Source organism: Oncorhynchus mykiss, chromosome 21, assembly GCF_057628025.1.
Source record: "Oncorhynchus mykiss isolate SJ-2025 chromosome 21, ASM5762802v1, whole genome shotgun sequence".
NCBI lineage: Eukaryota > Metazoa > Chordata > Actinopteri > Salmoniformes > Salmonidae > Oncorhynchus > Oncorhynchus mykiss.
Window position 1 is genome coordinate 36,610,278 of NC_143042.1, and position 71,445 is coordinate 36,681,722.

Below are 71,445 nucleotides of genomic sequence, written 5' to 3' on the forward strand. Positions count from 1 at the left end.
GACACCTCTGCAGAGACGCGGGAAACCTGTCAATCCGGCTGAGACGCAGGAGCATGGCGACCTAGAGCACCGGAGAGAGAGCAAACCTGACAGTACCCCCTCCCCGGCGCATTCGGCTCCGGCCGCAGGACGCCAACCCAAGGGACGATCCCAGGGATCAGGAGTGGACCGGTCACCCCTGCTGATGCGAGGGAACCTGTCGCCGGCTGGGACGCGGGATCCCAACAGACCGGCTAAGGCAGGAGAGCCTGGAGATCCGGCTGAGGCATGAGAGCCTGATGAGCCGGTGGTCGCAGGGGAGCCTGGCGATCTGGCTGGGGCATGAAAGGGCTGTCGCGGCTCCCGGACCCGACGTCATTCCACCTGACACCAAAAAAAAAAAAAAAACGCTCCCTGATGCTTCTCTTAGGTGAGATGTTATTCTGTAACGAGTGCGGTGAGAGTCGGGAAGCAAGTTTAGGGAGCGAGTGTTTTAATAAATAAATGCAACTAAATACCAAACAAGAAACACAAACAACGCACAGACATGACACTGGAACAGAAACAATAACGCCTGGGGAAGGAACCAAAGGGAGTGACAGATACAGTTGAGGTCAGAAGTTTACATACACTTAGGTTGGAGTCATTAAAACTTGTTTTTCAACCACTCCACAAATTTCTTGTTAACAAACTATAGTTTTGGCAAGTCGGTTAGGACATCTATTTTGTGCATGACACAAGTCATTTTTCCAACAATTGTTTACAGACAGATTATTTCACTTATAATTCACTGTATCACAATTCCAGTGGGTCAGAAGATTACATACAATAAGATGACTGTGCATTTGAACAGCTTGGAAAATTCCAGAAAATGATGTCATGGCATCCTTTAGAAGCTAATTGAAGTTAATTGACATCATTTGAGTCAATTGGAGGTGTACCTGTGGATGTATTTCAAGGCCTACCTTCAAACTCAGTGCCTCTTTGCTTGACTTAATGGGAAAATCAAAAGAAATCAGCCAAGATCTCAGAAAAAAATTCCACAAGTCAATCCCCCTGAGACAACTGTCAACGGTCAATCCCCCTGAGACAGACTCTCTCTCTTTGGGGTAATCTCTCCTCTCCACCTCATCCTTCCTGTGTTTTTGAGTGTTGTATTTTAGCATGCCTGGACTGCCAAGTGGGTGAGGTTTGCACTTTGGGGAATTTCTATTGGTTCCATTGCAACAGGCAAGCTCAATGAAGCACAGCTAAAGAATTTGAAATGATTTGAACCCAGGTCTGCCATTCACAGCATCGTGATTAAAATAATGCTCTATCTTCTCATCTATATACATGTGACCAGTGACCCATAACCCCATATGAGAATAACCCTAATGTACAAAACAAGTGAAAACCTGCCTTGACAGGCAATACAAAAAATACAAAATATGTTTTCTTGTCACATACACCGGATAGGTGCAGTGAAATGTGTTTATTTACAGGGTCAGCCATAGTAGTACGACGGGTTAAGTGCCTTGCTCCAGGATACATTTTTTTTCACCTGAATGGCTCAGGTATTCGAACAGCGACCATATTTAACACAACACATTAAATGAGCACATAAGAAGGCCAAAATGGCTCCTACAGTGTCAATCCCGATATATGAATGCAATGGGGTTTTCTGCAGTCATGATATGTCCTTCTGGTGAACCCATGGTGAGGGGAAATGCTCTGTGACCTGGATATAGATGCCCTGCATCCATCCATCCACACTACTCAGCAGGGTCATGGTGTCTGTGTTCATACACGCACGGACACACACACACACATAAACACATGCACGCACACACACACACACACTTCCACCAGTGGATGCTGCTGAGAGGAAGGAGGAAGGGCTCATTGTAATGGATAGAATGGAATTGATGGAACAGAGTAAAGCGCGGTTGCCGTATGTGTGATGTGTTTGATGCCATTCAATTGATTCCATTCCAGCCATTACAATGAGCCCATCCTCCTATAGCTCCTCCCACCAGCCTCCTCTGGAATACACATACACACAGATGCACACACATACACACACACTAGAACTACAGTACAGAACTACAGTACAGCTCGGGGCAGGCTGCCTTTCTGGTTATAGTGACACCCAACAGATTGACAGAACAGCCTTCCAAGCATATCAACTTCAACATCATATCACAAAAGGAAACAAGAGAGGCGAAGAGAGAGAAAGAGAGAGAGAGAGAGAAAAAAACGCAACTCTCTTGTACAAAAGAGCACAGGACCAGCTTAAGCAACGTCAAATCGGCATTACACAACAGTTAGTGAGGTAGCTGGGTTTGGAGAGAAGCCGAGCGTTGAAATGAGATAGAAGACTAGTTTACGCTACAGTCCAGACTGGATTTAATGTTTCTGTCTTTTACTCCTGACTGCACAATGAATGACTCCCCCTGCTGGGACAATAAAGTTTGAATTGGAAAAAGTTGGGCCTGGTTACAGGTTAACATTGCTGGTGTTACTGTTCAGCTGTCTGCTACTGTACCTCACCCTCTCCTCCTTGGCACAGAGAGGCTGGTGTGTGTGTGTGTGTGTGTATGTGTGTGTGTGTGTGTGTGTGTGTGTGTGTGTTTGGTGCAGGTTGCCCATCGATCTGTAAGAAGATTGGCAGATGAGTCACTGGGCCATCGTCCTTCAACTATGTTACATCGTGCCTGCCACTCAGCTGGGGGGGCCAGGGACTGACATGTCATAGAGAGGCCATGGTCACCCGTAATTTCAGAGAAATGTCTCTCTTACCTTCCTGTTCACCCCCTGATCTTTGACTTCACTGCCCTAGCCCCATTATTATCTCTCTATCTCACACACTCATGTCCTTTCCCGCATCTCTGTTTTCTCCCTCTCTCTCTCTGGGGCTCACCCCTGCCTCTTTCGTCCATTATATTGCACTCTTCATTTACTCCTTCAATTCTTCATTAACCCAGCGCCATCGGCAATTCTCGGTTGCTCTTTAAATCTGTTTCGCCTCAGCTATTATCTTATTTCACTCATTTATTGCCCTCTCTCTCTGTCTTTCTGTCGCTCACTCTTTTCCTCTCTCCTGGGCGCTCCAGCTAAGGCAGAGAAAAGAGGAGAAGAATGAAAGAGGAAATGAGTGGAGAGGGAAGGACAGGAAAGTAACAGAAAGAGGAAAGGAAAAGGAAGGGGAGGAAAGAAAAGGAAAGGAGAAGACTCTTCACAGGGACCTCATGGATGAGGGAGCATGACCCATCATATGAGATGTTTATCCTGATGAGGGAGCATGACCCATCATATGAGATGTTTATCCTGATGAGGGAGCAGGACACAACAGATTAGATGTTTATCTTGATGAGGGAGCATGACCCATCATATGAGATGTTTATCCTGATGAGGGAGCAGGACACAACAGATTAGATGTTTATCTTGATGAGAGAGCAGGACCCAACAGGTGAGATGTTTATCCTGATGAGGGAGCAGGACCCAACAGGTGAGATGTTTATCCTGATGAGGGAGCAGGACCCAACAGGTGAGATGTTTATCCTGATGAGGGAGCAGGACCCAACAGGTGAGATGTTTATCCTGATGAGGGAGCAGGACCCAACATATGAGATGTTTATCCTGATGAGGGAGCAGGACCCAACAGGTGAGATGTTTATCCTGATGAGGGAGCAGGACCCAACATATGAGATGTTTATCCTGATGAGGGAGCAGGACCCAACAGGTGAGATGTTTATCCTGATGAGGGAGCAGGACCCAACATATGAGATGTTTATCCTGATGAGGGAGCAGGACCCAACAGGTGAGATGTTTATCCTGATGAGGGAGCAGGACCCAACAGGTGAGATGTTTATCCTGATGAGGGAGCAGGACCCAACATATGAGATGTTTATCCTGATGAGGGAGCAGGACCCAACAGGTGAGATGTTTATCCTGATGAGGGAGCAGGACCCAACAGGTGAGATGTTTATCCTGATGAGGGAGCAGGACCCAACAGGTGAGATGTGTATCCTGATGAGGGAGCAGGACCCAACAGATGAGATCTTTATCCTGCGAGGACCGAGGTAGACGACGCGTGCATCAGAGTCATCTTATAGTAGGATCCCAGCAGGGGCCCCCGCTTTTCTTTTCTACACTCTTAGAAAAAAAGAGTTCCAAATGGTTCTTCAGCGGTCCTCATTAGACAGAACCCTTTTTTGGTTCCAGGTAGAACCCTTTTTGGTTCCAGGTAGAACCCTTTTGGATTCCATGTCGAACCCTCTATTGAACGGGTTCTGCAACCAAAAAGGGTTCTTCAAAGGGTTCTCCTATGGGGACAGCCGAAGAACCCTTTAAGGTTCTAGATAGTACTTTTTTTCCCTAAGAGTGTATAGTGACTCACACTGTATACTATACACACCACTCACTGAGACAGAGTAAAACAAATACAGTGCACATCATTTGGAAGAGACATTTGATCATCAACGGTCCAAAATATTTCATTTTTGACAGTTAATACATTATATTCCATGTCTTCAGCTCCTCTAACTAATGTAATGTTCAGCACTCATGGAGATACATGGTTACACAAGCGCTGAAAGCCTACAATGTAACAGCCAGCCCATTGCATCGCATCACACATTCCCATATCTCAGTTCGCGGTCCTTGTCTCACTGGCACTGTGTTGGATAGCACCCGCCGGGGTGACAGAGACAGAAACAGCGTCCACCCCTCTCTCCCCTATCTCACTGCCCCTCCCTGCCATTCTCTCCCATGTGCTCTCCCCCCCTTCCCTCCCCCTTCACCCCCCTTGCCCCATGTCTCACCCTCCTCGTACAGTGACAGTGCGTGCGTGGAGGCTGAGGGAGGTCGTGGTACGGTCACTGCTTAAAGCCCGGCCACATTGTGACTCCGAGCTGCAGAATGTGCCAGGATGCATTAACACACTGCCGCCTGGCTGAGCAGAGAGAGAGAGAGAGAGAGAGGGAGATAAAGAGAGAGATAGAGGGGGGGGGGGGTAGAGAGAGAGAAGGATTAGAGATAGCGAGAGCAATAGAGAGAGAGAGAGAGAGAAAGAGAGAGAGCGAACAAGATAGAGAGAGAACAATTTAGAGAGAGGAGCGAGGGCATCAGCGCACTTACACTAACATAGCTCAGAGGCCCCCAGGGCATGAGGTCCTCACGAGGTGGCTCATAAAATATGAAGGCGCTGTGAGGCCTATGAAGCGCTCTTCATCTTCTCTATCTCGCTCTCATATTCTCTCCCCTCTTTATCTCTTTCTCTCATTTTCTCTTTCTCTCTCCATCTCTCTCTCTCACTGTCATTCTCTCTCTCTCTTTTCCTCCCTGTCCTTTTTAGCTCTCACTCTCCACATCAGCACGAATACATCCTTAGGCTGGAGCCCAGCTTTTCACAGCAGTCTTATTTCCACACTGGCTTTGTGTCTTTCAAATGGACCAGCAGTGAGAGCATGAGTGCTTGGGGATGAGAAGGGTACTGAGTCTGTTTGTGTGTGATTAAACGTGTTTGCATGAACACGGACTGACTCCATAGTATTTGCTTTAATGTTGAGTTTGAATGACTAATTGGCCGATCTTCACTCAGTGATCTCACCCAAAGCTCAGAACTCCGCCTCTTAGGGACCAGACTGGTGATCGGATGAAAAGGGGGAGCCAATGGCAAAGCACCACAGCTGGCCACTGCGGGCTTCTCAAGCTTCGAGGACATGAGCTCATTTTCACTCCTGCCTTAAGCAGGGTTGAACAGCTCTGATGGGCCTTTTGCTAAGCTGTAACTATAGCTCAGATCAGATCTAATGGTGCGACAGTGTTGGAGAAATCAACCTGCTGGGGTTATATAGATAGTCAGTGGAGGGAGGCTTTGAAACGTTTGTCATCCACACACATGCATACACACGCACACACATACACACGTATACACACACACACACCACTCAAGCAAGCATCTGATCCGTGTAGCCAAACAGAAATTGACATACTGTATGAAAGGGTCTCTGTCCAGAGACTTCTGCTAGGAGCAAACATGAGTCCACAACATCGCACACATACACACGCACGAACACACACACTGCACTAAGTGCTCCACATGACCCCCACCATGTGGCCAAGGACAGGCTAGGGAAGTCACTGAGGCAGGGATGCATTTGGCGGGCAGACTCCAGGGTCAAGCTGGGGGCAAAACCATCTCCGGCCTGACCTTGAACCTGTACTGAATGACAGTCAATCCCATACACAGTAACTCTTGGAACCACACAACACACACACACAGTAACTCATACCATAGAAATAGAATTTGGATTCTACCATTTAAATAGAATTCTAAGAACTCCTAGAACAGGTATCTATCGAATTCCATTTTTGTAGATCATACAGTATGGCTTCTCCTGACCAAGTATGAGCTGCAGAGGCTGTCTTTCTTCTGAGTGGCTATCACTGGACAGGGGAACATACACGTGACAGGCCTACTTAAAACAAAAGTGAATTAGTAGAGCAATCAGCTTTCATGTGAAGGTACAGTATTGCCATGACACATACTTTGCAAAGTATTATCAGATTTAACCAAGGTCCATCTCTCCCGGGTATAGGCAGAATTCACTCGGTCAATAATCAATGATCAGACTAGGCAACCCTTCTGATGAGAGCACTGATCACACAGAAACATAGAGAGTATCACCACACACTCGCGCGCGCACCATCACGCACACATGCATACACACCACAGGACGTTGGTGGCACTTTAATTGGGGAGAAAGGACTCTTGGTAATGACTGGAGCGCAATCAGAGGAATGGTATCAAATACATCAAACACATGGTTTACAGGTGTTTGATGCCATTCCATTTGCCCCGTTCCAGACATTATTATGAGCCGTTCTCCCCACAGCAGCCTCCACTAATACACACACACACCACTGTCCTCTCCTGTCACATTCTCAGCCAGCCTGCTCTCACAGACTAGACGTAACATAGCTAATGAAAATCTGGGACACTTAGTGTTACGTTTGGTATGGTTACATAAGACAGAAGGTTACTAAAATGAAAGGAGGGGGGTTGGTTGGTTGGGGTGGATGGTAGGCATATAACGCAATTTTTTTGCCACCCAAAAGTTGCGTTTTCGAATATCATCACGGATAACTTTAGCATTTAGTTCATTAGCAACTTTGCAACCGCTTAATACTTTTTTAGCATGTTAGCTAACCCTTCACCTAACCTTAACTTTAACCCCTAAACCTAATCCCTAGCCTGGCTAACATTAGCCACCAAGCTAAAGTTGCCCACAACAAATTAGAATTCATAATATGAAATAGATGATGGACCATACCAAACATAACAGACCATACTCAGTTGGGTATCCCAAATTTTAGTTTACTATGTTACGTCTACACCTGAGTCCAGGTTGTTTCAGCAAGGCAGGCCTCCAATACTGGTTCCATTCAGAATCGACCGATTTCATACTTACTTTGCTCTGAAACCTCAGACCCATACACGGTCAATGACAACACATGCTCCAGCCAATGCATTGTCAATGCCTCTGCCCAGGGCTTTGGCTTGAACTATAGGAATCCCATTGGTTCTATGGAAGTGTCCATTTCCCAGTATCATGACAGGAGACACTCCATCTTACCTCATGAAGGCAAAATGGGGATTTTTTATTTATTACCTTTAGGCAAGTCAGTTAAGAACAAATTCTTATCGAAAATGATGGCCTACCCTAGACGATGTTGGGCCAATTGTGTACAGCTCTATGGGACTCTAACCACGGTCAGATGTGATTCAGCCTGGATTTGAACCAGGGACTGTAGTGATGCCTCTTGCACTGAGAAGCAGTGCCTTACACTGCTGTGCCACTCAGGCCTCTGGCATTAGATTAGATTGACCTGGATGTTGTTAATTGGGCTAGTAATTAGACAAATTCCATGTGGGCCAATGTGCCAGATTCGTGTATCATGTCATGTCATAGCCTACTGTAGGCTTATCATAGACATTAAAGGGAAAAAACAGAGGCCTCTACTGAAACGATTTACCACATTGATAGGAAGGTCGGTGTTGAAATGATGACCACTTTAATGGGGAAAATTCTTTATGATGTAAGACTATGTATGTTACTGATAATATACAGTATATATATATTAAGTATGCTAGAACTGCCTTTGCTGTGAACTGGGCTATTTGTTTAATTCAACACATTTCATAGCCGTTACAAAACAAAGCCCAGTCGTCTGTAGGCTACGTGAGTGAGGAACAATAACAGAAGCAATAGGATCAGGCCCGGATTCCTTCTACCCGAGGGGTTTCTTGGCCACGCCTCTACACACACACACACACACACACACACACAAATTCACATCATTTATTTGCCTTCCACACTAGACTGCGATAATGAGCCATGTAAAATATTTCTATATTCTTGGACTGGAACATTAACAATGCGCATGTTTTCAATTCATTCTCTTTTACAAGGACAACTTCTGAATTCTGGAAAGATAAAGTAAGTGTTCGAATCAAATTGATTCTAAATAGGAAAGTTTCTATCTGTCATGCATCGTTCTGTTGCAATGTTCTGTTTTGGGTTGTTGAGTAATATAAATACAATTAATTTTATTTTTGTTGAGTTGTTGTGCTTAAAAACAGCGGAACAATATGAAGAATAACCATAGCAACCATGGAACATATAAACAAACGCGGAAAGTTATCGACCTAAAGATGGCTACTATGTGGTAAAATTGTATCCGGTCTTGCTAGACTACTTTGTAGCTAGCTATACATTTAACCCGTTGAAACACTGTAACATTGTAGCCAAGCCTTCGTGCCTGTAATTTATCAGAAGTTATAGCGCAACTTGAAGTAGCCTAGCCTAGTGGTTGCGCACCGCCCAAGAGCAAGGAGTCGCCTTAATGCTGGCAGACGTTTAGGCTAACCAGAGCCTGGGTTTACTAGTTTATTTCCAACTATCGAACTATAATTTTAAAAACTAAAGACGAACTTTTTTTTATTCCTATTCTCAACCTGTTCCTGGACTGATTGTTGTTATTGAGTGACTGGATAATGTGCTCCTCCAGTAAGCCCAGGGTAGGTGGTGGGGTGGTGCTGGTGCGGCGGTTGGTGAAGGCTCCGCCGGACAGCGACATGTTCCAGGCGGCCACCTCCGGGGACCGTGACTGGCTGCGACTCAGCCTGAAGCGGGCGCTGTCCCCAACGCAGCTCGACAAACAGGTGAATCAAGCACTGTGTTGGCGGCTTGACTCGATGTCAATTCAATAACCCCATCTCTTGAAGTGCTAGTCATTTGTTTATATTTATGCATTCCAACATGTTATCTGTGGCTGTACTGACCTGCTGAGTATCTGTGTCTGTCTGAGCGTGTGTCCATCCGTCTGCACTTGTGTGCCCTTTTGTGCCTGTCTGAGTACACAGTGCTCGCTCGCCTGCATACCTATATGTACACACACACACTCACTAGGGTCTGACGGTGCTCCACGTGGCTGGCCTACACGGGCAGTTGGAGTGTATGAAGCTGCTGTTGGCATCCCAAGTGGTGGACATAAACGCCAGCTGCCCCCTGGGCCGCAGACCCATCCACATGGTCCTCACTGCCAAGAGCAGACCCCACTCCCATGCCTGCCTCACCTACCTACTGGAGCATGGAGCCCTGCCAAACGTGTACGACATCATCTCTTGCTCTGACAACATTATCCCAATGTCTATAATGAGCGTTACCTTTATAATGACGATGATGGTGATAATGACAGTGAAGATGAAGAAGGTGGTAATGATGTACTTTAAGAGAGTCGTGTATTGGTTCATTTCCAGAGCCACTGACACAGGGTTGACGCCCCTCCACCTGGCTGCCACCGAGGGCCTGTGGGAGTGTACCAAGAGTCTAGTGGAGGCGGGGGCAGACACTGGTGCACGAGACAACCGAGGACACACACCTCTGGAACTGGCACGCATCTGGTGCCACAGAAGGATCGCCAGGTGTGTGTGTGAGAGAAAGACAGAAATAGAGGTATAGAGAAAGAGATGTGTGTGTGTTTGTTTGACAGGTTTGGTGTAGTAGTAGGGGTAACAAGTTGTGTACTTACCAGTTAATACAGCCATGTCAGAGAGATATTCATAGATCAGCTGAGGGGTGAGTGGCGCCTAGGAGTGGCGCCACCTATCAGATGACAATGAGTTTACTCCGCTTATTTCTTAACAGAAGTGACACTTTACTTGACTGTATGTGTGACTGACTGTGGCCAGGTTTCTGAAGGACTCTATGTGGCAGAACGAGAAGAAAAGAGAGATGGAGAGGCGCAAGGCGCTGCAGAACCTTCGGCAGGACCTGTTCAACATGCACAGGAGGGCCGAGAACATAGAGAAGGTTTGTCTACTCTACTGTGTGGAAAAACACAACGCAGTTATTATTACTGTTAAAATTTTACTGATAAGAAGTTACTCATGAGTTACGCTTGTCCAAACGCTTGAATTTAATCAAAAAAGGAATCATTCCTTTTTTCTAACGATTGTTACCTGGTTCTCCTCCGTGTCCATTTTTCTATGGTGACCTCCCTCAGGTGGGGAGACAGAAGTTGATGGAAGAGAAGGTCACGGCGTGGGCCGATAAGAAAGGCCTTCCCCTCCTCTGGGCCCAGCCTATGGCCACATGGAACCAGGCTCACGCCCACTGTCTCTCCCCGGGCCAGAGGCCACAAAGCCAGAGGACCAAGGTCTGCCACAGGCAGCATCCAGGGGCCCCTCCTCGGGAGGCCTGGAACATCTCCCCCAACCCCTCCAAACCCCCGCCGGCCTCTGTCTCCCGGCCCCAGGGGGTGCGTCTGAGCAGCCAGCCCGAGAGGTCCCCTCCAGAGCCCGACCTGAGGCGCAGCATAACTCTCTGCAGGGCCCGTGGGGATGGACGTCCCCAGTACACTGCCAAGTGGGACGGGTCCCCCCAGTCGGTCCCCAACCTGCCCTGGGATGTCCTTCAGAGGGGGCTGTTCTCTGCTGCCTTCCCATCAAGGATTGCCTCGCCCAACCACTTCCAGCCCAACCATGTGCTGGATCTGCCGCGCATCGGCTGCTCCCCAGGACCCAACACCTCTCCCTGGACAGAGGTGGCCATGCACCTGGCTGAGGAGCTGGAGCCTGGCCACTACTGACTGGATGGAGAGGTAGAAGTTGCCCCTAACCAATGATCCAGTCAGATGTATTTCATCCCTCTAAGTGTTAAGGTTAGAATGGCAGGTAGGGTAATCTGATCCTAGATCTGTGGTTGGGGGCAACTTCTACTTTAAGGAGTGGTGGAGATCCACTTTCTCCCAGTCGTACTCTACTGTAATGGAGAGACACTGTACTGACTCTACTGTCACCAAGCATTACAGCTGATTGGACAGTGGTGTTCTGCAAAACATAGATTTTGCATATCAGGAGTATTTTTATTATTAAAAGGTGTGATATTTGAGAAACATTACTGGTGTCATTAATACTGTATATTCTTGTCCCAAAACATTGTCAGAGATTATGAAAGGCGTACAAGGATTGTTTGGCAATGTCAGAGCTAACTCCCGAAAATGGTTACAAATGGGTATTGTAATTAGTCATATACTATCTATGTATGTTGTTGAATACAGGAGAAATAAGGACTACCCTGTAACTTTCCACTCTGGGTTTGCTGTCCCAATTAAGTGCTTTCGTGTCATTATAGGGCTCCCCCATCCCAATGTCAAACTGGCTATGCATACATAAGTGGAACAGCAGCTGAGTTCACCAGTCTCCAGCTACTTCTCTGTGGTTGGAGCTCCTCGGTCTCCTGCGCGAAGGTAAGGGAGGGGTGACACAGGGCTGAGACCACAGTAACCTGGGTCACTTGTCACAATTGGGGGCCTGCTGTCTTGATGACACTCCCTCAGGGTCTAGTCTGGGTCTGCAGGTGAGAGCTTGTCAAAAGAAGGCAGGGGGTGGAGGTGGGAGTTGTGGTTTTGTCCGCTTACTTTGTCATCATAACGCTCACACTTCCTGAGAATCACTTCACACCCCAGCAATGGCATGTCCTGACCTCTGCCCAACCTTTCGCCCCCCCCAACTGCCGCTAGCCCCAGAACATACACGTATAGTGAAAGCACACAATCAATATAGAGTACTTTGCAAAAGCAGGGTCATGTTCAGTTCAGTAGTGGGAGATCAATTTTTTGGAACGGAGAAATTACTAAACATAAGTCCAATAACAACGCTTATTTTCTGTTAGAAGTGTTTAAACAATTCATACCCAGTGAACGCAACCCAGGAAAGTAATTCCACATAACCGTTCACATATTGAGTCTCACACCAGGTTAACAGAAAGGTTGCTTGTTCAAATCCCTAAGCTGACTAGGTGAAAAATCTGTCGATGTGCCCATGAGCAAGGCACTTAACCCTAGTTGCTCCCTAGTAATTCGCTCTGGATAAGAGAGTCTGATAAATTACTTAAATGTAAAATGTTAACTGCCTCACTGCCAATCATTGATTAAGTCTGACAGTGGGGTCCGGAATTATTGGATCCCTTGTTAAAGATTAGCAAAAAAAAGTGTATAAAATATACTGTAAATTAGTTATTTAACCTTTAACTAGGCCAGTCAGTTAAGATCAAATTCTTATTTTACAATGACGGCCGACCCCCTAACCCAGACGATACTGGGTCAATTGTGTGCTGCCCTATGGGACTACCGATCACGGCTGGTTGTGATACAGGATCGAACCAGGGTCTGTAGTGACATCTCTACAGTAGCACTGAGATGCAGTGCCTTAGACCGCTGCGCCACTCGGGAGGCTATTACGACTAATACAATTGCTCAGAGAAAGAGATTTTGTTTAACAAGTTAAATCAACACCACAAATATAGGGGTCAAAATGATTGGATCCTGTTTCCAATACCCTAGCACGCTCCCCTTGCGAGGATAACGACACTGAGCCTTTTTCTAAAATGTTTTATGAGAATTGGATAGCACATCGGAATGGATCTTAGACCATTCTTCCATTCATGATCTTTCCAGATCCTCCCCCGTAGGGATGATTGTTCTTTCGAAGGCCAAACCCACCGCTGGTGGGCGTGTCCAAAGAGCTCTATTTTTTATGTCATATGACCATAGCACAGGTTCAAATTCAAGTGCCAACGTCGTTTAGTAAACTCCAATCGTTGCTATGGTCAGATGACATGAAAATACATACTCAAAACACCTCATGCCTACTGTAAAATATGGTGGTGGATCTTTGATGTTATGGGGCTATTTCCACTGGTCTTGGGGCCCTAGTTAAGGACATCATAAACTCGACCGAGTATCAGGACATTTTAGCCAAAAACCTGTTTGCCTCTGCCAGGAGGCTGAAACTTGGCAGCAAGTTAATCTTCCAGCAACACAATAACCCCAAGCTCACATCAAAATCCAAAGAAATTGTTAATTGACCACAAAAAAAATCTATAATTTTTCAATGTACCCCATACTAGATCCTTGTACCCCATTGAAAACTTGTGGTTTGAAATGGAGAGTGTAGTCCTTAAGCGCAGACGAAAGAGGTCCAAGGATCTGGAAAGATTCTATATAGAGTAATGGACTAAGATCCCTCCCAATGCGTTCTCCAATTTCATAAAACATTTAGAAAAAGTCCGTGCCATTATCCTCGCAAAGGGCGAGGGTGCTGGAGTATTGAAAGCAGGGCGTGCAATAATTGTGATTATTTTTTTGTTACTTGTCAAACAATGAGACCACATCATCTAGTATAAACACATTATTTTAGCTCAGTATTAGTATTTTTTACTTTAGTTTTTGTTGCTCATCTTTATCAAGGGATCCAATAATTCCATACCCCAGCGAAAATACCATTTATCTTCCACACAGTCAGTGATGAGTCTCACACCATATAACAGCCTCTTTAATAGCAATGTTACACATCACTTTCGCAGTTTCTCTCGCCAAACTTACCCGATTCACCCATAACAAGCGTACAAAAATGATTGCGCGTCAACTACCTTATCACAGATTCATAAGTATTCGTGGGCATGTTAGTTTGTTTCTGTTTTTTTTTTTTTTAAATCAATTGACATACAAAAGAAAAATCACTTGTATTATTTAAGCTTTCTTTTTCTTCTTTTGAATGGCTCAAGAGAATGAGCAGTTTGAGAGCCATGGAGTCATTGATGATTGTTGAACGGTACAAAAGAAAAACTCATTTGTTCCTATGCGGCCACGTACAAACATTGGCTTAGTAGGCGACCCCATACTAGTAGGGAGGTAGCAACCCAGCACACAATACAAGGGCTGCTTCCCAAAATGGTACCCTATTCCCTTCATAGGGCACTATTTTTTTTACCAGGGCCCATGGGACTCTGCACCATGTAGGGAATAGGGTGACCTTTGGGACGCAAACAAGTGATCCGGTCTAGGCCTCGTTTCACGCCAACCCTGTTGCCCTCTTCCCCCCCTTCAACCTGCCCTCCACCTCCAACTGACTAAAACCCAGAGGGGACAACATGAACTTGTCCAATAAGAAACACTGGTTTTAGTTGTTTTTTTAAAACAGAACAGAATAATCTGATGCAGAAGAGAGCCTATTTGAGACACCTACTGTAGCTGGAGAACAGGAGCCAGGGAGGCATTCAGTTCTTTGTTTGCAGTCACCATCATCACAGACATCCATGGATACTCTATTCACTATATGGTGCACTATATAGGCAACAGAGTGCCATTTCAGATGCAGACAGCGCTAGAGGGAGAAAGAGAGCGACTATGAGAGATGGACAAGTTCTGTAAACACACTGCTGCTAGTCCGTCGCAATAACGGGAAGCTCTCGTCTGCTCTGGTACGATGAGCTCTTCTTCCACCTCTCCTTTCGTCCCTTCCCAAATATACCCTTGTACCCCTACCACCCCCCGACCACCCCAACCCCCCCGAGTAGAGCCTCAGTACATCTTCTGTCGACTAGGCAACACTGCCTCCTTGAGGAAAGAGAAGATGAGCAGGATGCCAGACCTCTTGCCCCTCTTGCCCTTGGTGAAGTAATTTGAGACCACGTCATCTAGAGAAGGAAAGAGAGGAGAAAAATAAAGTTGAAATGTGTTGAATTTATCTAACCAGATAAGTTGTTGAGAAAGAGAGTTAAATCATTTTTAGTAAAATAACCTGGTTGGCTAAGAGGTGAACAACTGGGGGGGAATGGTACCTGAACGTGCTATATCTGGGTGGGGTCCAGCAGGGAGAAAACAACATTTAACGGAACTAGTTATATAGGGGGAAACGTACTTTCCTGGTAAACGTTTTCCATTGTAATTAAGTGTGTGCCCTACTGAACAGGACTAGGTATCCGTATCATAAGGCTCTGGTCAAAAGCAGTGCAATACACAGGAAATTGGGTGTCATTTCAGACTTCGCCTTAAGAGCTCACCTCCTTGCTGCACGGTGGACGGAAGCACGTTCTCCCCCGCCGATAGCGACACAAAGAAGGAGAAGGGGATGATCCACAGGCAGATGGTGAAGTACGCCAGGACCTTCAGGGAGAAGAAGATATGGAGTTGAGGAGAAACGGAGGTGAGGAGAGGAGCTACAGGGCCAGGAGTGATTCCTGACAAGGAAATACTCAGCCTTTAGAGTTTACGACTAGGGCTCAGAGTTTTTCCTGATCATAGCGAAACATATAGCCTATGACTACTAGGTCCTAATCAGCAGACGGCTGTTCTGTAAACACCGGCCTGAGAGGCTTTGTATGAAGGGCAAAAGAAAAAGCAGTGACTTTGTCACGTACAACAGAATCAGTGTTCAGAGAAAACAATGATAAATCCTCGGGTCCTCAGTCTTTGAATATTAACTTCATTCAGTTTAAATATTCCCATTACACATCGCAACTGTCTTTGCCCTAGGTGAGGTATTTGCAGGGTTGGGGAGTAACTGATTACAACAACAAAAAAACTGTCTTCTTATGAAGGGGAAAGTAATCCAAAAGTACCTGCAAGTAATCTGATTACGCTACTGAGTTGGTGTAATCCATAAATGATGTTACTGATCACAATTTTGGACAGGTAACTGGTAACTGTAATGATTACATTTGGAACAGTAACCTACCCAACCCTGAGTATTTGAGCCATCACTCAGAGTTCCATTATGTAATTTGCTAAGTAAATAAAATATGATGTACCCTGCAATACTTTGCTCATAAGAGCTCAGGAGTAATCAACACAGATTAGGTTTACCTCAGAGGTGTGTGTGTGTGCGTCCTAGGCTTACCTCTGAGAAGGGGTAATACTCTTCAGCAAAGTACTGGAAAGCCATGTAGTGATTCAACACCACCAATACTGAGAAAAAGAGGGAGAGCGGGGGGGGAGAAAGACAAAGATGTAGGAGGGATGAAGTGTATTTTTTTTTAAATTACAGTGCATGCACCGAACAGTTCAATTAGGCCACATGACCAGGGAAGAAACTCCAGGCCCTGCATATTATCGATTGCCGTTTACATCTAGAAAAGCTATCGCCACTATACACTTGTTCCTGCCTCAGCTGCTGCCTGCCTCTGATGCTCACCACAGGAGAGAATGAAGTTGGGTGAGCTCAGCAGTATGTAAGGGAAGGTCTGCAGGAGGCCAAAGTACACCAGGTTGGTGAAGAGACCACAGCCCATCATCAGCCATGGGAAGCCCTCAAACAGGTACAGGCCCGTCAGAACACCTGTAGAGAACTAAAGTACAGTACACAGAGGGGTGTTAGTAGTACTACTCCCCTCTGCGGTATAGGACGCATCTGAAATGCCACCCTATTCACCATATAGTGCAACATTTTTATTCATAGGCCTCTGGACAAAAGTAGTGCAACATTTTGAATGCGGCCTAGGACATATGGGAATACTGGGTCACCTAACAAGTTAAAAAGGGGAGAAGGGGAGAGTTGTTCAGAAGAGATGAATGTACAAGTAGGTGACCAAGATATTTAGGCTGTAAGACTAATCGGTTACTGTAGAGAGGTAGTTTGAATTTGTACACTGTAGGCCGAAGTGTTCTAGGAAATGATCGGTCAAATTCACTGTGTTAGAGATCATCCAAGAGAAACTACTCACCAGTATCATGTACTTTATTATTCGACTAGTGGCAACTGTGTACTCTTCTATTAGTTCTGCCAAATAATACAGGCCAGCAGCTGGGGGAGGGGGAGGAGAGACGTACTAATAAATAAAATAAAAACAACCAACAAAATGCATTTACCAGCTTGTCCATAGACAGCACTGTGACATACAAGGGATGAGATCGATTGATGAATAAGTAAACAACATTCACGGCAGTAAACACACACAAACAAACACATACACAAGACCCAAAATAAGCCCTGAAAAACTGAAGGTAGCCTAGACAGAATCAGACATTTACTAACATGCTTCCAGAAAAGGCTACTTGAGGCAAAAGCACTAAAACGAGTCAGAACAATTACGTCAAAGAGAAGGGGGTGACAGCACACACACACACACACACACACACACGGAGGATCTGCATCTCGTCACGTAAGGCAAAGTACTCCATGCCCACCCGGCCTTCTAAACACACAGAGTGCACTTTTGAACCCTATGCCCAAGTGCCGGTGAAACTCATAGCGAGGCATGACAGGCAGACATTTTTATTTATTTATTATCCCGCCTCGGACAGCTCTCTCTCTTCGTTCTACCACCTCACTGCCTGCAGTGCCAACTCACTCACTGTTTGAACAAGAGATTCAAGAGCTGTTTTGACGCACATTCGCATTAAATCCACATGGACTATATTCATTTACCGGTTATTGGTGATTACTACATCATTGCTGATGACATTAGTTGCTAAAATAGACATGCCGGACAATAAGTGACAGCTGTCCAATCAGATTGGATTTTAGGATAAAACTAAACAGCCTGTGACAAAAGTTCACTCACTCGACTTTCAAACTAGTATTATCTTCTAAGTTTACAGATGCGCATGCATTTAACAAGTCAAAAATGTGTAGAATTTGTCAGCCCATCTGCACAGCTAAACCTACTAGCCCAGTAGACTGGTTTTAAACAAGGGCATAAGCCAGATGACTTCTACCCCATTCATTCATACACGCTAACTGCTTTAGCACCTATTGACTAGGATTTGCCAGGGTGCTCAAGATTATCATGATACTTAGGTGCCGAAGCGATATGTATTGCAATTCTCACTATTCTAAAAGGTATTGCGATCATCAAAAATAATATCCCGATATCTACCTATCGACTTTTTTTCCCATATCACTAATATTGACAATAGTATCTTCCCGAAAGTTAAACACGCATCGGTTGCGGTACGGTTTTGGAAGCATAAGGAGTGTATCTTCATATCAGCGCGAAATACTTTTCTATTTAAATTAGTACACACCTTTATATGGTTAGAGTTCCCACACAGAGGGGAGTATTTGGCTGTTTTGGCTTCCAGAGCCAATTCGCCTTTAAACAAAACATTGGTCCTTGGAATCAGAGTATGTGAGTGGAGCGGAGCAATCTGTCAGATTGGATGGGGAGGGTCGCTGCACAGCTATTTTCAGGTCTCTCCAGAGATGTTCAAACAGGTTCAAGTCTGGGCCACTCAAGGACATTCAGAGACTTGTCCCAAAGCCATTCCTGCGTTGTCTTGGCTGTGTGCTTAGGGTCGTTGTCCTGTTGGACCTTCACCCCAATCGGAGGTCCTGAGTACTCTGGGGCAGGTTTTCATCAAGAAGCTCTCTGTACTTTGCTCCGTTCAGCTTTTCCTCGATCCTGACTAGTCTCCCAGTCCCTGCTGCTGAAAAACATCCCCATAGCATGATGCTGCCACAACCATGCTACACCGTAGAGATGGTGCCACGTTTCCTCAAGACGTGACGCTTGGCATTCAGACAAAATAGTTCAATCTTGGTTTCATCAGACCAGAGAATCTTGTTTCTCATGATCTGAGAGTCCTTTAGGTGCCTTAAGGCCAACTCCAAGCGGGCTGTCATGTGCCTTTTACTGAGGAGTGGCTTCCGTCTGGCCACTCTACCTTAAAGGCCTGATAGGTGGAGTGCTGCAGAGATGCTTGTCCTTCTGGAAGGTTCTCCCATCTCCAAAGAGGAACTCTGGAGCTCTGTCAGAGTGACCATCGGTTCTTGGTCACCTCCCTGACCAAGGCCCTTCTCCACAATTGCTCAATTTGGCCGGGCGGCCAGCTCTAGGAAGTCTTGGTGGTTCCAAACTTCTTCCATCTAAGAATGATGGTGGCCACTGTGTTATTGCAGGCCTTCAATTCTGAATAAATGTTTTGGTACCCTTCCCCAGAACACAATCCTGTGTCGGAACTCTACGGACAATTCCTTCGACCTCATGGCTTGGTTTTTGCTCTGACATGCACTGTCAATTGTGGGACCTTATATAGTGTGTGCTTTTCCAAATCATGTCCAATCAATTGAATTTACAACAAGTGGACTCAAATCAAGGACGATCAATGGAAATAGGATGTACCTGAGCTCAATTTCAAGTCTCATAGCAAAGGGGCTGATTACTTATGTAAATAAGATGTTTTTTTAATTAATTTGTAAACATTTCTAAAAACCCTGTTTTCGCTTTGTCATTATGGTGTATTGTGTGTAGATTGATGAGGATCCCCCCCCCATCCATTTTAGAATAAACCTGTAATGTAACAAAATGTGGAAATGCACTGTATATGCTCTTTAATACGACATGTAGCCTATTTGAAATGACGAAATCATTGGTTTCAATACTTAAAAACGAAATGGTAGGTCCAGGTAGTCACAAAAATAGATGAGTGTTGGCTAAATTGCGATTTCGATGAATGGAGCGGTGTGCAAGCGGGATTTACGACCACTCAGCTCCGCTGCTTGGAATATAGGCGTGACATTAGGGCAACCGTCGAACAGTTACGTGCCAGACATTTCTATCCAACTATTGCGTTATACGATTGGCTTTCCAATAACGTTAGTTTGCGATTTTGTAAATAGCAGTGTTGTGGTAAATATACTCGCTAACTAGTTAGTTACTAGCCCCTTGCACAACAACCAGCAATAGGTATGGACCAGCAATAGGTAGTTAACATTGGGTAAGGTTTGTCACCAGTTGCAGGCTGGATGAAACGCCGCAGGTGAGCCAATATATTACTGTAGGGATTAGTTATTAACTTTGCACGTGAAAACAAGTAGATTTGCTTAACTCTCTTGGTTGGATTGTGAATCACAACTAACGTTAGCTACCCAGTTGGCTGTTAGCTCACACACTAGATGTAGCTAGCTATAGGAATTTGCCACGCTACGTTATGTGCCTAGCATTGTTAACTACATTTCTACTACTATCCCAACTGGCAAGTTAAAGTTTATTCTGCCACATTGTTGATTGTCACTTTGCTTGTATCCCTGAGCCCAGGCCGAATTGGCATGCATCGATAGGCTGGGTGTGAAAGAAGGTAATGTGGCGATGCTAGCTACTGTAGCTAACAACTTCAAAAAGTAAACTCACCAATTGCTAGTGTGATGAAAGATATCTGTATCACCAACGACAGCCAACTTAGTAAATAAATAAACCACATCTCGTTTCATGTAAAACACACACATATATATATATTTAAAAACAAAAGTGACAGTAAGTGCTTCGAAATAATTTAGCTAACTGGTGGTTGGTCAAAGTTCGCCCCACTGGCAGTCGGACATTGAGGAAAGCGCTGCAGTCTCCAGGATCCAGTGTGCCCCTGTGGCTACAGCGCCAGTTATGGTCGGAGGAACTCCAGCACATTTGGACAGAGGGGGAGCTGCCTGCGCTCTGTAGTTTACAGCTAGAGCTGGAATAAACGATCAGAAATGAATGTGCTGCTATTACCTTCTGGTCTTCCAGGTATGCTGTAAATGGTTAAATAACAGTAGAATCTTAAGTGGGACAGTGGAAGAAATTTAGTAGAATTAATAAGATACTTTATTTCTGTTTATTTCATCAAACACACACAACACACAGAGAGAGAGAGAGAGAGAGACACACCTACACAGAAGGGAGTAGCAACATTATTTAAAAATCCTCCACCTTTGAGATTGTTTTTTTGCCACTCAATGAAAAATGTATGCTGAAAGTGAAAAGCAGACCTTTCTAGTAAAGGAGCCAAATTAAATAAATATATAACGACAGAACAGCGTGCAGCAGAAACTAAAATGGTGTCAAAGTGTGAAAGTAATCCCATCCTTTTCAAATGCTTTTACCAAAGAGCAGGGGTGTGTGGAAGTGTGAACTCAAAAAGCTGCCATCCATCCAGCCTCCATTTCAGACACTTTCAGAAGCTGGAGGACCTTTAAGATCACCTGAGTGCTCTTAGCTCGACAACACCTTGGCAACCCAAGTATATGAAGTGCCTAAATGGCAGCCGACACAATTCCTCTGTTGTGTGAGCTAATTAAGGCGCTAGGTCTCTAGCTACAAGGAGGTCCAGAGTGCAGAATGAGAGGAAAGGTAGCTGTCCACTCTTCAAAAGAAACAGTAGAAATTATTTTCTGGTGGTATGTGTATTTTTCATTCACTGGTACTGCATGTGTGCTTTCCATTTACAAATGGCAACTGAGGCATGATGTGAATAAAATATTGTATTATTTCCACTTTGAAGTATTATTTTTTTTACACAGCTGAAGCATAGCAGGTATTAGAGTGAAGTGACCCCTACACAAAAAGAGACAAGTATTCAGAGCATCGGGACAATAATGCACCAAGAATTCCACGATAAGAGCATCAATGCAGAACCACATTCTTCACACTCTTTGCTTTTCTCGTTGCAACATTGAATGTGAATTGAGAGAAATTCATGGATGGGTTATTTCTCACACCCAGCACAAGTAGAATATCCTTGTACATTCTTACTGCCACAGAAAGGTCTTTGCCATTGGCTTTACTACCCTTAACCTAGTGTTTCTTGATCCTGGTCTTGGTGATCCAAATGTAATTGTTTTCCCTAGCACTGCACAGCAGTTTCAAGTCAAACTCATCACCAAGCTTGGATTATTTCAATCAGGAGTGTGCTGCTATGGCAAAAACAGAAATGCACACCCCTTTGGGTCTCCAAAACCCAAAGATTAAGGTCAAGCCTTAACCCAAGCCACTCACATTTTAGTTACTATTATTATTAAAGGCAAAGGTTCCACATATACATCAAATATATGGACTAGCTGGGGGTACACAAGGAGAGGTTTGGGAAACACTGTGGTACAGTATCCCAAAACTAGTCATCTGTTTTCCCAACTTTCAGATGTTCTCCTGGCAGATGATCAGTTTTGATTCTCTGATATGGGAGTTCCTCTTCTCTCTGTTTTTCTGGAGCCTCCGGAGTACAGGGGTGCTGCCACTCTCTCCTGCCCAGGGAAGTGCTCCTGCTGCTGGACTGCCCGGCTGGGGGCCTGGGGGAAAGACATGGTATATAAGCAATTTTTTTATCAAAAAATAAATAAATCTAAAATATTGTAGGTAAGTGAAAAACATCACTACGGCTGCGTTTAGAAAGGCAGCCCAATTTAGTTTTTTTTTCTTTTGATCGATCACATCTTTTTTAACATCAGATCTTTTTCAGATTTTATCTGATTGGTCAAATGACCAAGTAGTGAAAATACAAATCTGAATTGGACTGCTTGTCTAAACGTAGCCTGGGTAGGCTAATGATGTGTTCTCCTGGTCCCTCGTTTGTTATCATCTGCATCAATCTTTCACTTTAACCAACTTTGACCTAAAACCATTTCAAGCCATCCACGACCAGGCCAGTCCATCTTTTAATGTAGTACCATCAATTTAATGCCCGTGGACAAAACAATAACCAGAAAGGACACTGCAACCCTTAAAAACCCAAACTGACTGACTGTCCCCCAATTCTTAAAACAAAGGATGGAGATGCTACTGCACCTTGTATTTTGGTAGGGGTTATGACAGTGGAGGGGGCGGAGCTGAGGGTGTCCTGTCCATCCGCCATGGCCCGTCTCCTTCTCTGTAGCACCATCTGTAGCTCTGCCTCCCCCACGTTTCGGCTGAACCTATTCCGTGACCATGCCCTCCTGTGGCCTTGGTGCTTTATGGTGTCCTAGTAGAGGTAGTACAGTAGACAATCAGGATAGGTGAGGAGGAGATTAAACCAATCAGGTCAAAGAAAAGAAGAATTCAAAAGTACAGTAAACCAATCAGGGTACATTATTAATCCCGTCGATCTATCAGACTCACTTCTCTTGTAGAATTGAAAATCCTTAATCTTTTGATTTTTTTTGTTGTTGTTGACATTCTTATTTAACCTTTATTTAACTAGGCAAGTCAGTTAAGAACAAATTCTTATTTACAATGACGGCCTACACCGGCCAAGCCCGGACGACACTGGCCAATTGTGCGCTGCCCTATGGGACTCCCAATTCTTAACTGATCCCATCTTACCAGCATTCCTTTCAGCTCCAGCACGGCTGACTTTCTCTTCTCAATCCTCTGGTCCTGTGATTGAAAGATTCATTTATTAAAAGCATTTTAATATTAAATAAATCAATAGTCTTTTATAACAATTATTATAATGAGAAAGGTATCAAAAGTGCTCACCCTCCAGGCACAGTCATCTTCTGATCCGACCTGAAATAGGAGACAAAATGTCAGATGTCTCACCACTGCAATTGTAGATAGCATGATTGATTGACTGATTGGTTGGTTGATTGATGATTGATTGATTGATTTATACATGCACTATCTAGCCCTACCTGTGGTCTCTGAGTGGGTCTCAGGACAATGCCTTTCTTTATCCTCTCCATCATCGCATCCACCGCTCGGGTCTTCATGTCCAAAGTAGGATCTGGCTCTGTTGGAGAAAGGGACACAACACAATGAATAGGCTACTTGAGCTGTGCTGTGTTGAACAATAGAACCAGGGTCTTAATTTCCCTCCTAAACCTGCCTTGAGTATCAAATCAAAATCAAATCAAATGTTATTGGTCACATGTGTCGAATACAACAGGTGTAGACTTTACAGTGAATTGCTTACACAGCAGTGCAGAGTTAAAAAGTAAGACAAATATTTGCTAAATAAAAAAGGAAATGTTAACACAATAACAACAATAACGAGGCTATATGCAAGTAGTACCAGTACTGAGTCAATATGCAGGGGTACGAGGTAGTTGAGGTAATTGAGGTAATACAGTATGTACATGTGGGGGAGAGGTAAAAGTGACTTGGCAATCAGGATATATTATAAACAGAGTAGCAGCCAAGTATGTGAAGTATGAAAGTTTGTCTATATGTGAGTGTGTGTGTGGCGTCAATATGCATGTGGGTGTTCTGCGTGTTTGAGCATATGTAGTGTGTGTGTTGGAGTGTCAGTGTAGTATGTGTGAGTGGGTGCGTAGAGTCAGTGCAAGAGTCAGTGCAAAACAATTAAGATAAAGACATCTGTGGCGCAGTGGTCTACTGCACTGCATCGTAGTGTTGTGGTGTCCCAACAGCCTTGGGTTCGATCCCAGGCTGTGTCACAACTGGCCGTGACCGGGAGTCCCATAGGGCGGGGCACAATTGGCCCACCGTAGTCCGAGTTAGGGGAAGGTTTAGCCGGGGGGTGCTTTACTTCACTTAACTCATCGCACTCTAGCAACTCCTTGTGGCGGGCCGGGTGCCTGCAGGCTGACTGCGGTCGTCAGATGAACAGTGTATACTCTGACACATTGGTGCAGCTGGCTTCCGGGTTAAGCGAGCGGGTGTTAAGAAGTGCGGCTTGGCGGGTCATGTTTCGGAGGACGCATGACTCGAGCTTCGCCTCTCCCAAGCCCGTTTTTGGAGTTGGAGCGATGAGACAAGACTGTAATCACGAAATTGGGGAGAAAAAAAGGGGGTAAAATGAAAACATTACAGAGGGGGTCACTGTAAATTGTGCGGGTAGCCATTTGATTAACTGTTCAGCATTCTTATGGCTTGGGTGTAGAATCTGTTCTGGTGCCTTTTGGTCACAGACTTGGCACTCCGGTACCACTTGCTGTGTGGTAGCAGAAAGAACTCTCTATGACATTGGTGGCTGGAGTCCTTGACCATTTGTTTTAGCATCCTCTGGTATAGAGGTCCTGGAAGGCAGAGAGTTTGGCCCCAGTGATGTACTGGGCCGACGCACTACCCTCTGTAGCGCCTTGCAGTCAGGTGCCGAGCAGTTGCCATACCAAGCAGTGATGCAACCAGTCAAGATGCTCTCAATGGTGCAGCTGAATAACTTTTTGAGGATCTGAGGGCCCATGACACATATTTTCAGCCTCCTGAGGAAGAATAGGCGTTATTGTGCCCTCATCACAAATGTGTTGGTGTGTTTGGTCCATGATAGCTCCTTAGTGATGTGGACACCGAGGAACTTGAAGCTCTCGACCCACTCTACAGCCCCATCGATGTGAATGGCCCTCCGTTTCCTGCAGTCCACGATAAGCTCCTTCGTCTTGCCCACGTTGATAGAGAGGTTGTTGCCCTGGCACCACACTGCCAGGTCTCTGACCTCCTCCTTATAGGCTGTCTTATTGTCGTCAGTGATCAGGCCTACCACCGTTGTGTTGTCGGCAAACTTAATGATGGTGTTGGAGTCGTGCACGGCCACGCAGTCGTGGGTGAACAGAGAGTACAGGAGGGGACTGAGCACGCACCCCTGAGGGGTCCCCGTGTTGAGGGTCAGCATGGCGAATGTGTTGTTGCCTACCTTCACCACCTGGGGTCAGCCTGTCAGGAAGGATCCAGTTGCAGAGGGAGGTGTTCAGTGCCAGGGTCCTTAGCTTAGTGATGAGCTTGGTGGGTACTATGGTGTTGAATGCTGCACTGTAGTCAATGAACAGCATTCTCATGTAGGTGTTCCTTTTTTTCAGGTGGGAAAAGGCAGTGTGGAATACAATAGAGATTGCGTCATCTGTGGATCTGTTGGGACATTATGCAAATTGGAGTGGGTCCAGGGTTTCTGGGATGATGGTGTTGATGTGAGTCATGTCCAGCCTTTCAAAGCACTTCGTGGCTACAGATGTGAGTGCTATGGGGCAGTAGTTATTTCGACAGGTTACATTGGTGTTCTTAGGCACAGGGACAATGGTGGTTTGCTTGAAACATGTCGTTATTACAGACTGGATCAGAGAGAGGTTGAAAATATCAGTCAAGACACTAGCTGGTCAGCACATTTTCTGTGTATGGGTCTTGGTTATATATCTGGCCCTGCGACCTTGTGAATGTGATCCCTGCACAGCCGCATAGAGGTTCTAGATAATGTTTCTAACCTCTCTGGATTACAACCAAACGATGATCAGTGTACCATATTACGTATTGGATCGCATAAAAATACAACTTTTACATTATTGTGTAGTTTTTTTTACCAATAAAATGGTCTGACGGTGAAGTGGACAGACTCGGTATTCAGATCCCTAAAAAAATGAAAGGAACTTACTACAACCAATTTTAACAGAAAGTTGTCAAAAAATAGATAAGATCTTGCAACCACGGAAAGGTAAATACCTGTCTATTTGTGGAGAAATTACCCTGATTAATTATTTAGGCATATCCCAGTTTACCTATTTACTTATGGCCCTGCCATTTAAGCAAAACATATTTCACTTTATTTGGAACAGACAATAATTATTTATATAGTGAATATGAGTTTGGGGGGGGCTAAATGTATTAATTATGAAAGCACTAAACCTCTCACTAAAAACATCAGTCATACATATCCAAGCTGTATCACAACTGGCTGTAATTGGGAGTCCCATAGGGCGGCGCACAATTGGCCCAGCGTTGTCCTGGTTCGGCCGGTGTTGGCTGTCATTGTAAATAAGAATTTGTTCTTAACTGACTTGCCAAGTTAAATAAATGTTAAAAATAAATAAATAATTAAAAATACAAAAATTATACTTAAACCTGAACTGGTTCCCCAGTAGAGTAAGAATGGCTCACCCCTTGTTCAAAAATGTCCTACTTTGCCTTTATCCAGATCACAACCTCTCACTTTCAGTTAATTGAAAATGGAACCTTTTTCAAAATGTCGCCCTTTCTAAAACAAGTCATACAAAGCTGGTTACAATTCCAGTTTTATCCTCCAGAAAAGACAGAACAAATATTACAACAAATAATATGGTTAAATTCAAATATAATAATTTATGAAACAATAAAACATTATTTATAAGGAAAAATAAAAAATAAAAAAAGGAAATATCTTTGTAATGATATTATGAATAAGAAAGGTAGAGTTATGTCACGTGCAGTTAACAAACATATATGAAAATGTTTGCTCTATCCAAAATGACAACCAACAGATTGCAGCATTACCGCAAAAATGGAGGAGGCAAGTGGACGGGGGAGAAGGTAGGGAACTTGTTTGTCTGCCCTTTATTAAAGACCAAAATGTGCCCCAATTTTTTTTATGTATCTAAAAACATATATGCCAGTTTTACTTGCAGACCAAAATGTTGACTGCGGTGCCATGCAGGTGACAAAATAGTTGGGAAGAGATTTTCAACCATGCACATGGTTTATGAACTAATACGCAAAACAAGGCTTGATTGAAAATGTAGTTTTTCATTTTAAATGATTATACAAAATTCTTGCCACAAACAGAATGTTATGGGGCACACAACCAACTTAGCTCTGCAAATGTTGCTATGAAGAGACAGAATCAGTAGATATCTGGTCACAGGTTCAGGAATGGCTGAAAAATCAAATCATTTATATAAAATCACCCAACAAATTGCACTCAACAATATAATCATATTTTTAGTAAAAACATGTATCTTTAACTTACAATCTGTAGATACTATGTGTTTACACAGGTTTGAAATTGATGTGAAACAGAAAAATATGGAAATCTAAAGAGGCCGGTTTACGGAGATAGGTGGGATGGACTGTGAGTAGCTGAGTGGTGCGTTTTAAAAGCTCATGTTCTATAATAGTTAGGACTGAAAAAACTATGTATCATGAATAAGTACTATCTATCTAGATGCAATGTACAGTATATAGAAATATCAAATTACTTTATCCTTGCTATGTAATGTCATGACTGTCCTGTGAGGATCCGAATGGGTCAGGTCAGACTGACGAGATTGTGACAGTAACCAGGCCTCTCTCTCTCCCACAGAGGGGAAATGGGGAGCTGCTGGATCGTCAACCGTTCACACTCGGTCGTAAATTACAAGAGAGGGAGACTCTCTCTCTTGTTCTTTAGTATTAACCAAAGGAATGTCTTTGTTCACAGACAGTTTTGCCCGCCCAAAACATCCAAAAAGTGATAATGGAACAATATTTCTAACATAACAATGTGGGAAATGGTCAGTGGGGAGCTATGGAAAACGTCATATTGTTTTTCATTTTGTAATGTTATTACATTTTCATCCAATATGTTGTGAACACATATGAAAGTGATGAAGGTATTTGTGTTAATAAGATTGGAATGTGATTTTAGTTTTCTAATGAGATAATAGTTTTTGATATTCTTTGCACATTAAGTAGCCACGCCCCGAGTGCGGTCAGAGAGCTTGTCAGAATGACGGAACGCCCCTTTTTACTAAGAGTGCATAAAGGCTTGAAAGAGAATCAACCTTTAGACCAGGAAACTTGAGGTGGAGAGCTGCACGTTTGGAATGGTTGACTCTTTGAACCTCAACACGAGGTGAAGAAATTAACTCACCTTCCTTTGGACCAGAGAGACGAAGAGTTGCAGCTCATGTCCATCGTGGTCCGAATCCTGAATACCAACACGAGGAGGAAGAGTCGAGAAGCTCACCTCAGACAATCACTGGTACAGCTGAATAGCTCTCTTAAGGCAAATATCGAGAAAAGCTCATCTAAGTGAGACTATCCTACTACGTTCATCACCAATGGGAACTGTCGACATGGCTGGTTATCGTCCAGAGTGAACCACAGTAGAAAACGGGAAAGGGGAGGGGAGATCCCTTTTGGACAATCAGAGCCATATAGCTGGAACAACTTTCTGAGAAGGTTTGGTTCCGACGAGATAAACGACGAACAAAGGCATTTCACACGTAAATACATTCATAATTTATTATTCCAAACGGGCGGTGGTTCGTGTGCAAGATATATGATTAATGTGAAGACAGTCCTTGACTGTACAATAAGTGTCCTTTTTCTCTCTCTCCCCCCTCTCCATCTATGTTGTAACAAGCTTTCATATCTTGTCAGTCCACTAGGGACCTTTGTCTCATGTAAGTGTGTGTGTGTATTCTGTGTTATTATTTAGTTAGCTAGTAAATAAATGATTAAACCAATTTGTGTAGTACTGAATAATGCGGGTTTTTGCAGATCCAAGAAGGTTACGATCGTTCAGAATGAGTATTTGATAAGAGGTAATGATTAATAAGATGGCTGTTTATTAACATTATAGGTAAAGACCTTATAGAGTTTAATTTGGAAGAAGGTAACTCTCTAAACAACTTCTTCCGTGGTGCCCCAAATCTTAATTACTTAATTGTTACATGATTAATTTAATGGGGTAACAATTAAACATAGTTAGTGGATTAAATAAATAACAGTCGTCAGATTAATGAATGTAAAGTCACGACAGTAACTACTGCATCTACAAAAAACAAGTGCCATGTATGTAAAATGCCTGTAGAATGTACATGTAACAACAAAAGAAAAAGCTATATTAACAAAGTTTATTTTTGTCCTCCGAAGAGGGTGGAAATGCGTAATAATAACATGGTAAGAACACTCACTATTCTTATCAATGTTGTTGGCTGACTCCTTCCTCTTGTTGCGAAGGACAACTAAGGGACTGAAGAGAGGAAGAAGAGAAAGTGTTGCAAAAGTTGTTTGTTTAATTAAATTAACTAAATTATTTAATCAAATGTACCTATGGGTATTACCATCACCTTGCTATGTAACAAAGGTCAACAAGTTTTCATTTTCAATGTAAGTTCAAGTTGTTTGAAATAGGATACCTCTACCAGCTAATATCGTGGTTATGTATTTATAGTATATAGAATACCTACTCAACAGCAGTACTGGAGGACGGTGGGGGCAGGGGTGGTGGAGGAGGAGGAGGTAGTGCAGGGGTTGAGTTGTCCTTCTCTGAAACCAGGTCTTTCTCTGCGTCTTTCAGCCTATCCTCAAGCTGTTTCACTAAAACGAAGAGAAAGTACCACCAACCACAAGTGTGTCATATTTGAATACCGTAAAATAGCATTTGTATGAATATTGAAAATGGGGCAAAGAGAAATACAACTGCTCACTGTGACCAAACTTCATCTGTAAATGTACCTTCCCCCTGAAGCTGGGTGACAGTGTTCTGAGCCTCCCTGAGCTGGGTGTCCATGGTCCTCCTCTCCTCCTCACTGCTCTCCAGTTGGCCTCTGACACATTGCAGCTCAGACAGAACACTGCTCTCTTCCAGAGCACACTCGGTCGGTTCCACCTTTGATAGTCATGTACAGCGACATGTATTAGACTTACTGACTATTTTTGAGGTTTTGTTGTACTTTTACCCCTTTTTCTCCGCAATTGGTAGTTACAGTTTTGTCCCATCGCTGCAACTCCCCTACGGACTCGGGAGAGGTGAAAGTATGGTGGAAATTACAAGATTATGTTATAATGCTGTTATTGCATCAAGTGGTTGTTTTATGCAACAGAATAAGCGGTTGTTAGAACGCTCATCTATGCGTGTTCTACTGAGGATGGGCCTCTGGAAGATTTACAATGTCTTTGGGGATACCGCATTCCAGAGCATGAGTTAATGTTTCTGTTCTATACCAGTCTGGGGGGCCAGACACTGGTCTCTACACAATGAGTTCTCGTGTTTTTACAGCAGAGACTGTCTGCTGTGAATTATAAGTATCTTTCATACAAATCTAAACCTTGTGACCCATTCCATACATCTGTTGCGTGTCATATAGACTGAAGGAGGATGGACTTTGCTATAAAATGCTGTGGCTCAAACCAGCTCTTTGAGTTCTCATTGATCACCTCCAGGGGTGATTACCAACCAGCTCCATTACTGCAGTAATTAAATAATGAAGATTGTTTTGAAGAAATCTTAAAAGTCGCTTCTTTTGATTACAATAATTCCACCACAAAGGTCAAGAGCCATGCGTCCTCTGAAACACGACTCTGCCAAGCCGCACTGCTCGATTAACCTGGAACCCAGCCGCAACAATTTGTCAGAGGAAACACTGTTTAGCTGGCAACTGAAGTCAGCTTGTAGGCGCCAGGCCCACCATAAGGAGTCGCTAGAGCGCAATGGCACAAGGAAATCCCACCCCTAACCCAGACAATGCTGGGCCAATAGTGCGCCACATCATGGGTCTCCCAGTCACAGCCGGCTAGGATCGAACCCGAGTCTGTAGTGACGCCTCAAGCACTTTGATGCAGTGCCTTAGACCGCTGTGCCACTCGGGAGACCTAGACCTATACATTTAAATGTAACCTATTCAGATCCATTGCTCAGGTATTATACGCCAACAAATATACTGTAGTTTCTTTTTTTACCCCCTTTTTGTGATTACAATCTTGTCTCATCGCTGCGTCCCCCGAAACATGGCTTAACCCGGAAGCCAGCCACATCAATGTGTCAGAGGAAACACCGTTCAACTGATGACTGAAGTCAGCCTGCGGGCGCAAGGAGTCGCTAGAGCGCAATGAGCCAAGTAAAGCCCCCCCCAGCCAAACCCGGATGACTCTGGGCCAATTGTGCGCCGCCTTATGGGACTCACGGTCACGGCCGGTTGTGATCGAACCCCAGGCTGTAGTGACACTACAATGCAGTGCCTTAGACCACTGTGCCACTCAGGAGGCCTAATATACTGTAGTTTCAAAGAGACTCGAACATTGTCTCTCACACACACACACACACACACACACACACACAAGCCCCATCTACCTGGTTTCGGTAGTAGCGTTGTATCTCCTGTAGGGTACTGCTGATGTGGGCCACCTGTTCCAGAGCATGTTGGAGCTGGAGACTGGTCTCTGAACTCTGCTGCAGCACCATGCTCTGTCTCTGGGTCTCCTTCTGCTTCACCAACACCTGCCAGTCAGTCAATCAATCCATAAATCATGAATCAATCAATTGTCAATCATTCATTTGCTTTTTCATATTCTGTTTTGGATGTGCAAGAGTTATGACCAGCATACAGTCATCAGAGGTATGACTAGTGGAAAGGGGTGGTATGAAGTCAAATTAAATGAATATGGAATCCCATACAGAATGATGCCAAATTCCCTTCCAGCAGCATAGATAAAGCTGTAATGTGAAGCTGTAAATGGTCAAATGATAGTGAAACTAGGTTTAACAAAACCGTTACAGTCAGAGACAGTGAGTTTAGGAATTGAAAGTTTGTGAGTCACTTTCACTTTTGGCTCCCACGAGGTCGAACACAGTGAAGGTGTCGCGACAGCAGTCATCTGTGTGTTTGACTACACATCATCATTACAGTTAACAAAACAACCAGTCCCATATTTACTCCCAATTACCCTGGTGTAAGCACTCTAAAGTCCCTATAGCACAAGGCTACTTTCACACAGCTAGGGACCAAGTAGGGAGTGCTGTTTGACAAGGGAAAGGGGCTGCTGGTTTCCACACAATATGCACGCACGCATGCACAGACACACACACACACATGCTTAGCTAAGTTATTTCCTATTTGAGGCCCACATCATTATTATGCAGCACGACACATGCGGAGAGAGAAGACCTATGAATGGGGAGTGTGTTTTCAAAACATGTGAAAGTAGACAAATAGAGGCTTCATACACACACACACACACACACACACCATCAAACAAATAATGCTTCGCATTGCATGAAGAGTAAAGGGGGCTGAGTTGTGTGGTTGTCTCAGAACAGTAGGGGTCCTTTTCACAGGTAAGGATCCCTGCGAGGCGTCCCATTATGTGCCTGTCTGGCAAATAGCGAACAGCGTGCACAAAGGCGACAATTGCCAGCATTCAATGTAAAGTGTCAAGCTAAAGGCGGGGTTGTGTTTAAAGCTATAGTCCCCGTTCTCAAACTGCCGCCGTGATGGGTGCTCATTATAAAGCGGGGGGGGGGGGGGCTCTAAGAGGGGAGACTACTTTTGTTGTCCTCTTAGACGCCCGTAAAAAAATAGAAGGAAAAGATAGCCACCTTTGTTTACAACAGGGCCAGCTGGGGAAACGTGAGCTGTGTGTGTGTGTGTGTGTGTGTGTGTATATGTGTGTTTACAAAGTGACCAGCCTGCCTGTGTCCCTTCCTTCTCACACCTCTTTGTATTTGTTTGGCTAATTTGTCCTCTTTAATGAATACAGAATGAATGGGTGTATCTACCCCACCTCCCTCCCCGCGCGCCCCACAAGTTGCCCCCTGTCTGAATGAGGAAGTGAGTGTCTGAATGAGGAAGTGAGGAAGTAGCCATGCCCTCCCTCTGTCCAATGCTCCTCCATTCACTAGGACTGCCCCCGGGGCCCTGGTTTAGGCAACTGCTGCTCTTTGTCTTCCTATGGCATGCCACCTATAGGAGTGTCAGATGGGTGCAAACTGGCACACACACAGACACACTGAGAAAACAGAAACACATACGCATGTACACAAAACGCACAGAAATGAAATACACAAACGGAAACACATACGCATGTACACAAAACGCACAGAAATGAAATACACAAACGGAAACACAGGGTTGTGTACCTGGTGAGCGAAGACCTCGGCGTGCTGTCTGAGACCCTGCTCCAGGTCCAGTTTCTGACTGATCTCTGTGAACTCCTCTGTCACTAGCTGGGATACTACGGGCCCACATACACATAAAACATTGAATGTGACCTTGGTATGAGATGAATGGAGCGTATATCATCAGGAACACTGATATGTGTCTGAGTGGGGTCTCACCTCTCTTCATCTTATTCATGTTCTTGTTCTGCTTGGACAGTTTCTTCAGTATGGCCTCTTTCTCCCCAATCTCTAGGGCCAACTGAGTGGCACATGTAGAAGAGTGGGAAACAATAAAAACTTATAAAGTTTTACTTAGTACACACACACACACACACAGCTATCTACCTGTTCTTCGAGCTGGCTCTGCTCTCTCTTCAGTGAATCGACCTGCTCACACAACTGCATCTTCTCCCCCAGCAGCTGTTCCACTGAGGCCTGCAGCTCTGACCATGATGGAGTGAGAGAGAGGGTGGGTGGGGGAGAGAGAGCGAGAAAGGGGGAGAGAGAGGAGGAAAAGGAGAGAGAAAGTGAAATGTGAGAGAGGAAGATAAGCAGGTATCTTATATCTCTTTACATTTTCTTGGTCGGTCGGGTAAAAGTACAAAAAACAATCCTCTCAAATCTCAATTATATTTCCTTGTCATACTGGTATCTCTCACTCATGTTCATACATTATACAGTATGTGTTCGGGATGGTAGTTGTTGTGTATGGTGGATCTCAGAATGTCTCTATACCTCTGATCTGTGCCTGTCCTTGCAGCACAGCCTCCTCACCGCTGTCGCCATCGGGGTTGGGGTCGACCCCCTGGTCAGACTCCAGGTCAAAGGTCATGGTGGCCATGTATTCAGGAAGCTTAGGGAGGAGTGGCAGCAGAGCTTGGCTCCTCCTCTTCAGAACCTTGTTCTCTTTTGTCACCTTTGTGTTCAAGGAGAAAGATATCTGTTAAGAGCAGTGTTATTTATTCCACATGGCGTGCAGGCTTTTATTCCCGCCTAGTAGTGATTCAACTTATGAACTAATCATTGAGCCCTTAATCATTAGCTGACTTGTCTGTGTTAGTACTGGGCTGGCACAAAACTTGCACACCCAAGTGGGACACTGATTGGTTCAGTGGATGACATCACTGAGACATTCTTTGGAGTTCCAACGCTGTCGCCTGACGAACTACAGTAACCACAATACACCCCACCTTGACAGCGAGGGCCTCTGCACTCTCCCTGCAGGAGCGTTCAATCTGGAACTGCATCTCTAGAACATCCATCTCCTTCAACAGCTGAGAGGATACTGAGGAGAGAGGGGGAGAGAGACAATGGGAGTGTGGAGAGAGAGAGAGAGAGAGAGAGAAAGCTGGTATTAGGCTGCTGGATGAATAGACTCCTACAATGTGTGCGCATTTATTCTCATTGCGGAAGCTTCATTGGAAAGCTGAGCTCCCACCATGTAATCAAGGATGTTGACTGGTGCAGCTCACCTTCCTCCATCTCAGACAGCTTCTGACTGGCCTCATCCCTCTGCTTTTCCAGAATCTCACACTACAGGACAGATCAAACAAACAGACACATGAACAGAGAAATCAGTCACATCTTACTTACTTTTTATTGCATAAGAAAGTAAATAAACAACATGCTTGGAGTTATTAGTATAAGATCTTGGGGGGGGGGGTTCAATAGAGGAACACTGGGGCATCACTGATGCTATTGAAGATACCTGAATATCTCCTTCATCTTCAGATGAGCAACTGCTTTCTCCACTCGAAGCTGAGAAAATTGAGAAAAAGTTATTCCAGAACAGAAACAAAATGTTCAGTTATTACCGCTCTGAATCATGAATAAGTGGTCAATAAATGAGGAAGAACGACATTCGAAACCAAATGAGTCAGGTTTTCACTACAGATGTTGGATCTTAATTTGAGCCAGTTTGCTACAGCAGTAAAAATAATTCTGCAGCAACAGGAAATGTGAATTATTATGTGGATTAAAATGAATGGACAGTTTAGTATGGCATGATGCAGTTTTCATATGGGAAAATCAAGTCAAGGGGGAAATTACAAACTTCAGAAGCCTTTTTAAACCTCAAATACACTACAAGTTTAACATCTCTTGCATTGCAGGAAAGTTCTCCTGCAAAGGGTGATCAAATTAAGATTTTTTCTTACTTCTGCAGTACTTTACAGGCCCTAAAAGAGGAAGCTCCACCTTCTGTGAGAATTACAGGAAGAGATTCCGGAAGTCTCACTTGAACAGGGATCTGAACCATGCCTTTCCCATAACCACCCAGGATTATAACTAATGGAAGCATTATTAACACATATCCTACCAAAAAGGTTAACATGCTACTTTTATGCAAAACATTGAAATGGAACATAGGCTATACAGTAGTTTATGGGACTGGCCTGCGCATTAGCCATATACAGTACCTGCAATAATGGGTAGGCTTTGTTGTCATCAAGCAAAGCTTTACACGAGGTTAGGGATATCAGTAATATTTCCATAATTCACATGAAATATCAGATAGTCACTTAAGTATTTGTCTAAATAAGTCCACGACACCTTTCTCACTACCACATTCATTTACCCTCAAATGCAGACCTAATTTCAAACAACAAAAGCTGTAAGTAAGGAATGGAATTTGGACCAGTTGATATACCAGTTTAATAATACCCCTGAATCGTTGACAGTCTCACCTGCAGCAGTGCTGTTTTCCCCTTGGAACGACATGATTACCCAGCTAGCCTCCGGTTCTTTAGCCTCTGGTTCTAGCCTAAGGTTCTATAGTCTCTGGTTCTATAGCCTCTGGTTCTGTAGCCTCTGGTTCTATAGCCTCTGGTTCTATAGATTATGGCTCTATAGCCACTGGTTCTAGCCTCTGGTTCTCTGACTCCCTGACAACAGTCTCCTTGTTCTGTTCTGACTCAGGATCTTACTCCGCCTTTGACCAGCACACACATTCCCACAAACACACACACCCCCAGTGTGTAGGAAAGGGAACCGAAAGTCTTGACTTGAAGTGATACAAGACGGGGGAGTTGTTCACACATACTCATACCAGTAGTGAAAAAACTATAATTGTGCATATTTTAGTAATTTAGCACAGGGTTTCCCAAACTCCGTCCAGGGGCCCCCCTCCTGAATGTAAGTTTTTGTTTTTTTCCCTAGCGCTACGCAACTGATTCAAAGTGGGTGGGGTTATATCCTTCCTGTTTGGCCCTGTCCGGGGGTGTCCTCGGAGTGGGCCACAGTGTCTCCTGACCCCTCCTGTCTCAGCCTCCAGTATTTATGCTGCAGTAGTTTATGTGTCGGGGGGCTAGGGTCAGTTTGTTATATCTGGAGTACTTCTCCTGTCCTATTCGGTGTCCTGTGTGAATCTAAGTGTGCGTTCTCTAATTCTCTCCTTCTCTCTTTCTCTCTCTCGGAGGACCTGAGCCCTAGGACCATGCCCCAGGACTACCTGACATGATGACTCCTTGCTGTCCCCAGTCCACCTGGCTGTGCTGCTGCTCCAGTTTCAACTGTTCTGCCTTATTATTATTCGACCATGCTGGTCATTTATGAACATTTGAACATCTTGACCATGTTTTGTTATAATCTCCACCCGGCACAGCCAGAAGAGGACTGGCCACCCCACATAGCCTGGTTCCTCTCTAGGTTTCTTCCTAGGTTTTGGCCTTTCTAGGGAGTTTTTCCTAGCCACCGTGCTTCTTCACCTGCATTGCTTGCTGTTTGGGGTTTTAGGCTGGGTTTCTGTACAGCACTTTGAGATATCAGCTGATGTACGAAGGGCTATATAAAATAAATTTGATTGATTGATTCAAATAACCAACTCATCATCAAGTTTTGATTATTTGAATCACCTTTGTAGTATTAGGGCAAAAACCAGACCAAGAAACCCTTATTTAGCAGACACTCTTATCCTAAGCGACTTAAAGTGGTGAGTGCATCCATTTTTCCCCCCTCTTCTGGTTCCCCATGAGGGTCAAACCCACAACCTCAGTGTTGCGAGGACCATGCTCTACCAACTGAGCCACACAGGTCCACATTTTAAGGTTAGGACCACTACATTGAATTCTTCCATCCTAACATTGTCATCGATGACATCTCTGCATGTCCTTAAAATATCACCTTCTTCCACTAAACACCTGAAGTATCCCCAGCCTCAGTAAGAAATTGTGCACTCCAGTTGACATCTCTTTGTCTTTGTAAATCTACAGTAAAATCAAAGTGTGTCTGTCAGGAGAAGCCATTCCTGGTATCTTCATATTACAGTAGAGGAACATATTGTGTGCGAACCAAATGGCACCTTATTCCCTATGTAGTGCACTACTTTTGAACTTGACCCATTGGGCTTTGGTCAAAAGTAGTCCACTAGATATGGGATAGGGTGCTATTTGGGACACAACCCTTGACCTCTGTTTGCAGTCTTAACAGAGATCTGCCATTAAAAACTTTTAAAAATCATCCTGGAAATGACATGACATAGATTGGGAAGAGGAACCCTCAATTATTCACTCACACACACACACACACACACACACACACACACACACACACACACACACACACACACACACACACACACACACACACACACACACAACCAATTACTCAGACTATTCTCCCCCATGTTATTTATTCATAATCCCTAGAGTGGATATTGTTGTTTTTAGCAGCACACAACTTCACAGGGACCAGGCCTATATCTGGTAAGGGCAGAGACCTCAGTTCCAGCCCTGATGTTCGGATTAATAATAAAACAACGTGTAATAAATACCAGCATTGTGAAGGGAAAGACTGAATTCAGCAACAATCAACCCAAAAAGAACAGTACTGACTGTCATACTTTTCAGCAGTAGAATGATTTTCCAGTACTGATAGACTGACCCATGGCGCTACTTTAAAACTGGTTGGATGGTCTCATTCGCCATCCTGAGAGATTGGGTGTGGTGGGACGCTGCAGCACTTAGCCTCTGTTCTCTCCGGGAGAGTTTTTATTGTGAGGTTTTTGTGAGAATGGATTGCAGTGGCTTGGGTAGCGTAGCTACATTGCAACCAAACGTCATTGTGAACGTCATTACTTTGCAAACAGACCCACAATAACCATGGCACAAATATAACACAAAACTAGAGGGAGTGGGACACACTATGAAACAACTCGTGCTTTTGATTTATCAAACATGCGTTTACCTCATCTCTTACACTATAAACCATTGTAAATGTGCCAAAATGTTTTGTTTTTTTAACACATAGGTTTCTAGATCAATAACAAACATTTATGGTTTTGATAAATGTGATTTTGATCACGATGCCCCCCTCCCCCCCAGGCTTGTAGATCTGTCTGTCACCGTGGATACGTGGCCCCCAGGCTTGTAGATCTGTCTGTCACCGTGGATACGTGGCCCCCAGGCTTGTAGATCTGTCTGTCACCGTGGATACGTGGCACTTTGTTACATCAATTACAGAAGGGTGATAAAGGTGACATTGTCACATAATATCATGGCTGTCTGTTGGCATTAGCAGGGGACATTATCCCAGGGAAAGACTTGTGGAGCACTACTGGGCGCATAAACAAATGTGGAACAAATAGGTGGAGAGAGCATAGTGAGGTGTAGGCCTGACCTTAGTTGACCTGCTAGTTATTAAAAACTGTTATATGTTTTTCCTGAATCACTAATGAGTTGGTAACGTTTAACACAGAGAAAGGCTGGCACAGTTGAATATAGTCACAAAGTCACTATTAGCCTGCCCCCCCCCCATACACATTGTCAATCGAAAGAATCTGACCCATCCACCGTTCTTTTTCGCTCCTATTTGTACGTTTTGTAATCGTTGTAAAGACTGATTCCATGCATTAGAGCATTACCTATCTTTTATCAAAGCAAACCATTGTGACACATTCGATTCATTATTTTAAAGCCATAACCATCATGGAATTCATTGAATAAAATGTTATCGCTTTGGATGGATCACAAGGTGATCAGAACTATTCATGGTTCTACACCTTTGTGGTTGATAAAAGGCATGCAATTATAACAATTGTAAGAGGTTGTCCATGGCCAATTTCTAGAAGTTCCATAAAAAAATGTAGTTTTACAATTAGGCTGTTCGACCAACTCATCTAATATTTTTGCATACAAAATAAGACTATTTACATTGATTGCTGCAAAATAAATATACATGTTGTTGCTGTTTTCAGATGTTTTTTGTTAGTTGTATAACTATTTATTTATACATCTTTGTTTATTGAAACATGGAGTATATATATATATATATATATATATATATATATATAAATAAATAACTGACTTGCCTAATTAAATCAAGGTAAAATAAAAATATATATATGAAAATACTTTTTTGCATCAATATGTTCAAATAAACGAATTATAAGATTAATAACTATACAAACATTTATTCAGACCGTGCAACGATCGTCTTCGGGAGAAAGAGAGGAGGACCAAAGCGCAGCGTGGTAAGTGTTCATGATGATTTTTAATAGAAACGAACTGAACACTGAAATACAAAACAATAAACGATGTGAACAAAACGAAAACCGAAACAGCACACTCACACGGAAACAAACACCCAACAACCAAAAGTGAAACCCAGGCTACCTAAGTATGATTCTCAATCAGAGACAACTAACGACACCTGCCTCTGATTGAGAACCATACTAGGCCGAACACAAAAACCAACATAGAAAAACAAACAGACTGCCCACCCCAACTCACGCCCTGACCATACTAAAACAAAGAATAAAATAACAGAACTATGGTCAGAACGTGACAGACAGCCTGGTGAAGATATTGGCCTACACCAATTATTGCAATAGTTATTGCACAAGACAAAATATGAATTAATTATAATTCTGAACTTGATTGATTTCTCATCTTTATGTTGATTATGTAACACGAATAAATGTTGCGCAATGAAACGAATAGAGGTTAAGAAATACGAGAAATTAGCTTTATCATTCTATCTATTTTCTCAGAATTTGCGCAAAAGTAATTGTCAGAAGTGGGATTCGAACCCACGCCTCCAGGGGAGACTGCGACCTGAACGCAGCGCCTTAGACCGCTCGGCCATCCTGACACACGAATCTATACAAAATGTTGCAAACATGATTGCTTTTGATCAGCACGTGTTTTAACACACTGGGACTGTTTGTTCATCCTTTTGAGAGTCTGAACATTGACATTATGTTATCAAAACATATATTAGCGACTGTCTCTGCTAGAAATGTTTACGTTGGGAATCAACACTGGGGTCTATCTGGCGATTTCAGAACCGAATTCAATGGAATGAGATATGTTACTACTGGACTAGACTAAAAACGTGCTACGATGGATAATTTAGTTAATAATATAAATGAACCCATTTTCATGGTCTATTTTTATTATAGGCCAACATTTTCTATTTTTAATAACAAGCGTACCATGTCTTGTTTTTGACTTCACCATTTGGATGCCATATGGACTCAACATCAGGGGTGAGAAGTTGCATTGTTGGATAAATGAACTTGTGAACTGTTTGTTTATTATCTCCATCATGTCTTGTCTGGGCCAGCTAGCCTTAAAGGGATAGTTCAGCGATTTTACATCCATCCTCACTTGATGTATTCAGACTGCTCACAACAAAACAACGTATTTGTTATCCTCAAATCTCTCCATTACTCAATCATCTGGGATCCTAACCAATCCCGCCCTTTCCTGGCCCTGCCCATAGATTTACCCCTAATATCAACGTGGTGTTATACATGTCTATTTACAAGCACAGATGTAATGCATCTTATGCCCAAGAGTGAGAGAGACAGAGAGAGAGAGAGTAAGAGAGATATAGATGGAGGGATGAACATGGGGTGGGAGATGGCAGAAGGCAAGAGGGAGGGAGAGGGATATAGATGAAGAGATAGAAAGAGAGAAAGAGAGAGAGAGAAAGAGAGAGCAAGATGGGGATAGAGGGTTATAGAGGTAGAGTGAGAGAGAGAGAGAGGGATATAGAGAAATAAAGAGAGAGAGAGGGAAATAGAGGAAGAGTGTGTGTGTGTGAGAGAGAGAGAGAGAGAGAGAGAGAGAGAGAGAGTGAGGGAAATAGAGGAAGAGTGTGTGTGAGAGAGAGAAAGAGAGAGAGAGAGAGACAGAGACAGAGAGAGAGAGAGAGAGAGAGAGAGAGAGAGGGATGGGGCCAGGACGGTGCAGCCACAGAGGCAGCAGAATCTGTGTGTTGATAGTCTGTGGTGATAATACAGAACTCACTGGGTGTAGGGGATAACGATCTGATGCCTTGCGCCAATTGAGGACACACACACTCCACCCAGCATCTGGCATCTGTGTGTGTGTGTGTGTGTGTGTGTGTGTGATTACAAGTTGTTGTTTATTGCTTTGTATGGAGGCAGCAGGCTATGGATGGACTAGGGCACAAGGTGAGCATCTGGTGGTGCAAACTGCAGCTGGCTGGCTTATCATAGTCATGATACTAGGACTAATACCCCAGATAGCTACAGGTTCGTTTGGGATGAGTACATCAATGTACAGTATACAATGCATTCGGAAAGTATTCAGACCCCTTCCCCTTTTCCACATTTTGTTACGTTACGTTTTTTCATCAATCTTTTCGCAAAAGATAAAAACAGAAATACCTTATTTACATAAATATTCAGACCCTTTGCTATGAGACTCAAAATTGAGCTCAGGTGCATCCTGCTTCTATTGATCATCCTTGAGATGTTTCTATAACATGATTGGAGTTCACCTGTGGTAAATTCAATTAAAGAAGAGAAGAACCTTGGTCAGGGAAGTGACCAAGAACCCGATGTTCACTCTGACAGAGCTCCAGAGTTCCTCTGTGGAGATGAGAGAACCTTCTAGAAGGACAACCATTTCTGCAGCATTCCAAAAGGCACATGACAACCCGCTTGGAGTTTTCCAAAAGGCACCTAAAGGACACTCAGACCATGAGAAACAAGATTCTCTGGTCTGATGAAAACAAGATTGAACTCTTTGGCTTGAATGCCAAGCGTCATGTCTGGAGGAAACCTGGCACCATCACTAAGGTGAAGCATGGTGGTGGCAGCATCATGCTGTGGGAATGTTATTCAGTGGCAGGGACTGGGAGACTAGTCAGGATCGAGGGAAAGATGAACGGAGCAAAGGACAGAGAGATCCTTGATGAAAACTTGCTCCAGAGCGCTCAGGACCTCCGACTAGAGCGAAGGTTCACCTTCCAACAGGACAACGACCCTAAGCACACATCCAAGAACGCAGGAGTGGCTTCATGGCAAGTCTCTGAATGTCCTTGAGTGGCCCAGCCAGAGCCTGAACTTGAACCCACATCGAACATCTCTGGAGAGACCTGAAAATAGCTCTGGAGCAATGTCCAACCTGACAGAGCTTGAGAGGATCTGCAGAAAAGAATGGGAAAACTCCCCAAATACAGGTGTGCAAGGCTTGTCGCGTAATACCCAAGAAGACTCGAGGCTGTAATCGCTGCCAAAGTGATTCAGCTGAGTAAAGGGTGTGAATACTTATGTTAATGTGATATTTCCTTTTTTTTGGAGGGGGGGGGGGGGGGGGTGTAGATTGATGAGGGAGGTCTGAACGTAACAAAATGTTGAATAAGTCAAGGTGTCTGAATACTTCCCGAATGCACTGTAATATGTAGCACTCACTCACTTTCTGTCAGTTAGTTTATATATTATACTTATATATTATTTGTCTGTTGACAAGTAATCATTAACACATACACACACACATGTGGACATGAATAAACACACACACACAGACACACACAAATACACACACTTCACTTCACCTGCCATGCCTTGCCCTGATCCGCCCTGCCTCTCTCAACAGTGATGACAGCCTGATAGGATTATCCAGATTTTGGCAGGACCACAGCTGCAGATGACTGAGAAGCTACCCTGCAGAAGTCACCCAAAGGCCAATGGGGTCACGACCCCCCCAGGGCAGACAGGACACAAGACAACTGGCAGGGGTAAGGGGAGGAGGAGGGGGGAGAGTGGCTTGGAGGAGGAGAGGAGGGGATGGCTCAGTTAGAGCTAAAGATAGAGCATGGATGAGCAAGGATGAGAAGAAGTGAATGGGAGGATGATACGATATAACATATTTTATGCCCGATGGTACTGGGAAGTACAGTAGAGAGCGAGGGAGGGAGAGAGGGAGATAGGGAAGAAAAGGAGGGGAGAGAGGGAAGAGAAAAAGGGGGGAGAGAGCGAAGGGGAGGGAGGGGGAGAGGAAAGAGAAAGAGAGAGAAAGGGAGGGAGAGAGCAAAAGAGGATAGTAGAGGGAAGAGAAAGAGAGTGATAGAGAGAGAGAGCGAGAGCGAGAGCGAGAGCGAGAGGGAGAGAGAGAGAGAGAGCGAGAGTGAGTGCGAGAGGGAGAGAGAGAGAGAGAGAGAGAGAGAGAGAGAGAGAGAGAGCGAGAGAGAGAGAGAGAGAGAGAGAGAGAGAGATTGATAGAGAGAAGAAAAAAACGCAGCCTTGCTATTGAGAAGAAGAAGACAGGCTTATGTGCACAATGCCCACAAAATGAGGTGGAAACTGAGCTGCGCTTCCTAACCTCCTGACAAATGTATGACCCTATTAGAGACACATATTTCCCTTAAATCCAATTTGATAGACTGACATTTTTTTTTTTAAACCTTTATTTAACCAGGTAGGCCAGTTGAGAACAATTGTCATTTCCAACTGCGACCTGGCCAAGATAAAGCAAAGCAATGGGCCAAAAACAACAACACAGAGTTACACATGGGATAAACAAATTTACAGTCAATAACACAATAGAAAAATCAATATACAGTGTGTGCAAATGTAGAAAGGCAATAAATAGACCATAGTGACGAAATAATTACTATTTAGCATTAACACTGGAGTGCTAGATGTGTAGGTGATGATGTGCAAGTTTTTTAATGTTTTTATTTCACCTTTATTTAACCAGGCAGGCCAGTTGAGAACAAGTTCTCATTTACAACTGTGACCAGCCAAGATAAAGCAAAGCAGTGTGACACAAACAACAACACAGAGTTACATATGGGATAAACAAACGTACAGTCAATAACACAATAGAAAAAAATCTACATACAGTGTGTGCAAATGTAGAACGATTAGGGAGGTAAGGCAATAAATAGGCCATAGTGGCGAAATAGTGATAGATAGATGTGATAGATGTGCAGATGATGATGTGCCAGTAGAGATACTGGGGTGCAAAAGAGCAAAAATAAATAACAATATGGGGATGAGGTAGTTGGGTGGGCTATTTACAGGTGGGCTGTGTACAGGTGCAATTATCGGTAAGCTGCTCTGACAACTGATGCTTAAAGTTAGTGAGGGAAGACTCCAGTTTCAGTGACTTTTGCAATTCGTTCCAGTCATTGGCAGCAGAGAACTAGAAGGAAAGGAGGCCAAAGGAAATGTTGGCTTTGGGGATGACCAGTGAAATATACCTGCTGGAGCGTGTGCTACGGGTGGGTGTTGCTATGGTGACCAGTGAGCTGAGATGAGGTGGGACTTTACCTAGCGAAGACTTATAGATGACCTGGAGCCAGTGGGTTTGGCGACGAATATGAAGCGAGGGCCAGACAACGAGAGCGTACAGGTTGCAGTGATGGGTAGTATATGGGGCTTTGGTGACAAAACGGATGGCACTGTGATAGACTACATCCAATTTGTAAATGACATCGCTGAAGTCAAGGATCGGTAGAATAGTCCGTTTTACAAGGGTATGTTTAGCAGCATAAGTGAAGGATGCTTTGTTGTGAAATAGGAAGATTCTAGATTTGATTTTGGATTGGAGATGCTTAATGTTAGTCTGGAAGGAGAGTTTACAGTCTAACCAGACACCTAGCTATTTGTAGATGTCCACATATTCTAAGTCAGAACCGTCCAGAGTAGTGATGCTAGTCGGGCAGGAGGGTGCGGGCAGCGATCGGTTGAAGAGCATGCACTTAGTTTTACTTGCATTTAAAAGCAGTTGGAGGCCACAGAAGGAGAGTTGTATGGCATTGAAGCTCGTCAGGAGGTTAGTTAACACAGTGTCCAAAGAAGGTCCAGAAGTATACAGAATGGTGTCGTCTGCGTAGAGATGAATCAGAGAATCACCAGCAGCAAGAGCGAAATCATTGATATATACAGAGAAAAGAGTCGGCCCGAGAATTGAACACTGTGTCACCCCCATAGAGACTGCCAGAGGTCCGGACAACAGGCCCTCCGATTTGACACACTGAACTCTATCTGAGAAGTAGTTGGTGAACCAGGAGAGGCAGTTATTTGAGAAACCAAAGCTGTTGAGTCTGCCGATAAGAATGCGGTGATTGACAGAGTCGAAGCCTCGGCCAGGTCGATGAAGACGGCTGCACAGTACTGTCTTTTATCGATGGAAGTTATAATATTGTTTAGGACCTCGAGCGTGGCTGAGGTGCACTCGTGACCAGCTCGGAAACCAGATTCCATAGCGGAGAAGGTACGGTGGGATTTGAAGTGGTCGGTGATCTGTTTGTTAACTTGGCTTTCGAAGACTTTAGATTGGCAGGGCAGGATAGATATAGGTCTGTAACAGTTTAGGTCTAGAGTGTCTCCCTCTCTGAAGATGGAGAAGACCGTGGCAGCTTTCCATTCTTTGGGGATCTCAGACGATACGAAAGAGAGGTTGAACAGGCTAGTAATAGAGGTTGCAACTATTGCGGCGGATAATCATTAGAAAGAGAGGGTCCAGATTGTCAAGCCCAGCTGATTTGTAAGGGTCCAGATTTTGCAGCTCTTTCAGAACATCAGAACATCAGCTATCTGGATTTGGGTGAAGGAGAAGCGGGGGGGGGGGGGGGGGGGGGGGGGGGGGTTGGGCAAGTTGCTGCGGGGGGTGCAGAGCTGTTGGCCGGGGTAGGGGTAGCCAGATGGAGAGCATGGCTACCTCTAGCATGGCTACCCCCGTAGAAAAATGCTTATTGAAATTCTCGATTATCGTGGATTTATCGGCGGTGACAGCGTTTCCAGGCCACAGTGCAGTGGGCAGCTGGGAGGAGATGCTCTTATTCTCCATCGACTTTACAGTGACCCAAAACTTTTTGGAATTAGTGCTACAGGATGCAATTTTCTGTTTGAAAAAGCTATCCTTAGCTAACCTGACTTACTGTGTATATTGGTTCCTGACTTCCATGAAAAGCTGCATATCGCAGGGGATATTCGATGCTAATGCAGTACGCCACAGGATGTTTTTGTGCTGGTCAAGGGCAGTCAAGTCAGGAATGAACCAGGGGCTATATCTGTTCTTAGTTCTACATTTTTTGAAAGGGGGATGCTTATTTAAGATGGTGAGGAAAGCACTTTTAAAGAACAACCAGGCATCTTCTACTGACGGGATGAGGTCAATATCCTTCCAGGATACCCGGACCAGGTTGATTATTTTAGCTGAAGTATTTTAGGGAGCGTTTGACAGTGATGAGGGGTGGTCGTTTGACCGCAGACCCATTACGGATGCAGGCAATGAGGCAGTGATCACTGAGATCCTGGTTGAAGACAGCAGAGGTGTATTTAGAGGGCAGGTTGGTCAAGATAATATCTATGAGGGTGCCCATGTTTACAGATTTAGGGTTGTACCTGGTAGGTTCCTTGATCATTTGTGTGAGATTGAGGGCATCTAGCTTAGATTGTAGGACGGCCCGGGGTGTTAATCATATCCCAGTTTAGGTCACCTAACAGTACGGACTCTGAAGATAGATGGGGGGAAATCAATTCACATATGGTGTCCAGGGCACAGCTGGGGGCTGAGGGGTTTCTATAACAAGTGGCAACAGTGAGAGACTTATTTCTGGAAAGGTGGATTGTTAAAAGTAGAAGCTCAAACTGTTTGGGTATAGAACTGGATAGTATGACAGAACTCTGCAGGCAATCGCTGCAGTAGATTGCAACTCCGCCCCCTTTGGCAGTTCTATCTTGACGGAAAATGCTATAGTTGGGGATGGAAATTTCCGAATTTTTAGTGGCCTTCATAAGCCAGGATTCAGACACGACTAGGACATCAGGATTGGCGGATTGGCCTAAAGCAGTGATTAAAACAAACTTAGGGAGGAGGCTTCTGATGTTAAAATGCATGAAACCAAGGCTTTTACGGTTACAGAAGTCAACAAATGAGAGCGCCTGGGGAATGGGTGTAGTACTGGGGTCTACAGGGCCTGGCTTAACCTCTACATCACCAGAGGAACAGAGGAGGAGTAGGATAAGGGTACGGCTAAAGGATATAAGAACTGGTCATCTAGTGCGTTGGGAACAGAGAATTAAAGGAGCAGATTTCTGGGCATGGTGGAATCGATTCAGGGCATAGTGTACAGACAAGGGTATGGTAGGATGTGAGTAGAGTGGAGGTAAACCTAGGCATTGAGTGACGATGAGAGAGGTATCTTTTTGGTGAAATATCAAAGTGTGCAATCACAGCAGCAAGATTTGTGACCTGTTGCCACAAGGAAAGGGCAACCAGTGAAGAACAAAAACCATTCTAAATTCAACCCATATTTATGTTTATTTATTTTCCCTTTTGTAATTAAACTATTTGCACATCGTTACAACACTGTATATAGACATAATTATTTTGGATCTTGTGAGTGTAATATTTACTGTTCACTTTGTATTGTTTATTTGACTTTTGTTTATCTATTTCACTTGCTTTGGCAGTGTAAACATATGTTTCCCATGCCAATAAAGCCCTGAATTGAATTGAATAGTAAGCCTGATGTTACTGGGGGAGTACAGTAGAGAGAGAGAGAGAGAGAAAGAGAGAGAAAGAGCGAAAGATCAAGACAGAAAGAGAGAAAGCCTGATGTTACTGGGGGAGTACAGTAGAGAGAGAGAGCGAGAGAGAGAGAGCGAGAGAGAGCGAGAGCGAGAGAGAGAGAGAGAGCGAGAGAGAGACAGAGAGAGAGCGAGAGAGAGAGAGAAAGAGAGAGAGAGAGAGAGAGAGAGAGAGAGAGAGACATAATGAAATGTGACAGAGCAGCCTCACAGATACTTGTGAACCCTCGGTGACTCCGCTGTGCTGTGAAAACAAAAACAAACCAGAGCGATGCCGCGAGGCCCTCTATTTTTCTGTTTGTGCAATTTTTTTGTCCAAACAAACAAAAACATGCTTTTTATATTGGAGAGCCATATCACTTCCATTTTGACCTCCAACCATTTTGTAAACCATTCTGATACGACTTGGATCACTATACTGTAAGGACCAAATGTTTTGATGTAGTCGTGACATGACTTTGAGCCATTCTAATACATGCACATACAGCGAGCTCCAAAAGTATTGGGACAGTGACAATGTTGTTGTTGTTTTGGCTCGGTACTCCATAACTTTGGATTTGAAATTATTCAATGACTACGAGTTTAAATTGCATACTGCCAGCTTTAATTGGATTGTATTTTCATCCATACACATTTTAGGGGACTAAAAGTATTTGGACAGATTCACTTATTAGTGTATTAAAGTAGTCAAAAGTATATTATTGCTAGTACACAATGACTACATAGAGCTTGTGACTCTACAAACTTGTTGGAGGCATTTGCTGTTTGTTTTGGTTGTGTTTCATATCATTTTGTGCCCAATAGAAATTAATAGTAAAAAATGTATTGTGTCCTTTTGTAGTCACTTTTTATGTAAATAAGAATAGAATATGTTTCTAAACGCTTCTACATTAATGTGGATACTACCATTAGTCCTGAATGAATTGGGAATAATGATAAGTGAGAAAGTTACAGATGCACAAATATCAAACCCCCAAGACATGCTAACCTCTCACCATTACAATAACTAGAGTAGAGAGAGAGAGAGAGAGTGAGGTTCTACTTGGAGGACTGTAGGTGGCGCTGTAACTCTGTGTTCTGCCACCAGTTGCATTCTCTGCATTTCTCCATGCAGAGTCCCGGACCAACCAACCAACAGCAAGCCAACATTGAAACTGAGAGGCCACAGACCTAGAAATAAATATATAAGCTGTTGTTTGTTTCACACATTTAATTAACTATATTAATTATGTTGAATTCATGGAAAAATATGATAATATATGCATTTGGCCATCAGTCCCCCCCTTCAAATTTGGTGTTGTGTTCAATTCTATTACTTTTCAATTTAATTATACCTGCACCTGAGAGACTATTTCCACCGGAGAGACTATACACACCTTAGAAAGTATCTACACTGACCACCCACACATCCAACCCTTACACACAAAATGACACACACACACACACACACACACACACACACACACACACACACACACACACACACACACACACACTCCCCGTCAACACTGCTGTTCTAATATATACTATTGATTCCACAACCCACTTTATATGTTTATATTGCTTCTACTACTTGTTGTTTTTGACTTGACTCTTTTCATTGTTCTTTTTTTGATGAATGCATTGTTGAGGGCGCTAGTACATGAGCATTTTGCTGCTCCTTTTATACCTGCGGTGAACTGTGTGTGTGATGAATACATTAGATTTTTATTTCATATTATAATCATTCAAATACAAAATGTATTCAATGTTGAGTTCAATTACTCCGAATGATTTGGAACTTAGTTCATATTTTAATGTTGCTTTGATCGTCTTTTATCTATCTCTACCAAACTATTAACAAACTAAGCAATTGAATGCAAGTCGTTTAGATTTATTTGAGCGAATATTTCAGGTAATTGAAAAGCTGACGAACATCAATGATCTGAAGTGTGTGTGTGTGTGTGTGTGTGTCTGTGTGTGTGTGTGTGTGTGTGTGTGTGTGTGTGTGTGTGTGTGTGTGTGTGTGTGTGTGCGTGTGTGTGTGGGTGCATGCATGTGTGCTTTGTGAATTGAGAATGAGAAGGGAAATTATGCTGCTGTGTGAGCACGTTGAAAAAAACGTCATAACAGCACAAAGAGGTCATCTCTAGTCTAGAAAACGACATTCGAATCGGCAGACAGACAAACAATGTCAGTCAGCCAGCGAGAGTCTTATTGACCTAGACTTGGTGGCATCACACACCGTGGTACACCATCTTCATCACCATCGTCTCAGCATCATGAGTTTACAGAGGAAACTGTCTGTCTGCTGGAGCCGACTGGCACACAGTGGCACAGACAGCTGATCACCGTCTCATACCCGTAATGGCTGATCACTGTCTCAGAGTAGAGCCAGAATGGTGGCAGAGGAAGCTGGCATCTGGGCAGGCACAAAGTGGCACAGTCAGTGACCGCCAACCAGACATCCCTGGCACAACAGTCAACAGAGAAACAGACTGGGAAGGAGTTGAAGGAGACTGGTTGGCTAATATGACTGGGCTAGTAGTTTATTTTACGGTGAAGTAATTAATTGGTGTTTACCTGGTAAATTACAAGGTATCAATGAGTACTTTCTGATATTTACTCCAATTAATTGAACACAATTAACTGTAACTACCTGAAACCAAATAGTGCCAAATGGTGCTTGTTGCAACTAGTCCCAAAGACACAGTTAAGTAATTAATAGGTTATTCCTTTGTAATCACCATGTTACTATGCAGTTTCCAAGTAAGTACTAGGTCATTTCTGTAAAATAAAGTGCTACCATGAGTGGACACACACACGCACGCACGCACGCACGCACGCACGCACACACACACACACACACACACACACACACACACACACACACACACACACACTCACACACACACACACACACACACACACACACACACACACACACACACACACACACACACACACTCACACACACACACACACACACACACACACACACACACAAACATAGGAGGAGGATTTATGGGTGACTTGCTCAATAGTTTACATTGCCATGGAGCTGAGATTAGGGCTGTTAGGGTGACCGTAATACCGCCACTAAGGCGGTCACGAGTCATGACCGCCTTAAATTCCACGTGACCGTTTAATCATGCTAACTAGGCTTCTCCAAGCTCTGATGCTGATGATGGTCATTAGTAGCCTACCAAACTTTCTAGCTGCCTGGTACTCAGCACTCTATTGACCCTCTAATCACTCTGACATCTATCCAATTTTTTTGAAAATCAAATCAAACACTTTATGAGCCCATGAGCTCACGTTGCGCAACATTTCTATAGGCTATGCAATTGCGGGAGAAAACAGAGTGATGGCCTCTACTAAAAAGAGGAGGATCTGATCAGCTTAGTAGGCTAGGCCTACTATATTCATTTATTAACTTTCCTAATATCAAACACATTGTTTTCCTTTAAAACAGGAGTATAGCCTACCAGGCTGGCATGAAAATGAACCACAGGAAAAGCATCCTCCATTCGCTATTTAAGTACATAGATGGCATGTATTTTATTCCCCATGCCCTTGTTCCGAGACAGGTGAATGATAACGGTCCAGGTCCATACTAAATCAAAACTAATTTCACACGTATATTATTTAGTATGTGTAAAGACAACATTAAATTAAGAATAGTCTGATGGGTGAAAATATTAGTCTATCACTTGTGAATGATGCCCAGCGTGTTCAGTACTTTTTCAAAACATAGTCACACACCTCATGTAGCCTAGCCCATAGGCGTATATGTTTTGATAAGGTTTGTATCACAACTAAAGTGGCCAAATAACTTCTAACTGGCATACATAGGTGGCGTGTGAGTTTCAAGTTTGGGGAAGATCATTTTCACAAATAAAAAAAATCAGCTTTATATTAAAGCATTATATGTATAATTGCATTTGCGGTCACTTTTGAGAACAGTGTTTTCCAGATAATTGATTGCGTTTTGGAACATTCGCACTTATAGCCTTCTGCCGTGTGTGCATTGATGCACTTATAATGTGAAGAAATAGTCTAAAATAGCCTGAAATCTTAATCGAACTCACGGCATGTCTCAGTAAAGCTGGATTACATACTCTCTCTCTAACCTTCACCCTCCCCTGCACTCTCTCTCTCTCCTTTCACCTTCTCCTGCCCTTTCTCCCCTTTCACCTAATCCTGCCCTGTATCATTACACCTTCTCCTGCCCTCTCTTTCCTTACACCTTCTCCTGCCCTATCTCTCCCCTTTTACCTTCTCCTACCCTCTCTCTCTCTCCTTTCACCTTCCCTCTCTCTCTCTCCTTTCACCTTCTCCTGCCCTCTCTCTCTCCTTTCACCTTCTCCTGCCCTTTCTCCCCTTTCACCTAATCCTGCCCTGTATCCTTACACCTTCTCCTGCCCTCTCTTTCCTTACACCTTCTCCTGCCCTATCTCTCCCCTTTTACCTTCTCCTACCCTCTCTCTCTCTCCTTTCACCTTCTCCTGCCCTTTCTCCCCTTTCACCTAATCCTGCCCTGTATCCTTACACCTTCTCCTGCCCTCTCTTTCCTTACACCTTCTCCTGCCCTATCTCTCCCCTTTTACCTTCTCCTACCCGCTCTCTCTCTCCTTTCACCTTCTCCTACCCTCTCTCTCTCTCCTTTCACCTTCTCCTAACCTCTCTCTCTCTCTCCTTTCACCTTCTCCTGCCCTGTCTCCTTACACCTTCTCCTGCCCTTTCTCTCTCCTTTCACCTTCTCCAGCCCTGTCTCCTTACACCTTATCCTGCCCTCTCTCTCTTCTTACACCTTCTCCTGCCCTCTCTCTCTCCTTTCACATTATCCTGCCCTTTCTCTCTCCTTTCAGCTTCTCTTGCCCTCTCCCTCTCCTTTCACCTTCTCCTGCCCTCTCTCTCTCCTTTCACGTTATCCTGCCCTTTCTCTCTCCTTTCAGCTTCTCTTGCCCTCTCCCTCTCCTTTCACATTCTCCTACCCTCTCTCTCTCTCCTTTCACCTTCTCCTACCCTCTCTCTCTCTCTTTTCACGTTCTCCTGCCCCCTCTCTCTCCTTTCACCTTCTCCTGCCCTCTCGCTCTCCTTTCACCTTCTCCTGCCCTCTCTCTCTCTCTCTCCTTTCACCTTATCTTGCCCTCTCTCTCCTTTCACCTTCTCCTGCCCTTTCTCTCTCCTTTCACCTTCTCCTGCCCTCTCTCTCTCTCTCCTTTCACCTTCTCCTACCCTCTCTCTCTCTCCTTTCACGTTCTCCTGCCCCCTCTCTCTCCTTTCACCTTCTCCTGCCCTCTCTCTCCTTTCACCTTCTCCTACCCTCTCTCTCTCTCCTTTCACCTTCTCCTACCCTCTCTCTCTCCTTTCACGTTATCCTGCCCTTTCTCTCTCCTTTCAGCTTCTCTTGCCCCTCTCTCTCCTTTCACCTTCTCCTGCCCTCTCTCTCTTTTCACCTTCTCCTGCCCTCTCTCTCTCCTTTCACCTTCTCCTGCCCTCTCTCCTTTCACCTTCTCCTGCCCTCTTTCTCCTTTCACCTTCTCCTGCCCCTCTCTCTCATTTTACCTTCTCCTGCCCTCTCTCTCCTTTCACCTTCTCCTGCCCTCTCTCTCCTTTCACCTTCTCCTGCCCTCTCTCTCATTTCACCTTCTCCTGCCCTCTCTCTCTCCTTTCACCTTCTCCTGCCCTCTCTCTCCTTTCACCTTCTCCTGCCCTCTCTCTCCTTTCACCTTCTCCTGCCCTCTCTCTCCTTTCACCTTCTCCTGCCCTGTCTCCTTGCACCTTATCCTGCCCTCTCTCTCCTTTCACCTTCTCCTGCCCTCTTTCTCCTTTCACCTTCTCCTGCCCTGTCTCCTTGCACCTTATCCTGCCCTCTCTCTCCTTTCACCTTCTCCTAACCTCTCTCTCTCTCTCCTTTCACGTTCTCCTGCCCTGTCTCCTTACACCTTCTCCTGCCCTTTCTCTCTCCTTTCACCTTCTCCAGCCCTGTCTCCTTACACCTTCTCCTGCCCTCTCTCTCTTCTTACACCTTCTCCTGCCCTCTCTCTCTCCTTTCACATTATCCTGCCCTTTCTCTCTCCTTTCACATTCTCCTACCCTCTCTCTCTCCTTTCACCTTCTCCTACCCTCTCTCTCTCTCTTTTCACGTTCTCCTGCCCCCTCTCTCTCCTTTCACCTTCTCCTGCCCTCCCGCTCTCCTTTCACCTTCTCCTGCCCTCTCTCTCTCTCCTTTCACCTTATCTTGCCCTCTCTCTCCTTTCACCTTCTCCTGCCCTTTCTCTCTCCTTTCACCTTCTCCTGCCCTCTCTCTCTCTCTCCTTTCACCTTCTCCTACCCTCTCTCTCTCTCCTTTCACGTTCTCCTGCCCCCTCTCTCTCCTTTCACCTTCTCCTGCCCTCTCTCTCCTTTCACCTTCTCCTACCCTCTCTCTCTCTCCTTTCACCTTCTCCTACCCTCTCTCTCTCTCTCCTTTCACATTCTCCTGCCCTCTCTCTCTCCTTTCACCTTCTCCTACCCTCTCTCTCGCTCCTTTCACCTTCTCCTACCCTCTCTCTCTCTCCTTTCACCTTCTCCTACCCTCTCTCTCTCTCTCCTTTCACGTTCTCCTGCCCCCTCTCTCTCCTTTCACCTTCTCCTGCCCTCTCTCTCCTTTCACCTTCTCCTGCCCTCTCGCTCTCCTTTCACCTTCTCCTGCCCTCTCTCTCTCCTTTCACCTTCTCCTGCCCGCTCTCTCTCCTTACACCTTCTCCTGCCCTCTCTCTCTCCTTTCACGTTATCCTGCCCTTTCTCTCTCCTTTCAGCTTCTCTTGCCCCTCTCTCTCCTTTCACCTTCTCCTGCCCTCTCTCTCCTTTCACCTTCTCCTGCCCTCTCTCTCTCCTTTCACCTTCTCCTGCCCTCTCTCCTTTCACCTTCTCCTGCCCTCTTTCTCCTTTCACCTTCTCCTGCCCCTCTCTCTCATTTGACCTTCTCCTGCCCTCTCTCTCCTTTCACCTTCTCCTGCCCTCTCTCTCCTTTCACCTTCTCCTGCCCTCTCTCTCATTTCACCTTCTCCTGCCCTCTCTCTCTCCTTTCACCTTCTCCTGCCCTCTCTCTCCTTTCACCTTCTCCTGCCCTCTCTCTCCTTTCACCTTCTCCTGCCCTCTCTCTCCTTTCACCTTCTCCTGCCCTCTTTCTCCTTTCACCTTCTCCTGCCCTGTCTCCTTGCACCTTCTCCTGCCCTTTCTCTCTCCTTTCACGTTATCCTGCCCTCTCGCTCTCCTTTCACCTTCTCCTGCCCCTCTCTCTCCTTTCACCTTCTCCTGCCTTCTCTCTCATTTCACCTTCTCCTGCCCTCTCTCTCTCCTTTCACCTTCTCCTGCCCTCTCTCCTTTCACCTTCTCCTGCCCTCTCTCTCCTTTCACCTTCTCCTGCCCTTTCTCTCCCCTTTCACCTTCTCCTGCCCTCTCTCTCTCCTTTCACCTTCTCCTGCCCTCTCTCCTTTCACCTTATCCTGCCCTCTCTCTCATTTCACCTTCTCCTGCCCTTTCTCTCCCCTTTCACCTTCTCCTGCCCTGTCTCTCTTTTTATCCTACCTCTTCTTTCACCCTCTCCTGCCCTGTCTGTCCCTCTGCCTCCATCTGTTATTTGCTAATCAACAAACCACAAGTGAACCAAACGTTAGCTAGCGATGACGCAATACCCCATTTTCCACTTGCTTCACTGTCTATCACATCACCAGATCAATTCCCATCCATTGATATCACAGAAGTTTCACCTAAATCTACCAATCAGTTCCACTGATTCCTCACAAATCAATTCTCTCACTAGCCGAACAGTTCTTTCCCTTCCCTCCCGCTCCCATCCCCCCGCTCGTTAATCACACACAATCACACGTCGACAAAGACATGAGAATCAACCAGAGAGGTGGCGGTAATAATGACAGAGCTCTAAAGACTATACTCTACTCACCCCCTGTGTGCTCTGCTGCACTAGCACCTGTGTTAAGCCCTGTGGCTCGAAGCTCCCCCACTTAACACTCTCTGTAGTGTCCACTGAGCTGCCGGGAGGAGATCTCCAAGCCCCTCTCTACTCTTTACTTCCCCTGTCCTGGGCTAGACAGCTGTGGGGGCTTCGATGTGTAAACCCCCCTTCTCCCTCTCTGCCTACCCTCTTTCCTTCCCTATCTCCATCTCTCCCCCTCTTTCTTCTCCCCCTCTCTCCCCCCTCTCTGTCTTTCTCCTACTATCACACTATCTCTCTCACTCTCTCTTTCTCACCCTCGCCGAATCTCTCTCTCTCTCTATCTCTCTCTCTTCCTTCCTCTCCCCTTCCCTTCCCTCTCTCCCCTTCCCTCTCTATTCCCCCCATCTCTTTCTCCCTCCCTCTCTACCTCTCCCTCTCGCCCTCCCTCTCTCCCTCCCTCCATGCAGCTGGTGTTGGTGGAACCTTGACCCTTATTAGTTCTGACATGCAGGAGCACTGATTCTGTAAAGGTTGTGACCCCTCAAAGTAGGCCTTGGCAAGGCTTAGTCCAGAGAGACTCACACATCTGCGTGCCCCAGTCCTGTTCCACAGAGCTGCGATTGTCCCACTGTGTATGCACACATCCCCTTCACACACACACACACATACGGGTATACACGGAAATGTATACACATACACAGGTGTACACGCACATATGCACACACACACATACAGGATTACACATGCAAACAAATTGACACATTACGAGCGTACACACACGCACGCACGCACACACACACACACACACACACACACACACACACACACACACACACACACACACACACACACACACACACACACACACACACACACACACACACACACACACACACACACACACACCCTCCCCACCAACCCCTCCACTGGCCCTGCATTCAACATGCTGACAACATCCCCTCCCTCCTCCTCCCCCTCCTCTTCTTTCCCTCCTCTTCTTCCCAAACTGCACCAACTGACCGCGCGGCTTCAAGGGCCTCAGATGTGCAGTGAGAGAAATCGCCTTTAATTGGACTACTGCTGCAAGGCTTGGGAAAAGACCTGCTCCCCATTCTTTCTCTCTCTCTCTCTGTTTTTACTATTTCTCTCTCTCTCTTTCTCCCTCTCCCTCGCTGGTTCTGTCTTCTCTCCCTCTCTGGTTCTGTCTTCTCTCCCTCTCCCTCTCTGGCTCTGTCTTCTCTCCCTCTCTGGCTCTGTCTTCTCTCCCTCTCTGGCTCTGTCTTCTCTCCCTCTCTGGCTCTGTCTTCTCTCCCTCTCTCTATACTATTTTGTAGTGGTGCAACACAACAATTGTTGGCATTCGGCTCTGCCACCAGACCACTCCATCAGGCCCTGTTGACCCCTACACCCCTGAGGTCACAGTGGCCAGCGGGTTGCCCTCATTAGTGCCGGGGGGTACTCACCTCTGCCTGGCTGGCTGTCACCATGTACACCCTGTACCTCCTGGACCTATATTCTCCTGTAGAGAGCCACGACCACACAGGAGCAGTGTCTACTGATCCAGCACCACCAAGGACCCCAAGAATAGTAGCTGCTGCGTGTACTAATGAGGAAAATAATAAACTAAACTAATCTCACATAAACACCCACCTTATAAGTCTACTCTGATTCTACATCATTAAAGATCATTCATCCATATTCATTTCCAGGTCCACCTTCAACACATCAACACACACACACCTCTTTGTCCCACCAGTTCTCTTTTCCTGGTGGAAAAAACGATTGGGAGAGGGAAAGGGGGTTAGATGGAGGGAGGGAGGGCCCTCATTCCCTTTTGAATAGACGTGTGAACAAAAGCCTGTTCAAACTGTCGGGGGTAGAGCCTTGGGTGTTTACTGCTCTTGTATCTATAACCAACAAATCAAGACTTTGGCCCCCTCCGCCGCTTCCCCTCACCCCCGTGCCCTTCCATGGCCTCCTCCATCGCTGTATTGGGAACAGCAAATTAAGGACCGGTCCATCTGGGTGTTATGACCAATTACGGGGGAAGTTGTCAGCCCAGATTAGAGCCTGATGAGGAAGGAGGGCGTATGAGGGGTTATTTTATTAGAGAGATACCAGGAGAAGGGGTAGAAAGTGATGGGGGAGAGAGATGTGATGGGGTGGGAGAGAAAGAGAGAGATGGGGATCGAGAGAGATGGGAGAGAGGGATAGAGAGAGGCTCTGTGTGTGTGTGTGCGTGGTGCGTGCGTGCATGCGAGAGAGAGAGAGAAGATGGATAGATGGATGGATTGAGAGTATGGAGAGAGAGAGGGTGAGAGAACAAGAAGGAGAGAGATGGGTAGAGAGAGAGGGTGAGAGAACAAGGAGAGAGATGGGGAGAGAGAGAAAGAGAGAGAGAAAGAGCGAGAGAGAGAAAGAGAGAGCGAGAGAGAGAGCGAAAGAGAGAGAGGTCTATGGTGGACTATCGTTGTTCTTACACTTTGAGACTTTATAAGATCCTAAGGATACTTGGGGAATATACATTATCTGGATTTAGGCCTGGATATGTTTAGGCTTAAGTGATCCACGGTGGTGTAGCGGTCCCTGGAGAAGTGTGTATACGCAAACGATTAACAAAAAATATCCAAAGGCCCCGCCCGGGTAAGGAAAGGTGCCCTGTGTGAAACAATTCAACGGAGAAAGTGACTTACACTTTCAGTCAGGCCAACCCAAGCTGAACTGTGCAGTAGGCGAATAGCAGGTTTACCATTGAAACAGATACATGTCAAGAAGTCACAGGTTTACCATTGAAACAGATACATGTCAAGAAGTCACAGGTTTACCATTGAAACAGATACATGTCAAGAAGTCACAGGTTTACCATTGAAACAGATACATGTCAAGAAGTCACAGGTTTACCATTGAAACAGATACATGTCAAGAAGTCACAGGTTTACCATTGAAACAGATACATGTCAAGAAGTCACAGGTTTACCATTGAAACAGATACATGTCAAGAAGTCACAGGTTTACGATTTGTCACATCTTTTTCAGGTTTTCACACTTTTATCAGAAAAACAAGCACTGTTGTTGGTTTAGCAGTGTCTCTGTAGCACGAGTTGGAGTTTGCAAAAGAAATGGCCCGGCTACTGGATTGATGCAAAAAAAAATCCTGATATCATTCTGACCGGTAAGCACAGTCTACGTTGTAGCTACTGTAGTAGACATTTAACATGTATCAAATTACCTCTCGTCACGTCAGCCATTGCAGACCTTAGAGAGCCATTTATAACCTGTAAGAAATGTCCAGATCAACTAGCCCATGTCTGCTGACGTTTTTTTAGCTAGATTTTTCAGCCCATAGATTGTGTTGTAATACTTGACTCACTCAAATGTCAGAAGAGTACACAATAGACATGACAAATGTATGGAATAGCAAGGAAATTTGCTTTAAAAGATGTTACATTTTCTCTGCACCCCATGACACAATGTGTAGAATTGCAGGAAATAAGCTTGAATTAAACCTGTGGATGTTCCCTAACGCTGGAAGGTGGGCCTGAGTGTACTTAGTGCCCTTCCCTATTGTCTCTGCTCACTGGCATAAGCAATGATTTTCTGTAGCATTTTCTCCGGACAGCTTTCCTCTCTTTGGGGGACTCTAACAAAGGATCCGTCATTCACTTTTTGCTCCATCGGAATGCTGAAAGACCCATCAACCAAAACCCCTCCTTCCTCCCCCTATTCCTCATCCCCCATCCCGCCTTTCTCTCGCTGCTTTTTGAGGGCTCCCAATTTGCAAAGGCCAGGTGTGCCTGGACCCAGAGTTAGCCAGCGCGGGGGTTGGTGAGGGGGTGAGGTGGTGAGCGGGTGGTGGGCCCCACAAAGGGGGTTCCACAAAGGGGGTTCCACAAAGGGGGTTCCACAAAGGGGGTTCCACGAGCGTTGCTGAGAGCACTGGTGTGGACTGTTCTCTGGTCCAGTGGTGGGGTAGCGACTCGCTACTGGCGATGGTACAGGATCAGAAGCTGGGTGGGTGGATGACAAGGGGAGAGGGGTGAGGGGTGAGCAGGGACAAACTAATTGGCACTAATTGAATTGGATGTGCCGATCAGATAGGGAAGCCGTGGAGGTAATCTGAAGTGTCACAGCAGATAACGCCGGGCCGGCCCAGAGTGTCCGCCTCATACAGCCGTCTGTAACATAGCCTGAGAGAGGGCACTGGCCTCCTTTGTCGTCGCCACAATAGGGAGGCGAGCGGGACCTGGCAGTTACAGAGAGGAGCGCTGGGCTCCACAGGTTAGGGAGGAAAGCGGGGAGAGGGGGGAGTTTGGACCAGCATTTGTCAGATGTTTTAAACTTCAGTTTAACTCAGCTTGGTAAAGTAAACTTGGGTTTAATTTAGCTCTCCTTAAATCCTTTGAATTCATGTGATCGGCATTGTTTATTGGGTAGTGGAGAAGTCTTGTGAGAGTTTATGGAAATGAATTTCCACTACGCACTGAGGTGGACATAGAAACATGCAAATGGTGTAAGAAAAAGAGAGTGAGCGAGAGGTTTAGAAACCACAAGATGAATTGTGTGTGTGATGAGGGAGAGGGAGAGGGAGAGAGAGAGAGAGAGAGAGAGAGAGAGAGAGGGAGAGGGAGAGAAGCACAGCAAAGCCACTAAACCTCACAGAGGTAGGTGGAGACATGGAGCCCACCGCTCCTCTCTGTAACCGCCAGGGTGGAGACCATGGAGTCAAGGCCAACTCGAACCCACACCCACTCCCTATAAAAACACTTTTTTAAAGAGAGCAAGAGAGGAAGAGAGAGAGAGATAGATTATTTTAAAGCCCTAGAAAAGAGAGAGGTGGAAGAGAGAGTTAAGGTTTGTTTCGCTGTGTTTTCGATTCTCTTGTTATGTTGCCTGCCAATCAATCATCCAGTAGTGTCTGAAATTGCAGTCTGCCCCAAAGAAAAATAACATATTAATTGGCAAGCAATGAAGAAAAAAAAAATAATGTAAAAAATTTGACTTAATGTCTAACAAATATACAGGCCTTTACACAACATACAAACCTAAAGAGAATTATCAAGGAATCGTCCTTGGTTTGGAGGAATTAGTCTGGTGAAAACAGGGATCACCAGGTCCAAGGAGACTTTTTATTTGTTTTGTATGGCCATGACATTTTTCCCATTAAAAAGATGAGCTTTCAATGTATTGCATTGATGCCAGCGCAGGAAGAAGCTCAATATGTCATTTTAAACTTGTATTCCTTGCCTCACAATCCCTTTTATACGGACCCAGATTCATTTACCTTCTGAAAGGATTATGAGATTGAAAATAGGGGGGAGAGGGGGGGGGGGGTTCACTGTGGACAGATGTATGTGATGTGTGAGCTTTGATGATTTCTCTGTCGACTTTTTGTTGTTGTTGTGAAGGAGTCACAAAAGTGTTGGAGTGACACACAAGTTACACAAGCATAAAAACAGCACAATGTGTAGTTTGACCCGATATCGTGAACATTTTGTAAAGTTTATATGAGAGATGCAGACCTGTACACTGTCCAAAAAAGTGTACAAATCCACAACTGAGGCTAAATGCAACAATAGAGAGGACACAATTAGCTACAAAATACACACAGAACAAAAATATAAACACAACACGAAAAGTGTTGGTATCGTGTTTCATGAGTTTAAATAAAATTATCCCTGAAATGTTCCATACGCACAAAAAGCGTGTTTCTCTAAAATGTTGTGCGCAAATTTGTTTACATCCATGTTAGTGAGCATTTCATCTTTGCCACGATAATCCATCCACCTGACAGGTGTGGCATATCAAGAAGCTGATTAAACAGCATGATCATTACACAGTTGCACCTTATTCTGGGGACAATAAAAGGCCATTCTAAAACGTGCACAATGCCACAGATGTCTGCATTTTGAGGGAGCAGGCAATTGACATGCTGACTGCAGGAATGTCCACCAGAGCTGTTGCCAGAGAATGTAATGTTCATTTCTCTACCATAAGCAATGTCGTTTTAGAGAATTGGGCAGTACGTCCAACCGGCCTCACAAGCACAGACCACGTGTAACCACACCAGCCCAGGACCTCCAGATCCGGTTTCTTCACCTGCGGGATCGTCTAAGTCCAGCAACGAGGACAGCTGATGAAACCGCGGGTATGCACAAACGGTCAGAAATCGTCTCGCGGTAGCTCATCTGCGTGTTCGCCGTCCTCACCAGGGTCTTGACCCCGACTGAAGTTCGGCGTCGTAACCGACTTCAGTGGGCAACCGCTCACCTCCGATGGCCACTGGTATGCTGGAGAAGTGTGCTCTTCAAGGATGAATCCCGGTTCCAACTGTACCGGGCAGATGGCAGCCGGTGGACGAGTGGTTTGCTGATGTCAGCATTGTGAACAGAGTGCCCCATGGTGGTGGTGGAGTTATGGTATAGGCAGGCATAAGCTACGGACAACGAACACAATAGAGCCCTTTCTGTGTTCGCGAACATTGCCGCATGAGGGCAAGTTGGTGGCAGAACAAAGGAGAGTTCTGATAGAACACCAACAAAAAAAAATCTCTATTTGCATGTTACTTACGAGTACATTTCACACTACTTTTGGATTATAAGGAGATTTTAAGGCTTGTATGAATTCCCTCCTTAAAAATATCATGTTTGTGTCATCATCGCAAATCAACTGCCCTATACTTAAAAAAACACCCCCAACTTCAATCAGTAAAATGGCAATTTGGCTAGCTTCTGCCACAGCCAATATCAATGAGCGTTAGCATTCTAGCTAACAACTGCTGCAGCCAAAATAGTTATTTTGCAAAGATCACAACCAAATATAATCTTAGCGACTGTTCAAGCAAGAATCAAAACATAATTGTAAGCGTATGAGAAGCCCAAAATGGGCGCAGATGGCGATGACTTTCTTACTGACGCTAAGAGTTACGTGACATCAGTGTGTCGTGTACTGGAAAAGGGTGTATTGCATTTATCAATGGCAATTTGAATGCCCAGAGATACCGTGACGAGATCCTGAGGACCCCTGTTGTTCCATTTACCCGCCATGTCGCAAGGATCTGTACACAATTCCTGGAAGATGAAAATGTCCTAGTTCTTCCATGGCATGCATTCTCAATGGGTGACAAAAAAAACAGCCCCAGACCATTATTCCTCCTCCACCAAACTTTACAGTTGGCACTGTGAATTCAGGCAGGTAGTATTCTTCTGGCATCCGCCAAACCCAGATTAGTCCGTCATACTGCCAGATGGTGAAGCGTGATTCACCACTACAGAGAACGCGTTTCCACTGCTCCAGAGTCCAATGGCGGCAAGCTTTACACCACTCCAACCGACTCTTGGCATTAAGCATGGTGATCTTAGGCTTGTGTGCAGCTGCTTGGCCATGGAAACACATTTCATGAAGCTCCCGACCAATAGTTATTGTGCTGAAGTTGCTTCCAAAGACAGTTTGAAACTCGTAATGAGGTCAGGCGATGGACAGCACTCGGCAGTCCCGTTCTGTGAGCTTGTGTGGCCTACCATTTCATGGCTGAATCATTGTTGATCCTAGACGTTTCCACTTCACAATAACAGCACTTACAATTGACCGGGACAGTTCTAGCAGGGCAGAAATTTGACAAACTGACTTGTTGGAAAGGTGGCATCCTATGACGATGCAACGTTGAAACTTACTGAGCTCTACAGTAAGTCCATTCTCCTGCCAATGTTTGTCTATGAAGATTGCCTGGCTGTGTGCTTGATTTTATACACCTGTCAGCAACAGGTGTGGCAAAAAAACAAGAATCCACTAATTTGGGGTGTCCACATACTATTGTATATACTGTGTAGTGTATTTCAGGATGTTGTGTATACCTGGAAATAATCGGACTTCATGTAACCATAACAGTTTTGAAAACATAGCTTGCCCAGAAAACGTGATCTCTTGGTACATCACAAGTTGAGCCGCAGGACAGGGTAAGTTAAGGCCGGTTGGATGTACTGCCAAATTCTCTAAATTTCAGTGCTGAATTAAATATTACCACTACCTTTTTAAAACCATGTCTATCGTTATTTTCCAAATACAATTCGATTGAGTACATGTTTAAGTGAATGACAACAGAGACAACATGGAATTTTATTAAATTGTTTGGGGTACAGGCCTCCCGAGGAGCGCAGCAGTCTGCATCACATTGCTTAAGGCGTCACTACAGACCCGGGTTCGATCCCAGGCTGTGTCACAACCGGCCGTGACCGGGAGACCCATAGGGCGGCACACAATTGGCCCAGCATCGTCCGGGTTAGTGGAGGGTTTGGCCAGGGGGGGCTTTAATTAGCTCATTGTGCTTTAGCGACTCCTTGTGGCGAGCCGAGCGCCTGCAGTCTGACTTCAGTCGTCAGTTGGACGGCGTTTCCTCCGACACATTGGTGCAGCTGGCTTCCAGGTTAAGAGGGCGGATGTTAAGAAGAGCGGTTTGGTCGGGTCATGTTTCGGAGGACGCACGACTCAACCTTCGCCTCTCCTGAGCCCGTTGGGGAGTTGCAGCGATGAGACAAGATCGCAATTGGATATCACAAAAAGGAGGTATAAAATGTTTTCAACATTTTTGGGGTAGGCCTCGTCTCAGAGGAAGGCTCCTCTGAGCCAGATGCTGACGACAGGCTGGAAGAGTGGTGATCCGATGACAGGCTTTTAGTTGGTGGTGGTGGTGGGGAGGTGAAAGGTCATTGAAGACTGTTGCAAAACAGCAAGTGAGAGACGCAAGGGGTGAGTTGACATATAAATAATCCCCTAGATTCATGCCCATTGGTTGAAAGAACGGAAAGTGATTATTGCATGAGTGGGCCCTTAGGTTATTCAGAAAGCGCAGTGGAATTGCCTTAGTGTGCCATGCTCATAGGCTGAATTTAATAGGTGAATGTCCTTCAGCACGCTTGCTAATAGTGAAGGAGGAGGAGAGACGTGACGCTACGCTGACGAGGTCAATTTAATAACACTACCATGGAAATACCTGCTATTCTAATGAGGTAGTGTTCGACACTACCACAAAAATACCTGCTATGCCTGTGACATAGGAAGCGTTGTGAATTATATTGTCCTTACTGCGTAAATGTACAAGTGGCGAGCCATTCAGACCAGCCTTACAGATTGAACTACATTTCAACACAATCACAATCCTTTTTTGGTCTTGTAATCATTTGAAGCATCTTTTAAAACAGACTTAACACCTAACAAACACTTTGAACTTTTGTTTTTAGCACTTTGCATCTTTGAAGAACACCTGTGAAGAAAACACTTACATTTTCTCAACTTGCCATTGGCTCAACCATTGGGTCAACTTAACCCAAGGTAAACAGTTTGACTATATCAGCCCACACAGCTACAGGGATGCACTTCCATGCTAGGTTTAGTACCTCATATTGAGGCTTATAGAGACAACAAATGATGTATAGAACAATCTTTAAATTATCTACTTTGGTTTGGATACAAGCATCACCTCAAACACAATAAATGTATTTGATTTGGTGAAAAATGTGGGTTTTTTGGACCGAACTTTGCTTAACACTTTTTCCATGTTTCCATAAAATGATGACCTCTTCCTAAATATTTGGTCAAATTATGAACGTATGGAAGGTAGACGACCATCAATCTTTTCCAACAATTATCACAACCTCTGTCAATGAGGACAATTGTAATGATCTGATGTATAGTATGAAACACATTGACATAGATAAATGCTAAGCAACCATGGAATATGGTTGTTTTTGTTTATCTAATAAAAAAAAATGTTTTACTCTTTATAAGTGTTTTCGCCTAACCACAACAACAAGTGAATGCAACTTTTCAGAATTGACATAATAAAACCCATTGACCACTTCCCCAAACAAACATGATGTTGTGGTCTTTTCTCACCCATTGACATGTGTCCCCCTCTTACTTCACTATGCACTTCCTTGTTTACGCATCATCAAAAGGTGCCAAAGAAAGACAAGGGGCGAAGACCGTGCACTGCACACCAATGGGGACTAAAAAGATGCCCTCTTCAGCTCTGCGTCTTTCTCTTCGAAACCAAAGATAACCTTTCACACTGTTCCTCCCAATCCTTCTGTAGCAGTGCAAGCTTGTTTGAAAGAGAAGAATAGAATAGATGGAGGTGTGTGTGTGTGTGTGTGTGTGTGTGTGTGTGTATGCGTGCGTGCGTGAGAGATTCCCTAATGGTCCCCCCCCTCCCCTCCCGCCCTGCCTGTCTGTTGAGAGCCCTGGTCGGTCGGGCTGGTCTCAGGAATGCAGCCGGGCTCTTTCTTTCGTAGGGCTAAGTCAGTCAGCCTCTTGTGTGAAGCATGTCAAAACAAGCAGCCATCATTTCACCCTGGGCTGAGAAAAGCAGGCAGGCTAAGGGAGGAGTGTGGGAGGGATGAGGAGGGGTGAGGGCTGTCCTGCCCACTAAGGTCACCCGGCAATTAACCCCAAGAGGTGCTCCCTCACCCCCTGTCTCTCTCTCCTTACACACACATGTACTTCCTCAAGTCTCTCTCTATAATCCAGAGGACCTTCACAGCTGATCTCCCCCTCCCCTCTCTTCCTGCACCTCTGACCCCTGACCCCACGCACCTCTTTGAATGTCACATGACCGTGCAGGTGTGGAGAGGTCCCTGGCCTTGGACGACCCCCAATTAGTGACCGTAATTAGTGCAGGGCCCTGATGGGTCTCAGAGCTGCTTTTCGGGAGGGGGGGTGGACAGGACAGTGATGCGTGGCTAAAGGTCTGGGTTCTACACACACATGCATAACACTAAGATTAAGATCACTTTATTTGTCAGTTGTGCACAATTATTGACGTTTTAAACCAACCCCTCCAAAATACACACATACGGTTTGGAGAGATTGAATTGAAGGGCTGCCATACTGGGCACCATTGGAGCAATTGTTGTCATGGGGGGGGGGGTTAAGTGCCTTGCTCAAGGGCACAATGGCAGGCAATGGCATCTAGGATTTGATACCAGCAAAACTATGGTTAAGAGCTCACTTCACGTCCGACCTGGGGTTCGAACTGGCAAACCTTCCATTTTATGGCTCGTCTCTCTAACCACTAGGCTAACTGACACGCACGCACCCATGCACACAGGCCTAAACTGACTACATACTGGTTGAATCAATGTTGTTTCAATGTAATTTGGCAATGTATTGTGACGTGGAATCAACATGGAAAATACATTACATTTGAAAAAAGTAATCAACCAGTACTGTTTTCATCTCATTTCAACCAACGTTGTAAACATTGAACACTGTAAACAACAGGTTGTTACCTCAATCGAATTTCAAAATAATCATCACAACTATGTATACGTTAAAAATGTGTTGAAAATTCCACAATAGGGTATATAGTATAATATAGAGTATATTGTGTGGTTGAAATTATGTTGAATTTTAGATTTAATTAAACATATTTTATTTTGTTGATAGTAAAATGGTATTTTTGAATAATTTGTTTCAACGCCATGCTAACAACTTAAATAAATAGTTGTTTTTTTCAATAAAATTTGAAGGAACAGCAACCATTTCTACCTGAACAGTGACTGGTAATGCACTTCAGTTCAATTGAGTCTACCATCCAGATGTCCACCTCTACATACGCTTCTTAGTTTGGAAGCAAGTTGTGTTCATTTCGGCTTAGCTATCATGGTAACACAATTGAGACATTGATCAGATGCCATACTAAGTTGCGTAGACTACCTAAATAACATTGACTAGTTGAAAGTAACTTCAGAGTGAGGTTGGGTTTATGTAGGCTACATTGACATCTGATTTGCCCAAAGGACACATTCATTTCCATATGTAAATAGGTGTACTATCATTCATCCATGTTTGATTGGATGGTTAGCCCTATAAATAGGAAACCACTTTCGCGATATTAATAATAGATTATTACCTTTGGATATTTCCTTGTATATGAAGGATGGTTGGTTGGTTTAAAAATGCAATGTATAAGTTATTTACATGTTGGATTCAAGTATCCATCTCAACCAAAAATCTAAGTTGAATTTAGTTTGCTTTAGTGCTATTCTTTAACTTTGATATCAATCATTAACTTGCAGACAAACTGGATATTGAATTGTGAATGCAACCAAATATCAACATTTGAAGGAGATGTATCTTCTGCTTGGATAGTATATGTACTGTATATTACCAATACAGTATATAATAGACAATATCCAAAGTTGAAAGTGTATTATTAATATCATTATTTTGTCATCCTATTTATAGGGCTAATGGTAACCACTTCTAAACTTCCAAAGATCTAATCAACCATGGACCATAGCCTTCATACTGAACCGGGCCGGATCAAGAAACCATAGTCCCCTGGGCTTTGTTTCTATTTGTTCTACAGACCGATTATCCTTTTCTTTTCAGCAGTAGGCAATGGCTTTCCAAAACTGTCCGCTTTTATTATGCAAATGAAAAAACCGACAGCCGCAACCAACCACGGAAATATCATCAATATATGGCAGTTCCCATTCAAGTCAGGACTGGCATCCATTGCTAGTGCACCCATGAGTTTAACAGTCAAAAGGTTACAGAACCCTTCTATGGATTATATGTCTATGGTCAACACACAACAAGCTGTATATTTGGCGGGCCCAAACTGCCCAAACTGTGGCCTTCCCGACTGTAAGCATACAGGTAAATGCACAAATAAAGGGAACACTTGAGTAAACAGTTATGCAAAGTATATGTTATGGTGTGGGGTGCATTTTCCTGGCATGGTTTAGGTCTACTTGTAGAATCTATGCCAAAGGCGCATTGAAGCTGTTCTGGGAGCTCGTATTGGCCAAATACCTTTTTTAGAAACTTTATGTTGATGTTTCCTTTATTTTGGCAGATACCTGTATGTGCTTGTGATAAAACTTAAATTGGTTTTCCTTTTATAAACTATTGATCCTCTGTAGCAAAATGTTGCTCTCTGCTGTATTTTGAACATTGAGAGCGGGCTCCTGTGGTTGGATAAAAAATAATATGGATATATATAATTTTTTTTGGGGGGGGGGGGGGGGCGCCTCTTGGGCCCAGCCCCTGACTCACACAATTGACCAGTCACATTTATTTGTTATGCAGTTTATTCTTTTGTTTCTATTAATCAGTTCCCCAATCATGGCAGGGCCCCCCATTTAATCACGTGGGCCTCCTACCTCCTCTCCTCCCCCATCTGATGTTTAGCAGAGCAGCAGCAGCAGGCTGTCTACACTCATTGAGAGTGGGCTCCTGAGTCCTCCTGTGGTTGGCAGTTGCAGTAAATAAATAAAAATACAATATATATACTACATATCTAATATTTACTGTATATAAAATATATACAGTATTTCCTTTATTGATTTTGTAAAATGGGCCTGGGCCCTGGAGCTTCAGCCACGGTGTGCCCCTGCATTAATCCAGCCCCGCCTACAATACATAAACCCAACCTCACTCCAAATTAACTTTCACATACAGCTTGTTAAAGAAGAGTTATAGGAGTTACTTTCAACTATTCCATGTGAGTTATGTAGTCTACGCAAAATGAGTTGAGGCCGATCCATGTCTAAATGGGTTGACACTATGTCTGAGCTGAATCAAACATATCTTGTTTCCGGGATCTGAGTAGGACACAGAGGTAGGCATCTGGATGGTGGACTTGTTCTCACTGTGTGCACTACCCCTCATATACCAGTAGGAGTCAAATGTTCAATTGGGAATTGTTGGACTGTGGCTTCACACTTAATTTCAATATTCCTCTTTATTTAGGTTGATGTCATGACGTTGAAACAATGATGTTTTCAAACATACCATTTTACTACCAACATTGAAACAAGATCAAATCAAATATGAAATTCTATATCATTTCAACCACCTGATATATATATATATATATATATATATATATATATATAACAGGAATAAAATGATTTCTAACATTTCTTTGTGTAATTTTCAACATAATTTCAAGGTATACATAGTTGAAATCAGATTGATGTAAAAATCTGTTATTCAGGTAAGTTAAAGTTTTACCCTAATTCAATGTTTACAACGCTGGTTGAAATCAGATGAAACCAGTACTGTTTACCTTTTTCAAATCCAATGTATTTTCCACATTGATTCCACGTCGCAATAGATTGACAAATTACATTGAAACAACGTTGATTCAACAGCACTAGTCAATAGAACGAAGAAAAGTACATACAAGCAAAGATTACATTTGCTGATACTAATATTTTTCTAATCATTCCGATTACGACACCTTACAATAATATCCTTTTTCCGAATTTAGCATCACTGTGAAGCGCAGTTGCGATGATAACTTTAGCCGCATGCAAGCCTGTTGCACTGGCCCGACAACCCATTAGTGTTTATCTTCTCTGCTTCCGTCCACTGCTACAGGGAGGGCTCCCCACCACCCTCGCTCCTTCCTTCCCTCCTTGCCCTTGGGCCACCCATCTGTTCTCCTTTCTCCTGGCCCTCGCCTTTTCCCCTCTCAAATAAAAGGCGCCAATCATTTTAATTGGCACCCTGGAGTCAATTGTCCCTGTGTCACTGGAAAGGAGGAAGCGAGGAGAGGAGAGGACATCAATGATATATGAATGAAGTTTGCAATTCAGAGAGGGTATAGCTAGTGGCTAACTTATCAACCAGTATAATATTAAATATGTTTCCCCATTGAGAAAATGCTATAGCTTACATACAGGTCTTGATATTTAACAGTGGGTTTTCCATACAAATTAAGTATTTTCTTTACATATTTTTTTTTTCATTTAACGAGGAAAGTCAGTTAAGAACTAAATCTAATTTACAGTGATGGCATACACCGGCCAAACCTGGGCCAATTGTGTGCCGCCGTATGGGACAACCCAATCACGGCTGGATGTGATACAGTCTGGATTCGAAACAGAGTGTCTGTAGTGACACTTCCAGCACTGAAATGCAGTGCCTTCGACTGCTGCGCCACTCAGAAGTCAAGTGTTGCGATGAAAAGAAGAGACAGACAGAAAGACAATTACATAGACATATATTTATACGCATATGAATACAAATACATATACATATTATACAATATCTTGACCTTTCAAGCCATAGAGCATGAAAACAGCTCTTTCAAACCAGAACACAAAAAATGATC

The 71,445-nt window shown here is 44.4% G+C and overlaps 3 protein-coding genes and 1 non-coding gene across 10 annotated transcripts; 1 reads left to right on the forward strand and 3 right to left on the reverse strand.

Annotated features, from left to right (window-relative positions):
- Positions 1-8,292: 8,292 nt before the first annotated feature.
- ankrd53 (ankyrin repeat domain 53) lies at positions 8,293-11,432 on the forward strand. Of its 2 annotated transcripts, XM_021577844.3 has the most exons (6): positions 8,293-8,465; positions 9,037-9,190; positions 9,438-9,637; positions 9,788-9,952; positions 10,220-10,340; positions 10,534-11,432. In XM_021577844.3, exons 1-6 carry the CDS (start codon positions 8,404-8,406, stop codon positions 11,116-11,118), a joined length of 1,287 nt encoding a protein of 428 aa, XP_021433519.2. In that variant the 5' UTR covers positions 8,293-8,403; the 3' UTR covers positions 11,119-11,432. The 2 variants fall into 2 exon arrangements, with proteins under 2 accessions (XP_021433519.2, XP_021433520.2); XM_021577845.3 differs by lacking the exon at positions 8,293-8,465 and having other exon boundaries at positions 8,913-9,190.
- Positions 11,433-13,848: 2,416 nt separating this feature from the next.
- Positions 13,849-20,743, reverse strand: tex261 (testis expressed 261). 3 transcript variants are annotated; one of them, XM_021577847.3, is made up of 6 exons: positions 20,442-20,743; positions 17,034-17,113; positions 16,505-16,658; positions 16,211-16,278; positions 15,375-15,477; positions 13,849-15,008 (listed from the first exon to the last, which is right to left on the reverse strand). In XM_021577847.3, the coding sequence occupies exons 1-6, from the start codon at positions 20,509-20,511 to the stop codon at positions 14,893-14,895; spliced, it is 591 nt and encodes a 196-aa protein (XP_021433522.1). In that variant the 5' UTR covers positions 20,512-20,743; the 3' UTR covers positions 13,849-14,892. The 3 variants fall into 3 exon arrangements, with proteins under 3 accessions (XP_021433522.1, XP_090070677.1, XP_090070678.1); XM_090214551.1 differs by having other exon boundaries at positions 17,034-17,138; positions 20,442-20,664; XM_090214552.1 differs by lacking the exon at positions 17,034-17,113 and having other exon boundaries at positions 20,442-20,690.
- A 789-nt stretch (positions 20,744-21,532) lies between these two features.
- Positions 21,533-36,620, reverse strand: LOC110500461 (shootin-1). 4 transcript variants are annotated; one of them, XR_016490304.1, is made up of 18 exons: positions 36,291-36,612; positions 35,315-35,364; positions 35,079-35,139; positions 34,797-34,891; positions 34,342-34,522; positions 33,952-34,049; positions 33,784-33,865; positions 33,586-33,680; positions 31,801-31,947; positions 30,186-30,339; positions 29,918-30,047; positions 29,642-29,700; positions 28,594-28,650; positions 23,675-23,772; positions 23,520-23,549; positions 23,364-23,417; positions 22,848-23,022; positions 21,533-22,351 (listed from the first exon to the last, which is right to left on the reverse strand). XR_016490304.1 is itself a non-coding variant. In XM_036957886.2 (17 exons), exons 1-17 carry the CDS (start codon positions 36,322-36,324, stop codon positions 22,200-22,202), a joined length of 1,695 nt encoding a protein of 564 aa, XP_036813781.2. In that variant the 5' UTR covers positions 36,325-36,620; the 3' UTR covers positions 21,533-22,199. The 4 variants fall into 4 exon arrangements, 1 of the variants encoding a protein (XP_036813781.2); XR_016490306.1 differs by having other exon boundaries at positions 29,914-30,047; XR_016490305.1 differs by lacking the exon at positions 28,594-28,650 and having other exon boundaries at positions 29,914-30,047.
- Positions 36,621-40,609: 3,989 nt separating this feature from the next.
- trnal-cag (transfer RNA leucine (anticodon CAG)) lies at positions 40,610-40,692 on the reverse strand. The gene has a single exon. It is a non-coding gene; the product is annotated as a tRNA-Leu (tRNA).
- Positions 40,693-71,445: the final 30,753 nt, after the last annotated feature.

Bases quoted from the DNA above. Each gene is read 5' to 3' on its own strand.
- ankrd53 (XM_021577844.3), top strand. From the start codon at position 8,404: ATGCGCATGTTTTCAATTCATTCTCTTTTACAAGGACAACTTCTGAAT. The intron at 9,638-9,787 runs GTACGACATCAT...GTTCATTTCCAG, and splicing joins CATGGAGCCCTGCCAAACGT to AGCCACTGACACAGGGTTGA. The intron at 10,341-10,533 runs GTTTGTCTACTC...GACCTCCCTCAG, and splicing joins GGGCCGAGAACATAGAGAAG to GTGGGGAGACAGAAGTTGAT.
- tex261 (XM_021577847.3), bottom strand. From the start codon at position 20,511: ATGTGGTTTATTTATTTACTAAGTTGGCTGTCGTTGGTGATACAGATA. The intron at 16,279-16,504 runs GTGAGCATCAGA...TCTTTTTCTCAG, and splicing joins CAACTTCATTCTCTCCTGTG to TATTGGTGGTGTTGAATCAC. The intron at 15,009-15,374 runs GTGAGCTCTTAA...TTCCTTCTCTAG, and splicing joins GTCCACCGTGCAGCAAGGAG to ATGACGTGGTCTCAAATTAC.
- LOC110500461 (XM_036957886.2), bottom strand. From the start codon at position 36,324: ATGTCGTTCCAAGGGGAAAACAGCACTGCTGCAG. The intron at 34,523-34,796 runs GTGGGGTGTATT...TTGAACACAAAG, and splicing joins CAGAGGCCCTCGCTGTCAAG to GTGACAAAAGAGAACAAGGT. The intron at 30,340-31,800 runs GTAGATGGGGCT...TGACTATCAAAG, and splicing joins AACGCTACTACCGAAACCAG to GTGGAACCGACCGAGTGTGC.